At 45.1% G+C, this 60,948-nt stretch overlaps 2 protein-coding genes across 2 annotated transcripts; both read right to left on the bottom strand.

Moving 5' to 3' along the window:
• Positions 1-11,467: 11,467 nt before the first annotated feature.
• CDX2 (caudal type homeobox 2) lies at positions 11,468-14,769 on the bottom strand. The gene is made up of 3 exons (XM_050333159.1): positions 14,268-14,769; positions 11,818-11,963; positions 11,468-11,635 (listed from the first exon to the last, which is right to left on the bottom strand). The coding sequence occupies exons 1-3, from the start codon at positions 14,767-14,769 to the stop codon at positions 11,468-11,470; spliced, it is 816 nt and encodes a 271-aa protein (XP_050189116.1).
• Positions 14,770-25,125: 10,356 nt separating this feature from the next.
• FLT3 (fms related receptor tyrosine kinase 3) lies at positions 25,126-60,707 on the bottom strand. Its single transcript, XM_050332149.1, has 24 exons — positions 60,437-60,707; positions 54,210-54,334; positions 52,491-52,693; positions 51,614-51,729; positions 49,290-49,407; positions 46,610-46,746; positions 45,856-45,992; positions 45,621-45,774; positions 42,210-42,375; positions 38,136-38,242; positions 36,963-37,074; positions 35,276-35,454; positions 33,736-33,848; positions 33,511-33,643; positions 33,317-33,421; positions 31,629-31,739; positions 29,506-29,659; positions 29,017-29,147; positions 28,719-28,843; positions 28,237-28,359; positions 27,485-27,596; positions 27,302-27,401; positions 26,508-26,613; positions 25,126-25,528 (listed from the first exon to the last, which is right to left on the bottom strand). The coding sequence occupies exons 1-24, from the start codon at positions 60,705-60,707 to the stop codon at positions 25,394-25,396; spliced, it is 3,273 nt and encodes a 1,090-aa protein (XP_050188106.1). The 3' UTR covers positions 25,126-25,393.
• Between the last annotated feature and the right edge of the window lie 241 nt (positions 60,708-60,948).

Raw genomic sequence — 60,948 nt, forward strand, 5'->3', positions numbered from 1 at the left:
GTGTTTTACTTAGCTGTTAATTGCAGCTTGCACCTTCCTCGCAGAAGCTTAATTTGCCCTTGTAATGTGGTGGTGTTTTCCCAACCCATCTCCACATTCCTCCTGGTCCATACACTAAAGGAAAGTGTTGTGATTCTGGCAGAGATTTCCATTTCCTGCAGTTTCTCTGCAATAGTGTTTATTCACTGTTACATGCAGGGCTTGTTCCAGCTGTTCCCGGTTTTGACAAATCAGGTGCTTATAGTCCAGCTTGCTCAGGGCTCTAAGTGAAGCTCTTTTTTGGCAAAATATCTCATAGAGCTACCTCACAGTTCCTGGGAAAAATAATCTCAGTTTGTTTATATGCAGGTACTGGAAATTGTCAGAAAAACTGCAGAGATGTGGGAGATAAAAATCCATTTGGGGTGGCAGATTTATGTCCTGCTCCAGCAAAGTTCCATTTGCTCCTATGCCTGCTTTAATCCCATACTCTCAACTTGGCTCTGAGAACTGAGGTAAGCCACACAGCAGCACTGTTCATGGAAGAACTGAAAAATCCTGCCCTCGCAGCCATTAGATGATACAAGGCTGAGAGCAGTGATAGCTTGTTGAAAAATCTTAATGTTTCTGCCTCTTCTTCAGATGTGGTCACTAGATAGGTCAGGGCTTCATTCTTCACTGGTTGTAAACCTATAAACACTTGGGAGAGTGGGGAGAGGGAAGCTCAGAAGAGATAGGGCTTTTACAGGTTAACATCAGGGCCAAGGAAGACAACCACATCTGTGGGCCATGTCAATGCCAGCCTGTCTCCATGCCTGGTTGTGGAGCATGGAGTGGAACATGGAGGAGGATGCATCAGGAACGAAAAAATATCCAGGGAGAGACCAACTAAAGAGAGAGTACTTCCTTCTATGTCTTGGGAAGGAGCTGGAGCTGGGAGCCAGGAAAGTGGCATAGAGGAGGAGAAGAGACACAATTTGCTTTCAAGCCTCCTCTCCTTTATGGAATAAAACATGGGGCAGAAAACAATGATACATATGAAGGAACTGTCAGGCAAGGGCAGAGCTGGAAACCACTAATGAATGGTCAGGAGCCAGAAAGCTGTCACATCCCAGTGACATCTACGTCCGAGGGTGCAGTGGCATATCACATTCATCCAAAGTACTAGTGTGCCCTCTCTGCTTGCTGTTTCTATACCAAAGAGAAGCAGCTGGATGAGACAGCTCAACTCAATAATCCAACAAAATATTCGTTATTCTGCAAAAAGTGCCATCTCTTTCATTCTGGAAACAACTCACCCCACACCTGCATCTGCACTATCTTTGACATAGGAGCTTCTGCAGGATATGGAGACCAGGAGAGTTACCCACAGGAACATGAATGCAGTGCAGCTACTGGAAAAGTTCCTTTGCCTTGCTTAGGTTTCCTTTTGTGGCCCAACACATCTTGGATGTTGTCCACCTTAATTTCCCTTCTGTCACTCCAGAACATACTCCACTTTGCCAGTAATCTTGACATCTTCTGCTGTCTCTTAGATGGTCCCTGCTACACTCCAATATGCTTTCTAAAGCTATCATTTACCCAGTGTAGAGAGGCATCCTAAACAAACTGGGACGAAGGGAAATTTGGTGAAAGAGAGCCTTCAGATAGGCAGAGATTATTCCAAATGAGGGCATGGAAGAGGCATGAAGCCAAGAGCCAGTAAAGGAGATCTAGGCCAAGGTCCAAAGATAACTGCAGCCAATGGGACCGATTTGAATGGGTTTTGGCTTAGATTCTTGGACAGCAGCTGTAAGGGAGGATAGCAGGGGTATAATGTGTGTGAACTGAGGATAGAAAACCTAAGAGCATGGATTTGTTCAGCCATTCAAGCATGGTTTATGTAGGACGTATAACGTCTTTCTTCAGTGCCACCTGAGCTCTCCAGAGGGTGCCATAGACATTTGCAGGTTCTGCTCTGTGGAGTCGTGTTTTACATGACAGCAGTGGCTGATGTCTTGTATTGCAGTCGCAACAAGTGCCTGAAGAAAGGAAAAACACTGCAGAGAGAGGTGGACAAGTGGAACTGTGCTTGGTGCTGCTGTGCCGCCCTGTGGTAAACGGATGTTAACCGATTTCAAAACTCCTCATATCGATACCTGGTGGCACAAGCCCAGGAAAGGGAGGGAGGATGTGCCAGATTCCTCTGATGAGGTCTGATCAAGGCAGTACCACAGTTCCGAGGCGCTAATGCAGTTCCCACCGCCAGGTCTGATGCCTGCGATTCAACCCCTCAGGCGCGACAGGCATGGGAGTAGCCCAGCGGAGCATGTGGGGCCTGGCAGAAAGCAATCCCCTTACGGAGTTGCCCACTGCCAACCCTCACGAGGCCGGCGGGGCCAGGACGGTGCAGGGAAGGGAGGTAGGGCCGGGCGGAGCTGCCGGCGGGGCCGGGCGGGCTGTGCCACACCACCACCTGCCGGCCCCGCCGCCACAGCGCAGACACTCCTTTCCTTCCTTTCCTTCCTTTCCTTCCTTTCCTTCCTTTCCTTCCTTTCCTTCCTTTCTTCCTTCTTCACTCCCTCCCCTTTTTCCTGCAGCTGCAGTGCTGCATTGTCTCAGCACAAGGAGAAGCAAAGGGGGCAGGTGAATGCTAAAAGAAGAGGAGGCTGGGTGATACAGGCAGCAAGTAGAAGGTACTTGCTGAGCAGATGAGCAGCACGGGGATCACAGCTGGACTCTGTTACAGGTTGGAAGCGACCAGCTGTGGTCCCAGACCTCCCTGATGCTATGAGCACATGCTCCTGGAGCATGTCCCAACTCAATTCCAGCCCCACAGCACAGAAATGCTGCAATGAGAACAGTTTTGGCTGTGAAGAAATATTTGGCAATTCCATGCTGGAAACCAAAGACTCAGGTTGCTCTTGCTCAGCGTGCCAGGAGGTTGGAGTTGGCAGAGAGGTTTTGGCAGCTGTCCCCATCCTGACGGTTCAGCCCTTCCAAGAGCAGAGCCTAAATTCTGGGCAAGAACAGAAGACATCAGTCCTGTAAGTTCAGCACAGCTGGAGCATCTACCCCAATTCTGCTGCTTTTGTCTTCCTGCTGAGGAAGTAAGTAGAAAAGAGTAGATCTTCTGGAACATCTCACTAAGTATGTTCACATCTCTAGGTAGCCAGGACTTCTTCAAAGAAACACGAGAAGGAATGCCTTTCCGGAACTGGTTTACATGATTTCAATGCCACTCAGGAATCTGAGGCTACAGCTACACCCATAAGTTGAGCATCATTCCTCAATGCTGAGCCCTACTGTCACCATATGGTGATGACTTCTCTGCTACCCTCTAGGACAGGTTGGCTGCACCCAAACCACACTCAGGGACAGTCTTTTGCTTGTCCCAACTTTCAAACCATGCCCAGAAGTTTCCTGGGCAAGCAAAAGTCAATGGCTGGCTGTGAACCATTTACAAACCCAGATGATTGAGTTGCAGTGCCCAGGAATATTTCTTGGCACTTTTCAAATTATTAGGACAGATGTAAGGATTCAGCCTGACCTTCACTTATCATATGGGTGACTTGACAGCAGTAAGGAAGACTTCTATTTCCTAAGTTGGTTCTTGATGACTTTAGAAAACTTCCATGAGAGTGAAGAAATGCCTCGACATTGAGCTTGACTTTGCAAGACAAGTACTCTGCCCTTGGGTTTTGATGTTGCAGGATGTCAGAGCAATGAGTATTTGTGAGCCAGGCTGAGAGCCTCTGAACCAGGACTGACTTGAATTTTCTCTGCTGAAGAGACCTGAGCTCATGCTGATTTGGGAGAAAGCAGTCTCATGTCTTTTGTAAAACTGAATACGTAGAGCATGATGTTCACAAAGGGAAAATATACTGAGTGAAGTTAAACATATGAAGTCAGATAAAAACACACTGTTCATTCCTCCAGCATGAATCATCAGTTTATGCTGACGTGCTTCTAACATTTCATACTGGCCCTTGCTTTTCCCTGGGCTGTCAGGAAGGGACTGGTGGTTTGAGCAGATTGGGTAGACAGGGAGTGGCATGGTGGGACAACAAGAAGGACCTGCCTGGAAAGGAGCAGTGGCTGCTGGGCTGTCATTCTTTCCTGTCTTTTTTTGTGGGCTCTGCAAGATGCCGTGGTGCATTTACTTATGTCTCTCTAAGCAGGCTCTCCCTTGGCTCTGGACCTCAGAGCACATCACAGACCACAGGAACCTCACAGAGCATAGGCAGCTGCCAGGTTGGGGTGAGTGGCACTGCTACCTGCATTATGCAGGGAGGGGCAGGTACCTCTGAGGGCATCTCCCTTCCCCAGGAGCACTTGGTACTGCAGCCCCAACTCTTCCCCTGGGTGTGGCAGAAATGATCTTACTCCTTATCTCTGAGACAGGAAAAATCCTTCTTTTCTTTCTCATTCTACACTTGAATTTTTCTGTCTCATGCGTAAGGCAGCAGCACCAGGATATTTGTGTGAAGGTAGCTCCCAGCCTGCCGAGAATATAGGATTACTTTACTAGGCCGAGAGGGAAGGAAGCAGGTTTTCAGGTGTCTGTGGTAGTATGCCTGGGTAGGGATGTGCATGGTAGGAGGCTGAATACCACCAACCCCTGGACCCCCACAGACTTTGCTGGGCTGCTAAACCCTTGCCATGTCAGCTCCCTCTGGCCCAGCTCAAGCAGTTGCTTCTGTTGGACTAGTGTGGAGGCTGTTTTTTCCTGTTCCAGTTCAGGAACATGTGCCCACAGGCAAAGAGATAAAGAAGGGCATGTTTTACTGGCAGGAGCCATCAGGACACCAAGCCTCTCAGGATAGAAAACACCTTCGGAGCCAGGAGAGGAGATTGGTGAGGCAGTTATTGAGAATGGAAGGGTAGGTCCAAAGTGTTGCTCTGGCCTTGGAAGAGCAGGATGTCGTTACTGGGAACAGAAAAAGGATCATGTTTCTAGATTGAAGTCCTGGAGGAAGAAATACACCCCTGATAAGAGCAAGTTGCCTTTTCTTCTGAGTCACTACATTCCTGGGAGTAGTTGCGCAAGATGTTTTTAGAGACCCCTTTTCAGATCACTGTGGATTCCTCTACCTCCATAGATGCATATAAGTGTTCTGATGAAGATCAAAGCATATGTAAAAAAATGAGCATAACTACCAGATATACTGCACTTACTATACATGACAAATGAGAGGTTTGATTTTTTCTATTATTGTAATTTGTGATTCTAGGAGGGGCACATTTTCATTTTAAACTAAATCCTGTCAGCAATACCAAAAAATAAGAATTCTTTGATACTGCTGATAGGAGGTGATTCTCAATAATGTAAATTCCCTCTCACATTCTCAAATTTTACAACTAACAAAAAAACCCCACCCTAAATTAGGCGAGGACTGGATTTTCCCTAAAATGTAATCCAAAACTTGAGTTATCTTTATAGAGACCTCAGTAGTTACCTGTTACACAGATCCTTATATCACTTCCTAAAATCTCTGTGAGAGGGATTGACTCATTTTCACACTGTAGAAAAAGGAGGAAAATTCTTGGATCCTAATGTGTCTTGGCTCTTGCTTGATTTAGGAGTTTAAACACCTTTGGAGGCTCAGATGGCCTCTGGTATCTATGTCTTGCCCGTATTACATTTCAGGTACCTAAAAGTAGAATTGTGGTCTTAAAAATCTGAGACCACATGATCGTTAGGGCTGCTGAATCATACACCTGGTTTCTGTTTCAGTTTTGAATCAGGATGTTCTCCAGGGACTTGTTCACCAGCAAGCCCTTGTTGAAAGCCCTAACTGTTGTCACTCAAGGAGGCAAGGGACAAAACAAGTCTTGTAACCCTGAGTGATTTTTCTGTTGGCATGGTCAGACCACGGCATGTTAAAAACAGACCCCAAGCAATCTTGGTTTCCAGGGTTGAAAGCTTGTCCTGTCTGAAGGGACAAAGCAGTGAGGAGCATCCCTTTCCAAAGAATGCAGGAGATAAGGCAGCTTTTCTCTCACAAAGGTCTTTGGGTCTATGCAAGTTATCTGAAGGATGGGATGTGACTCTATGGAAGGCAGCAAGGTATGTAAGGGGAACAAGATCTGACTCAAAAGCAAAACTACAAGAGCTTGCAACAGCTGCCAAAAAATACCTGGGTGACTAAGGGAAGAAAAAATGTTGAAAGCAGGAAAGGGCCATGTGCTCTGTTTGGCTTGTTCTCTTCTTTTGGAACACTAGAAACAGTGCTTTTTTTCCCAGCCCTGCCTGTTGCAGCTGGGTGTGGGGGAGCAGAGAGGCAGATAATGAATCCAGGTGTTATATTTGGCATCTGTCTACTTTTCTTCTGCCCAGTTCAAATGCTAGGGATCAGCAGGTTGGAAATGAGCTGTTAGAAATTTAAACTAAAGGAGGTTAGATTTAGACTAGATATAAGGTAGAAATTTTTACAATGATCATGGTGAAACACGGGAACATGTTGCCCAGAGGTGGTGAATGCCCCATCCTTGGAAACATTCAAAATCAGGTCGGATGGGGCTCTGAGCAACCTGACCTAGTTGAAGATGTCCTTGCTCATTGCAGGGAGTAGGACTTAGACGAGCTTTAAAGGTCCCTTTCAACCTACAGTATTGAATAATTCTATGAAGCACACTTAAGAAAGGTAATGTACTTCTGTTTATATGAAGAATTGGATCAAAATATCTACCTTGACCAATAGGTTAGATATTGTATTAAATAGATTATCTATTATAGATAGATAGATTATGTTAGATATTATGTTAGGTTTGTTATTAGTATAACTAGAGGAAATTCAGAACAAGGAGAAAATTATTCCTGTTGCTTGCCAATGGTTAACTGGACTGGAGCCTAATGAACACCACAGATTAGTATCTAGACATCCGTGTAAACATGTAATGAGAATTATTTGTGAGTTTTCATCCTCTCTTTTCCTGTACTTACTTTGAAGCATCTGCAGGGGATCAAGTGGGTGTCATCCCAAAACAGATGATACTTCAATTTAGGAATACAGGGGATTCCCAGGTCCCTAACTCCAGCCTCCTGACAGTGAACTATTTGTTTTTGTGAATAGCTCAGATTTTTTTTATTCCTTTGCAAGTAACTGTCCATTGCCCTTTTTCAAGGTAAGTTTGACTTCTGAAAGTGTCAAAAACTGAGAATGGAATTGGGGGCATTGCAGAAGTTGAGACATTAATTAGAGGAAACTAGCTGTATTCACCTCAGTCACAGCATGGCAGAACATGCAGGTGAGAAGGAAGCAGTCCTTCCTCATCAGTGAGGAGAGCGGGAATATCCTGCTCCACCAAGAAGCTTATCTGGGGCAAAGCCCACAGGCTGCAAAGGCTTCCGGGAGGGTTTGGCCCCATCTGTTCCCAGAAGCTCCCGCCACTTCTCTGCCATGGCTCTCTGCCAGTAAGCAGAGCTGTTTTGCTGGGGAGCTTACTATATGCACCTTGCTGGCATTTGTCCTCTGCTACATGAGCCCACTCATCCCATGACCTCTCATACCACGGTGGTCCTGTTTTCTTGGTGAGCTACCTGTGCAGCTGGAAGTGTCTTCAACAGACTTGTGTCCTGCTGACTTTTGTTACTCTTTACAAGCTGCTCCTGGAAGGCCTCCAGTGCTGCTTCTCTGGCACCAACTCAGCTTTTGCTTTCAGCTGTAACTGCTCTAAACTTCAGCACACTTCATTACCCAGTTGGCACTGAGGGAAAGTATTTGGTCATGAATTTTGGCTATGAAGCATTGCATCCAGCAGAGCTGTGTCAACAGAACTGGAAACTCCATTATTTCCTCTTCCACACCAGCCGCTGATGGAGTAGCAAAGAGAAACTTATGACCCCTCACAGCCCTCTGGAGCCAGGATTTAAGTCATGCATAGCAAAATCCCCCCTTGGCTTCTCAAGGATGGTCTCTGCCCTCTGCTATATGGCTGGGATGTGTACTTCTAGTCACTCCTTTACCCATGGATGGAAACAGCCTGCCTCGTAGAAGTCACCTGTGTGGGCAAAAAGGCTGGGTGGGGGGTGTGTCTGAAGTTGTTGCTTACTGCTGAATTATTTATTTATTTATTACTTTTTTAAAAGCTTACTATCTTCATCCTGCAGATCCAGAGTGCTCAACCATCAGACTGGTGACACATAAAGTGCCCCTGAATGATACTCCAGATCAGAGAAAACAGACCTTTGATACAGATGCCATCCAAGTCCTCTAAGTACCTTATTTTCTCCCCATGCTGGGCTATGACACATATTGTTGACTTACCCCAAATTCAAAGAGCTTTCTTGAGAAATTCTGATATTTGTCTAAGAGCTAATGCAAGAGAAGGAATCCTAAGTGTTTCATTATTGTACCATGATAGGAGCAGGAAAGGAGAAGTGAGAGCAAGAGGAGAGCAGGGAAATGCCATTCTGCAACTTTGGGACCAAACCCCCCAGTTTCCTGGATTTTTTTTCAAGGACATCTGCTCCAGATTCTGCCAGGCAAGCAAGTTACAGCAACTCTGACCCATTGAGCCCCACCAATCTGGCTCAGCTTGCTGCTGCAGGAAAGTGGAGAGTTCTGTGAGGGATGAAAATACCTATGGATTGGTTGGGGGGTCACTACAATCAGTTCAGCTCTCATAAACAGAACTTCTGGTTCAATGTCATGGTCCAGCCACTGAATTGATTCAGATGGCTATAAATATCCACCCAAATAAATAAGTTTGTGCCTTTTCACATTCCTTTATGGTACACAAGGAATAGGAAGGAAGCCAGAAGGTTGGCGGTTTACTTGTTTGGGGATGGGAGAGGGAACATATTTGAGATTGGGTGTGGATATGGTTTGCTTGGTTGGTTCCTTCTTACACTGAGAAATTTGAGTTCTGCATTACCATAGTCACGAATGTGAAGAGAGCTCAGAAAATCAATGTTTGTTAACAAAGAGAGGAAGAGATCTGGAATGGGGATGTTTAAAATGTGTCAGGCTTGTTCATATGTATCTAATAAACTTTTTGGAGACATAAAACTTTTGTGGACATCAAGCAGTTCACCTCAGTGGGAGCAACTCTCTTTCAAATAAGTCTTACAGGCAAAAAAAGAGACATTTTGATACTTTCAGTATTAAAATCAACCCAGAGCACACTACAGAAAGATTGCAGGGACTGTCCTAAAAGTTGCCATGCCTGGTCTGGTGCCAGTGGCAGCTGTGTGCCACCACTGCAGTAAAGAGCCCAGAATTCTGCCAGTTCCTTGTCACCCTAGCCCAGTGGGCACGGGGAGGTGCAAAAACCCCACACCAAGCAGCACCTCTTACGCCCCCAGATCCTTTGTGATTAATTTACTTATTGATGGTCTTTCATAACTCCGTGGTCATCTTTTTTTGCACTGCCATTAATTATTCCTGGAAGCAAATAAAAGGGCCCACCGATATCTCTCCCTCCCTCTCACCGCAGACAGCTTTTCCTTAGGGAGAAAAAACTTGTGCTCGTTTGCAGTGGGACAATGCCGACTTTTGAACCTCTAACCACTAAACAAACAAACCTTGTGCTCTGCTCCACAATCCAAACAGGGTTTATTGACAGGCGTATCGCAGCAACGCGCAGCAGCTCCGGCAGCAGCCGGGCCGGGATCAATGCTGCGGGGGTGGCCCCGGGCGCCAGAGGACATCCTCGAAGGGGTGGCACCGCCAGGGGCCTGCTTGCACCCTGGCTGCAGCATGGCTGTTGCCACCCGAGAGCCCCCGTGCCCGGGGAGACCTCAGAGGAAGGAGTGGATCATGGTGCCTGCAAATCCTCCTAACTTGGCCATCCCTGGTGCAACTGCTCTCCTCTGGTGCTGCAGAGCCAAGGCCCCTCAGTTTGAGTGCTGTTCAGCTTTAGTTGTTCCCAGGGAAGCAACTCCTCCAGAAAGATCCAAGGACCCTTTAGAGTCAAATAAAGATGGATCTGGTTCCTACCTTCCTCTGATGCAGAGTGAACCATGGACATTGGACCCGGCAAGACGTGCTGTGTGTCAAGCCCATGCGTAATGAGCATAACTGCCTGGGTGCTGCACCCATGTCTCCTGGCCAGACCCACTTCAAAGACTATACACGTGGCACAAAATCAAGCTGCTTCCTTGAACTAGAAGTGCTGACTCCCACCGTGGTCTTCCCCCAGGCACAGGAGCCCTGAATCAGGTTTGCATGGCCACTTGTCCGCTGTCAGACTGTCAGCCCCTGGCTCAGCAAGGCACGGAGCTACGTGCAGCCAAAACTCAGTGCAGAGGCTTTGGGTCTGGTTCTTATGATTTCCCCAAATTCTCTTAAGCAAAGAGAGCTACCCTGTCAGTAGGGCCAGACCCTGGCAAACCAGTTCTCTCCATGCAGTTCTGTGGATACTTGTTGGCATTTGTCTTTGGCTTTTAACAAAAAGATAAGAAAGGTTCAGTAAGGAAAAAACCAAAGTGCCTCCAAGAAGGCAAATGGAGTAGCAACGTGACACCCCCAACCTGTCTGTATGGCCTCACTTCTCAGTGGGGTTTCTCCCAGTCATAAGTAAGAAGTACATAGGGCAAACAGCCAGGGAGATCTGTCCAAATCAGCTGGACTTTTCTTATTTTCACCTCTATCTAAGGTGAGTTGTTTGGCATCTCTCCTCCAGTCCCCACCATCTTAGCTAGCATGTGGAAATGGGCCATAACGTGTGCAAGGTGGGCTCTGGTATAGCACGGGCTTTTCTGAGGATTTCTGCTCCTGGTGGAGCTGTGATGAAGCCTACAGAAAGCTGATAAAGTCAAAGCAACTTTGGAAAACTGAAAAAAAACCCTCCAAACAAGACAAAAATTGTAAGAATGTGAGAAACAGCATCTAACACAACCAATAGGATATTGCACATGCAAACAAGGCTCCTCACTCTAGTATGACAGGACACCTTTTCCAGAAGAAACAAAATTCTTCCAACTTCTTTGCACTACAGCTAATAAATCTGGCTGGATGACAATCAGCACTGGATTTATGGGCTCTTTTACAAGTGTCTAACATTAGGCAATTCACTTCTGAACATTTAAACAGTGTCTTATCTTGTCTGTTCCGACCCTTAGGGCAGGATGAACAAATGCATATTCATGGTTGCAAGAAGAAAATAAAATAAAATAAAATATAAAATAAAAAAAGTGTTTTAATTTTTTTTTTCCTGCTAAAATTCATCATTAGCCCAACAGCATTTCTAAGGTCTTTTGGACCAATCCCTGAGATATACCGGGGGTTGACTGGCAGGCAGTGCCCCCATTTTATCTAACAAATTCCGGGGTAAAAAAAGCACCCAAACATAATAATAATAATATTAATAAAGCGATGGACACGCTTGCCCCCCGACGACGAGACACCTACACTGTACATCTGTACACACGGCCGGCCCCGTGGGGCGGTGTAGTGCATCATGAGGGACGGCTCCCACCGTGCCCCCCAGCCCAGCCCGGCCCGGCCTGGCCCTGCCCGGCCGCGCCCTCCAGTAGTCCCTGCACCGCTGTCCACGGCCTCTGTCACTGCGGGGCGGCGGGGCCGAGCCCAGCGGTGGCCGCCCCCGCCGCGGGACCCTGCAGTGAGGCGCTGGGACTGAGAGGCTCTGCGCCGCCGGGCTGCGCTTGCTGTAGCTTCTTCTTGTTGATCTTCCTCTCCTTCGCCCGCCTGTTCTGGAACCAGATTTTCACCTGCCGGTGGGAGACAGGGGAGTGAGGGGGAGCAGTTTGCCGGGAACGTGACCCCTCTCAGGGGCTCGAACCGAGAGCGCATACCAACCCCGAGCATCCCGCCCCCCGCGCAGCCCCGTCCCGTGCACCCCTGCCTCCGCGCAGCCCGGCCACACGTGGGGAGCGCCACTCATGGGACAGACCTGTCTCTCCGACAGCCCCAGGTTGGAGGCCAGCTCCGCTTTCCTCCTGATGGTGATGTAGCGGCTGTAGTGAAACTCCTTCTCCAGCTCCAGCCGCTGGTGGTCAGTGTACACGACGCGGTACTTGTCTTTCGTCCTGGTTTTTACTGCGGAGAACAAAGCCGTGGTTGAGAAAGTCAAAGCCAAAGGCTCTGGTCGTGGCTTTCCCCTCTGTGGCGCAGAACGATCAGGAGCAGTCCCCCCACCCCCTCCCTGGGCTTTCTGCTCTCTTCCTCCTGCCCTGGGCTCTACTGAGCGCAGCAGAGGAGAGACGACGTTCCGCACTTCCTTAGGAAATGGGATACAAATCTGCCCTTACCTGCATGCCGCAGGTAAGGGCAAACCAGGCTCAGGCTTTCAGCCTGGGCTGCCAGCCCTGGTCCTACCGCAGGCCCCTGCCTTGCGCGGGGATACCTTCAGTGTGCACTTGTTGGGTTTCGGTTTTGTTTTGCCTTCTCCAGCGAGAACAAACTTTTTATAGAGAGGAGGGTTGGGAGGGGGCGGGAAAGGAGAGAAAGAAAAGTCCCTTTCAGGATCCGGAGGTTTAATTTCTAAACGAGAAACACCGATCTACGGGTGGAGAACCGGGAGCGGCATCGGGGACCTTTCGGTTCCCGGCCCACCTTTCCCTTTTCTGCTCCGCCGTCGGGGAAGAGACTTAGGGATTTCTTAGAGACCCCAGAAGTGTGACATGCAACTTGAGCGCTCAATTAAAAACGAAACAAAACAAATTCAAACAACCAAACAACAACAACAACAAAAACCAAACAAAACCCGTAACCAAACTCCGAAAATCCAAACCCAACAAAATCCGAAGGCGGATGCCAGAGGGTGGCCGATGAGAGTGCATCGCCGCAGCCGGTGACCTCCTTTCTCCCGAGGGTTTCTTGTTTAACTGGTTGTGTCCCCTGCCCTCCCGTTCCCCAGGGAGCCGAAGGGGAGTCTCTGCCCCCAAGGTGCTTAGTGGCTAGCAAGCTGACTTTGTTCAGGTAAACTCTCTGAAAACCACAACAAAAGCACCCTGTAAAGATACAAGCCTGATCAGAGAAAACTCCCTAGAGCCAGTGAATAGGGAACACAATCCCAAACAATGCAGGACAAGGAGATCTTATCAAAGAAAAACCCTTCTCAAAGCCTTAATGACAGCCACATTCTGTTTGAATTACCACTACTGAACAAATGGCGGCAGGCGCTTTCATCCCCCCAGCTCTGCACATTAACATAAACACTGGCTCCAAAGGCAGAATTTGAATGGAGACAAGGGATCGGCCACCACCGCACAAGCTCGAACTGTGGGAACACCACGGGCTTGTGTGGGAAGCGCGACGGGCCTATAAGAGCTCCACTGCCACCGTCACCCGGGACGTAGCAGTTGCCAGCGGTCGGCACCGGGGCACCGAGGCGCGGCGGCCGCGGGAGTAACCGGGATCCCCACTTCCCACCGCCCGGGGAGCCCGCCGTCCCCACCGGTCGCGCAGGGCATGGGATGAGAGGAGAATGCCACAACTTGTTATTTACTGCCAAAGTCGCCAGCCTTTTTTTTTTTTTTTCCGGCCACTATATATAAATGTTAAAAAAAAAAAAAAAAAAAAAAAAAAAAAGAGAAAGAAAAAAAAAAAAGGAAAAAAGAGGAGACAGCAGTCGTGGAAGGCGTATATCAAAGCGGGGGACATGCAACTGTCCTGGTAGATGCGGGGGGATGGGGGGGGAATAAAAGAGAGAGTCTGCGGGGGTATTAACATCACAAGGGAGTGTGGCGCCGGCCACGGTCTGACCCGTCCTGCTCGCGGCAGCCGGGACGGGCCTCCCGCCACCGGGGCACTGGCGGGGCACGCCTTCGCACCTCCCGGCCCCGCTGGCACGGTCCGGCCCGGCCAGGGGCACGGCATAGCCCCCAGGGATCGACGGACGGCCACCCGGGAGGCCTGGCCGCACGGAGACCTTAATAAAGGGCAGGCGCCCAGTGACTCAGAAACAAATGCGGAGCGACACCGGCCGATGATTTATATGACTATAATTGGTTATAAAAATCTTCTAAGTGGTTATAAGCAGGAGAGCGGAACAGTGGGAGGAAGAGCGAGCATTTCCTCGGGATCCGGGCCATTCCACCCTGCTCCGTCGGAGCGCGCCCCAGGCACAGAGCCCCCGGGGCTGTAGCGGCTGCTGCCCGGTGAAGCGCCACTCCTACCGCAGCCGGCCCGGCACCGCAGCGGGGCCGCTCTCGGCAGCGCTGACGGGCTGTCGGTGGAGCCCGGCAGCCCTGTGCTTCCCAGGACCGGCCCTCTGGGGGCTTGTTTCGGGGAGCTCTCCCCGAAAAAAAGCTCTCTCGCGCTGCACGGGGTGCCGTCGGTGCCCGAGTGGAGCCGTCGGTGGGGCAGCCCCCCGCCCGCCTCCTCCCGGGCCGCACTTACCCTGGCTGCTGAGCGGGGGCTGCGCCGGCTTCCTCATCCACTCGCAGAGGCCCCGGCGCTGCCCACCGGGGGAGAGCGGCTCGGGGGCGGCGCTGGCGGCGGCGCTGGCGGCGTTGAGGGGTTGCATGACCCCGGAGGAGCAGTGGGGCGCGGGGCCGGCGTGGTGGTGGGCGTGCGGGTGGTGGTGGTGGTGGTGGTAGTCGGCGGGGCTGTAGGCCATGGGGGCGGCGGGGGAGCCCCCGTTGAGGCCGTGGACGGCACCGGCGGCCTGCGGTGCCCCTTGGCCATAGGTGCCCCAGTCGTCGCGAAGCGGGGCTCCGTAGGGTGCAGGCCAGGCCGGGCCGGGGGACTGGGCGCCGTCGAGGTTCACATGGTACCCGCCGTAGTCCGCGTATTGCGGGGCGCCCACGAAGTTCTGCGCCGCCAGGTTGAGTCCCCCGGAGTGCCGCACCGGGCCGGGGTACATGGGCCCGTCCTTCTCCAGGAGGTAGCTCACGTACATGCTGGCGGTGCCCCGGCGGCGGCTCTCCACATGCTGCTCGGGGCTCTCGCCGCGGCGCGCCTGCTGCGTGGGGCCGGGCTGCCTGGGGCGGGGAGGGGGCAGGCGGAGGGGCCGCGGCCCCGCTCTGCGCTCCGCGCTCCTCCGCGCTCCCGGTCCGAATCCAATGGCCAGCAGCCCTTACATGATTAACGATTGTTTACAAGGCTCTATTAGTAATGGCCCAGACACACCAAAGGCAGGTGACGTGGAGAGGCGCTGGGTATATAGCTACTACCCCTAAAAGACGATTTGCATTTAAAAAGATAAGGAGAGGGCAGTGACCTGATCACAGCTAAATATTCAAGCCTTTATTGTTTAAGAGCTTCCTCCTTCCATTGCAACCTGGTGCACTTTAACCTCCAATCACAGGTTCAAAGGATGAAATCAAGAGACTTGCAAAAGACAGAGAGGGAGATCTAAGGGCGAGGGTGGGAACATGGGAGCCCGTGTATCGCGGCCGATCTGTAGGCAGCACTTTAACCAGCTCTTCTCCGTGCTTGGGGTTGGGAGGTAGAGGGGGAAGGGGCGGAAGAGGAGGGAGTTTTGATTAAAAATCCACAAGGCATTTTGTCGTGGTTGTTTTAAGCAACAAATCCCATCGCGACGGCCTACTGCTTTTTCCAATGCGCTTCCCACCCAATCCCGGCCCCATCGGGCGATGAAGTAGAGGTAAGAGGAGAAATCCCCATTTCGAGGGTGCTGTCTCTTTCCTCCGCGTGTGCCTGCAGAGTTTCGAGGTCGAGCACTCCTAGCCTGGGCCCCGGGTCCGGGAAAAGACGAAGACTGGGTATGTCTTCGTCTAAAATACCCACTGCCCACGGACCCACCGCTAGAGCAAGGTCGGATCATCCCTCCGTCCTTGGGACGGTGGGGTCCTTGGGATCGAGGCAGGGGGTAGTTCTCCCCAAGGGGGCAATCATCAGCCTCCGGAGCCTGGCACCTCAAGTTGCGATTCCCTCTCTGTGGCGCGGCCGATCCCGCGGGGAAACCAGCAACTTGCCCCGCCACGCACACTCACTTTTTCCCTCCCCGACGCCTTGGAAACACTCTGGAAATGCTGGCCCTGGAAGGGCGGTTCCCGGGCAAGCGGCAGCCGGCTCCCCCGGCCCAGCCAGTCCCCTTTGAAGAGGCGACCCCCTCTCAGCTTCCCCCCGCCGCTTTTATGCTTTAACTTTTCACCCTGAGCGGGGACAATGCGAGACGACGTTTGCATATTCGCATCTTTTCTCATGACACAGCGAGGAAACCTTTCACCCGCCGAGAAAAAAATGGATGGGGACGGGAATGTCCCTCCGTTTTCCAGCACGTTTCGCCGGAGCAGCGCAGCACTTTCTCAGCCGTCCTCGCTGGCTCTCCCGCTCCTTTGGGGTGACTGCGGCTGGGTCCTATCGGGCCTCTCCCGCAGGCCCCGCGCTATCCCGGACACGCGTGTCCCGGGTATTAAGTACGGAGATCCCTGCGGCTATGTCCCAAGGGTATTTTTCCCTCCACGTGGGTGGCTGTTCTGCACACTGAGGAGTGTGCAAGACGGGGAGTCTTGCAGCTGAGGGCGGATTTCAGATCTGCAGAGGCAGATCTCCCAATCCACGCTCCCTGAAAATCTGCCCTCTCCTTCCCCGCATTTTACTGGGCCCTTTGGCGCTGAGCGTGGGGCTGACGCAAGGCCATATTTTAATGCCAGTGGGAATAATTCAGCTACCTCTTCCTAAATATCTAGAGGGGTCCATTATCGGTGGCCCTGTGAGACCGGGACGCTCAGGAGTGGAAGGACAGAGCATCGCTCCTGGGGAAGAGATCACCCCCGGCCCCCTCGGAGCCGCTATGAATACCTCGGATGCGAGGAACGGGGTACCCCCACCCTCCACACAGCCGGTGATGCCTGCGCCCACACTGTCACTTGTCATTCTCAGGCTATCGCTGACTGCCGCGGCTGCCACCCTACGATAACAGCAACACAACAGCAGGGATGCAGGGACGCCTGCTAGCCGCCTTCTCTGAAGGGATTTCTCTCTCTGTTGCCCACTCCCGCCCCAGCGTTGGGGTACCGGGGAGAGGGAGTGGGACTTAAAGCCCCCAGTGCTCTCTGAGAAGGAGACTGAAATGTAACTCTGGAAAAGAAATGCTGTATCCCTTCAATGTAACCGCCTGTCCCGATAAGCACCGACAGAACCGATCTATGCAGATGTGAATTTGATGGTGCCATAAACGGAGAAAGGGGTCAATAAAATGACAAAACTCTGAACATATTGTATAAAAAAAAGCGCGAGAACCCTGACCTACCACGAAACAGGCTGGTTCTGTGTCTTAAGGCTCCGTCAGTGAAACCCTGGAAGGCAGGTGGCAGCGTTTCGGGGTGAGACCCGATGCCAGGTTATGCTGGCCGGGCTGCAGGCCGTCGGCCGCGGGGTCGGATGATAGTCGGGGGAGGACGGCGAAGGAGCAGGACAAGGCTCCGATGCAGCACTGCAAACACCTGGCATCACAGTGAGCGCACGGCTCTGCTTACCTGCTTTGCCATTCGGACAGGGATCCCAGCTGCCCCCGGCGTACGGGCAGGATCTGGGGAGACCGGCCCTACCAGCCGTCCCCTACCCTAAACCGGGGGAGATGAGTCCCGCTTTCCCCGTGGATAAATGCTCCGGAACATCGTCCGCGGCCGCGCAGCTGTTCCCCGGACCCGACCGGTCGCAGCGATCTGCCCGGCTACCGGGGGTGATGATATGCTGCTGCCGGGACCCTCTTGTCTTACAATAAGAGGGATCCCGAGCCGGGCATATCTGCTTGCCTGTGAGGCTGGTCGGGCTTCTTTTCCTTGCGACTGGCACAGGATTTGTCCCCTTTCTGTGGGGACTTGCCCAGAGATGGGGGCTTCCCGCGGAGTGTGGGGAGAGAGGGTCTCTCTCTCGGCCGGGTTCTCCCCCTCTTCTCCCCTCCGTTCTGGAGGAGGGAACTGCCCGCTCCCTGATGCCTTCGTCTCGGTTTTTCCCGCCGACTCTGGTCCAGAGCTGCAGCTCCGGGAGAGAAGAGGGGATCCCGGGACCGAACCCCGACACCAGAGCGCGGGCGAAGGCCTGAAATCTCCCTCTTTGCTTCCTTCGAGCGGTGTTTTTTGATTGTGTTGTTGTTGTTGTTGTCTTTTTTTGTTTTGGTTCTTTTTTTTTTCGTTGGTTTTGGGGGTTTTTTTGGGTTTTTTTTTTTTTTTTTTTTCCTTCTCTCTCTCCCCTATTTCGTTAGATCGTGAGGGGGAAATGTGACACAACGCCTCTCAAGCCGACAAGTGCCTGATGGGGGGAACATCACTTCCAGGGAAGCATCTTCCCCTTTCCCGCCTTGATGACTGCTGGGCAGACGCCGGGCACCCCGCCTTCCTCCTTCAGCTTCAGCCTTACGTCTTAAACTGAAAAAATAATTTCCGACATTATTCTGAGGGGGATTCAGGGCAGCGGCATGACTGCGGAGGAATGCCGGGGGCAGGCAGTGGCCCGTGCCCGGGTCTGGAGCAGACACCTCGCTCCAGGAGCCGCCGCTCGACGTCGCCTCGGGCCACCGGGCTGGGGCGGACTGGGGGATAATGGGCCCAGCAGCACAGCATGAGGAACCCCGTCCCGGGCCAGAGACTTGCCCGTAAGCCTCGGGAAGGGCCGAGTGCCGCGCGAAGCCCGCGATCCTTCCTCCACCGGCTGCTCCCACTCAGTGGGACCCTTGTGGGAATGCGGATTCACCGCCTTTACTTTCTAATAGTTTTGTGCTTTAAAGAATTTATTTTTATGTGACTTGGGAAAATCTTGGGCTGGAGTATGAGGGAGAACCTTAGTGACATGGAACCGGCAGCTTTGTTTGCAAGGTTAAAAAAAAAAAAAAAAAAAAAAGCCCTCCTGAAAGCCCTTTGGTGACCATGAGGAGAGAAGGGAAGGAGGAATCGTGTGTTAGTTAGTCCGACCTGTGGAATTTATGACTCCCCTTAAGCACAGACATGATAAGGACTTAGAAAACATCTTGGATCTTTTCAAGCCGGCAGCCCCCGAGGCTTTGATGTAGATTACGTTGCAGAATACTTTTATCGTGGGCTTGATACTCGTCTTGTTTAAGCACATGCCTCTGGGAGCGGGTTCGATGCTAAGCGATCGCGCCCGAGCGGATTCGCGTTGCTGGGAAGGAAGCAGAGACGGGGAGGGAGGTGGCACCTTGTGCCAGGCCGGGGCACCGCCGCCCCTCACCAGCATCCGCTACGGGCCGCCCCGCGGCCCCGGCCTGCCCTGCCTCTTTGCACAGGTGCTGCCAGGCCCGAGTTCACATCTCCAGGCCCTGCTCCCCTTCAGGAAGTAGAAATGTAAGCAGAAAAGAAGGGGGAAAATAATGAAAAATAATACTATACACCAGAGGCTTCGTACAGCCAGAGGCCAGTGCTGGTGACCCCAGCCGCTCGTGTCCAGTGGCCAGACCCTCTCCTGGGGAGATGCTCGGTTTGTCCGGCGCAGGAGGACCAAAGGCTGATCCCTGTTGCACTCCCTGACCCTGTTTACACGGGCTTGGCATTGCTCTGATGTCTTGGAAGTCGCTGGTGAACCGAAACCGGAGCCCCCGGCATACATCTGCTGGCTGAGAAAATAGCTCTGGTTGGATTTTATGACCTTTCTATTATTATTTTATTATTTTGTTTTATTTTATCATTTTTAAATGCCACGGGTAAGGAAAGCTGCACCAGCGCGCCCCAGCCGCCTGCAGAGCGCTTGTGCCCGGACTTTGCTGGCATGTCCCACCTGAGACAGCCGGGGCCTGATCCGGTCACGGGAGCCGTGAGTCACCCGGCAGCGAACACACGCGGGGCGGCCCCGACGGCGCAGTCCCGGCTGGCGCGGGTGGGGGCGGTCCAGCTCCCGGGAAGGGAGCCCAGAGTTCGGCTGTTATCGCCCCTGCTCGCCAAGGACACCCTCCGCCCGCCCACGCTCCCCGCAGCACGCAGGGCCGCTGTTGGCTCCTTCGGCACTGGCAGCGCCCGGCGAGGGATGTAGCGGGAGCGCGGTGCTCCCCAGCCGCCCGCTCTCCACTTTGCAGCGAGGCACGGTCGGGCCGGGACCTCGAGACAGGGGGTGCTCCCCGGCCTTCCAGCCATCACCCAGAGACACGCTGCTCCCTCGGAAACCACAAGCCCTGGTCCAGATGGCGGGAAAGAGACACTAACACTCGTGTCGACTCCCACGCCAAGCAAAATACCAAATTCCAGCTGTGAAATGGTTTGCACACGTTTGCCACCAGCGAGTCCCTGGGCTATCCCCGCCTCCCAGGGGCAATATAAAGTCTGATGTCTTCATTGCCTTTATCACTCATTCATTTTCTACGTCTCCCAGCACTGAAACGTAACCTCAGCATGGAGATGATGCACGCCCCGTGGGCACATCTTCCCACGTCTCTGCAACACTAGTCCTGCTGATTTATTCCCCCTGCTTGCTTCAGGCCCTTCCGTGGCAAGACACTACGGGGTGGTTGCCCCATACCACCATCGCCCTCAGCCTGTGTTTTGTGGCAAGCTCAGTCCTGCAAAATCCGCCACTGGGCAAACACTCAGGGTGATGCTGTCCCGTGTAGACAGTTTGTTGTTTGTGAGGCCATAACTGTATACGTCCCTGAGGGGCGTGATGCTTTGTGGACGACATTTCATGCTAGAAAATGTAGGAGTCCAAAGCAGGCAAGCGCCAAATGCTTTCTTGGCCTGGCAGGTAACAGGCCAAGGCTCCCACCTTTCTTTATTCTGGGGCTGTAAGAAGGCAGGAGAAGATTCTTCTTTCTCCACAAGCAAACATGTTCCCTCCAAAACAAAACCTCAGACATTCTGGCTCCAAGGAATAACTGGTGCCTCACTGCTCTCCACCACTTCCCATCTGCTCCCAACTGTCTTTTTCTAGTTCCTGGTAGGGGAGTCTCCCCGCATTTTCTCCCGGTCTAAAAAGAAACCCGAAAAGGAGTGGAAGATAGTGCCAGGCAGACCCACGGCAGGCTCCCAGACATGACTCACACTGCCCTCCCGCGGGCGCTCCTCCGTTGTTCAGCTCCCGGGGAACAGCCCAGCTTTGCCTCAGTTTAGGTCCGCAGTCCCTCCACACCCAGAGCATCCCCACGTGTAGGAAGCTTTTCCAAACGAGGTCTCAGTCCACATCAGGCAGTCGCTTCTCCAAGAGAAATACGGTGGAAACTATAACACGGCATATCTTTCTTTTTAGGATCTGAAGCTTCCAACCCCCTTCTGAGGATGGGACTGTCATGGCACTGGTGGGACTGAAAGGCTGTCATTAGAAGCAACTTCTGTTTTTTTTTTTCAGAATGTGATGTAGACATTGCATAGGGCATGGAGGAAGGGGAACCCTAGGGCACCTGGAAAAAGGTTTCTCTGGGCACATATGGGCTGCCACAGCTAAGTGCCAAAGCTTCATTTTGAATTAACTCAGTGCAAAGAATCATGAATAGGTGTAGGTAACACGTGGCAGGAGGAGTGGGCCACTGTCAGAGTCTCCAGTGGGTTTTCATCCCAACCAAGCGGTATCTAATGAGCTGGATCCCATCCCAGTCTTCATGTGTCTCTGTGGAGCACCACAATTTTTCCACCTCTCTCCACAGCAAAGGTCTTCAGAATTCCTTTTCAGCTGAGATCTGAATCAGATTGTACGCCAAGGCACCTGCACTTCTGCTAGGAGTATTGCTCTGCCAGTCTTCCAGCACAGCCTTAAACACATAAATTCTAATGTGTCAGTGACCTGTAAAGCAGAACCCTGACCTGAGCAGCCCCACTGTTTGTATCGTCACTGGTAAGCATGTCAGGAAGCCTGAATCCAGCCCTGGTCTCAGACAGCCTGACTACAAGGGACTTCTTCCCTGCCAGTCCATAGTGCTGGTATGCTCACCAAGAGCTAGGCTCAGGTCCCAGTTCTTTCTGAAGTGATTTGTGGCCTCCTTAACCACGGATCTGAGTGGGTCTTTTGTGCCCTTTTTTTTTTTAACAAAAAACAACCGCCCCCAGACAAACAAAAAACACCCGCCCCCCCCCCCCAAAAAAAAAACCAAACAAAACCCCCAAAAAACCCCAAACCACCCACCAAAAACACAAAACCCCAAAGCAAACTAAAAAACCCAAAACACCAAACTGGTTTGCTTTGCATGGTCTAATTAATTAGCCACTGATGGGGGAGAAGGGAAGAAGGCATCAACTCGTTCCTGTTGCACTGCACTTGGCTGGGAAGAGTGACCCCTGAGCCACTGAGCACTTGATCTGGTACAGTGTCTGGGAGCAGGGGACTGATATTTGGTGTATCTAGCTCCATAGGGAATACCCTAATCCAGTTATCTTCCATCTGCTTTGATTTTTGCCCTCAAAATAGTTTCCAGCAGAAGTGTTGCCTCTCAAAAACAACCTGTCTGCAGAAAGCTCTGTAGCAGCTATGACCTTGAATTTCTTCATCCCCTTTCACAGTTCCCTCTGTGAACATGTCGACTGAAAGCCACTGCCAGCATACATGACAGGGTCAGTTCTGCCCTCGTCTTCTGGTTCAACACATGGTTAGCCCCAACTTCTCCCGCAGGGATCTCCCACAGGGACCTCCCAGAGCCCATCCCAGGTATCCCAAACCCAAGAGAGGGACGTGTCGGAGAACCACCCCCAGTTTCTCTTGATCCGAACAAGAGTTTTTTTCTTGTCCCTGCTGCCTATGGCACACGGGCACGGTTGTTTGGGAGAATGCACTGAGGGCGGGGACTGAGTCGTTTGCCGTGGAACTGGGCCAGCCGCGGTTTCTGCTACGACGTTTTGGCTGTGAATTCCTTTTGGTCCACACCTCTACCCCCAGCCCTGCTTTCCTGGTGTCCTGTAGCTCTGGTCCAGACACTGCGGTTGGCCCAAGCCCTTCTACTGAGCACTAGCCCGGCTCCCTGTCCCCTCCGCACCACCCGCTCCGGCACTGCCCGCCCGGCAGCCGCGGTCGCGGAGCTCCACCTAGTGCCAGCTGCGGCTGTGTCCCCGGGCTGTCCCGCGGCATCCCGCGGGGACGCCTCCTCGGGAACGGGCTGCCGGCTCCGAGGGGTGCTCTTACAGGTAGAAGGGAAAGAAAATTAGGGCAGATTCCTCAACGCCATCCTGTACTTTAGGTTGGGGTGTCAAATATATCTTCCTTCTCATTTCTGCTACTGCTAAGGAGGAGTGTGCAGTGTCCTTCGCCCTTTGGAGCCTTGAATTGACCTCGACCCCTTCTGCTCCTCTTCTTCCTGGATCAATGATTACTGAATCTTTGTCAGTCTCAGCCTAGCTTAATGCATCCAACTTAGACTAAAGGCATCTCTGCTGGATGTCTTCAAACAAGCCTAACTCTCTCCATTCACTACAGGAGGGACTTCATCACTTTCTCCAGACAACCTGTTCATGGAAACACAGATTAGGTGTCTGGAATCTAATGAGAGAAATGTGGACATTTTTCTTTAAGAATCATGATACTATTCCTTAAACAGCACTAACTGTGGCTCTGCACAAGCCTCAGCAAAGCACTTCACTAAGTTGTGTTGGAAGCATCCTGGAAAGGAAATGTGCTAGAAGATACTATTTTTCACTCAATACCTCTTGTGGCTTTGTGCCATCTCTCTCTGCTGTGTGAAGAAGCAGATGTACAATTCTACACATGATCAGCCCTTACAGGAGGATTTTACTCCTGACTGCACTTCCTCAGAGTGCCGTGTTGCCTGACCTGCTTTTCATGTGTGCATCATGAGAAGCTGTGTTAGCTCCAAGGTTCTCTATTTGCCTCTATATTCCCAAGTCTCAGCTCAGTAGTGATGATGGGGCCAGATGACCCCTACCCGCTTCTTTTTAATTCTTGTGGAAAAATATTTGACACAACACCTCGGCACGTTTTAAAGCACATGGGGATTCCCATCTGCTTTTCTATGAGACAAGTTAACATCTGCTTAGCTTCCAGAGCCAGCTAGGCTTGGATGTGACCAGGTCAGCATTAAGTTCCTCTAGCTCTGAAAGCCTTAAATTGTCTGCACAACACACTCAACCCCTCTTTCCAGCTGATGAAGGCTGTGTGTTACCAGTGCTGAACAGTCATGTCTTGTAGATTAACATTTTGAAAGTATGTTAAAAATAATATTCATTTTCCAGAAAATGAAATGTTAAAGATTTATTTCTATCTAAATATTTCAAAATTACTCTTTGGCAGTTTATATCTGATTAAAAAATTGATGACTCCTTGTTAATTATTAATTCTCAACAAAAATATACAAATCATAATTACTGTATTACAACATTATTTTCAGACAAAGTTAGTAAAGAGCAGCTCAATTTACAGCATATTCTATAAAAAAAGTTATTAATTTATAACACATGCCACTGAAAAATCCTAAATGAAGTTAGACTCTTGTAAAATATAAAAAAGGAAAACTATTAACCAAAACATTCTCATATTCATTCAGTGAGATGCAGACAAATGTTTCCTGTTAGTCATGATGGAAGTTGCATTTACAGATTCCTAACCTCATAATGAAAATAATTGTCTTTCTAACTATACTGAAAACACATCGAGCTTCTGGTTATTGTCCTGGGAGTCTACGAGAAAGTTAAAAAGGCATAGTCTTGTTTTAGTGTATCAGGATTCTTATACCCAGGCTAACATCTGGGAATTGGGAGTGAAGTGATGATATTACACTCCTAAATTCCTACAGAATATAATTTATTCAAAATTAAACATTTTTTATTTGATATTAAACACACAAAGCCCCAGGAATGGAATTAGCTGTAGCTCAGTTGAAATGAGACTTCCACCTGGAGACTGCCACCTGGATTTTCTAGAACAGGGAGGTAGAAGGTCGTCTCCAAATATCAATCCTGTTGTTTGTTTTAGATTCTTATTTTAGGTAGAAAGGAATCACTCCCTGCAAATGCCTAGGTCTCACCAGCAGTTGCAGAATGTAACCTGGATGACTAGAGGCCACCCAAGTACTTAAAGCTTGATAAAATGAACTCACCTGAACTGGACACCCATCAGCTACTTCACAGTGATTGAGATATCCAGGATAAGACAGTTATACACAATCAAATTAAGAGTTCCTTGTAAAAACAAGATTGATGAAACTCTAAAACTTGGCATCTAAAGTTGGCCACTTTAATGGTCTCTTTTTTTCTAACACTCTCTGATATCTGAAGGTGAAGTTGTGAATAGAACTTCTGGAAACCAAACCAGCTCTTTTTAGCTGCATAGTCAATGCTTTAAACATTGACTAAAAAAACCTGTGGATTTTCTCATGTTTGCTTGTGATGTGGCAAGAACAGTATGAATTCAATACATTGATTAGACACTATTTACACAACACCAGCAAAAGAGATATCCAGCTGTAGAGAGGCAGCAAAAAGATCTGCCTCGCTATAGATGTGTTTGCTGAATTCAAATAAATGAATTATCTCTTCTTCTCAAAGTCACATAAACACGGATGAGACCACGAAAAATGCAAACAGTGCAGCATTTGGTGACAATATATTTTCTTAGAGCTTGTGTAAAGCACTTATCCTATGCAGAGTTTATGAAAATAATCAAATCCTCAACCCAGGTTATTTTTCAGCCTGAGGGTCTTCATTCTGGTGCTCAATAGGGAACAACAGAGATTCCTCTTCCCTGCTTACACGTGACTTAGTTTTCATGCTGGAATCGTTTGTAACAGCATTTTTCTTCATATTCTGGTAAACCTAGAATTGGAAAGAGGAAATAAAAGATGTCTTCTGTTAATACTTATTGTACCTGGAAACCTGCTCTTCTTCTCATGATGCAGACACTTGCCATGTGCAGCCCACCTCCTCTTGAGGGAGAATCACACTCATGTCTGCCAGTTTACTTCCTACTGACTACTGCCTAAATGACGTGGATCTTATCCAGCCAAAAAGAGCTCGGTGAGGAGTGGCACTGGACTGTAAAGGAAGATTTTTTTTCCCAGATATAGTGCTTTGAAGTTGCTTATTAGTTCGTTCCTACACTTGGCAGCTTCTGACAGGCTAACAGCATTCAGAGAGGCTCAATGCTGCAAAGGCAAGTCATTCCTCACATCCCAGAAGGTTATTAAGGACACTGAACTGGGAAATAGTGTGCCTAGTCCAGGTAGAAAGGTAGAAAGTGGTAGTTTGGAAAGAAATTGTTTATCATCCCTGAGGAAGAGATAACTGTCTGGTATGGATGTCAGGGCTTCTTCAGATCCTGTTTAGTATTTTGACCATTAAGAATGACGTACAGCAGTCTGTCTGTGAGGACATGGCAGCATATACCTATGGTGACCCCCAGTGAGATCTCTGGCAGGTGACTGAGGCTCAGCTCCTCTCCCACGGCATTTATCAGCATCACCAAAGCCAACTGCACTGGCTCCTGCACAGAGGAAGTGCATCCCCACAGCACAGGCTGAGAGATTTCAGCTTTCCAGAGTCCCAGTGCAGGCAGTGGGAGGAAGAAACTCCTCATCAGGAAGGTCAGGATTCTTTCAGATGGCAGAAAAAAATGCCCCAGACTTTTACATAGATCCATGGGCACTGTATCCATGACACAGTTGTGTACTTCAACAGAAAGCAGAAGACTATTCCTCAGCTCATTCTGATCTATGGAGCTACACAAAAAAACCCCAAACTCCCCAAACCAAACCCAATCATTGTTCACATTGTTTGTATTTCTGTGTTTACTTACTGCTACTTCTGCCTCAGCCAGCTGACAGGCAAGAGAGGAAACCAGGCAAGAAAAAGATGGTCTTTTTCTGGAGTCAAGGGCCCAACAGGACTGCATCATGAGATAGCTGCAGAAGCAAAGAGGTGATACAGAAAATGTTTTAGCTCTTGGATTATCTGTAAACGACTACATGGAGTTGCAGGATTTGGGTGGGAATCATGGGGCACCAGAATGATTTTATAGAAAGAGGCTAGAACTACTCTGTTGCATCTCAGAAAAAGACACAGAAAGATAAGGATCAAGAGTGAAATGAAGAATGTGGCTTTACAAGAGCCCTTAGTAAAATCCTCCTCATAGGATTGGGGCCAGAATTCCATCCTGGCTGGCACATGACTGGCATGCTAACCCTGTTTTCCAGCTTCCATACAGAAAATGGTAGGAAAACAATTCCTGTCTGTCTCGGGGGCTGAACCTGCTCCTTGTGGACTATGTATTCTTAAGAACACTTTTCACAGCAAGACTTTTTATGTGATTTGACACAACAAATGTCTTTCTTAAACGTAAACACCACCTTAGAGATTTTGCAGTTTCATCAGGCACTTGTGCAGCACCTATCCACTAAAGTTCCTTCCAAAGCTACTGGGACAATAGAACAAAACCTGCAGGATCAGACAGCCTTTTTCAGAGTTAGAGGAAGATCTCATGTTTTGCAACTTATTATAGAGTAAGATATAGTATACAATAAATAAAAGGTCATTCAGTGACCTGGTAAATATAAATTCACATACTCTGTATCAGGCAGGAAGTATACTTACACATCTTTTGTAGCATAATATGGTTGTTCCATTTTAAATCCACTTTGTATTAATTTGTAGAAATTTGTATCAACCTGAATACCAGGGTAGGGATTTACACCTGCGGAAATTATTGGAGAATATATGTTAATTCAGAAGCTAACAAAACCAAACACTGCTCTTTTGTCCCATTATAAAACATACCCAAAGAGAATATTTCCCATAGCAATATTCCATATGACCAGACATCACTCTTCATCGTGTACATCCTCTCAAATAAGCTTTCAGGAGCCATCCATTTAACTGGTAAACGAGCCTGTACAGACAGGGGGAAAGGAGGCCAGGTCATGCTGTGACACAGGTTTTCTAGATGACTCACTTTAGTTCTCACTGCTTGAATATGATCAATTCATGTTTGCCATGCCAAGAGCTGTGTCTCTCTTAGTAGTGCTTTGAAATTCCCCTTATAGAAAGAAATGGGCACTTCTAAGGAGCCAATTCATCTCATCCATTTTACATGACTATTTAAGGAGAGACGAGCTCAGTCCTGGAAGAGCTGCCTTCCTTCTTATGACTTCTAGAGTGAGTGGCTCAGATGGAGATGTCCACACTGTACTTCTTCATACAGCCAGGGGATCTGGTATACCCCCACACATATGCCATTGTCCCACGCTATTATTGTGTGCGATGGTAAACGACTCCCAGTGCTTCCATCAGTGGATCTCAGTGTGCTTTAGAAAGAATGTGGGTATTATCTCATTTACAGTAGTAGCTTGATTAGTTTAATTGTAAGCTAAGAATTTGCATTTGCCAAGGGCAGGAAAAAGTGAGATTTCCTCACTTTCTGTACAGTTATCTGCAAAGCTAACAAGGAATTTAAAAATTAAAACTTCACTTTCTTGGTTCCTTATAATTCTTACAATGGTATGAAAGCCAGAGAACACTCGCAAACTTACATTCCCCCTGATGATGTAGTTGGAGTCATTCATTATATCTCTGGCAAGGCCAAAATCACATATTTTCACCACTTTTCCATGGGTCACTAGTATATTCCGGGCAGCAAGGTCTCTATGAATGCACTTAGAAGGAAAGGAAGGGTTAATGCTCTGTAGCATTTCATATCAGAAGAAAACAAATCCCTGCTCTCTGAGTTGCTCCCTCCTTCCACCTAAACAGTTTTGTGAATGGCCAAGCTGGACACTCCCTGGCTGATCATGGCAAGGGGACAGGGCCAGAGCAGGCACAAGTGTGCAGTGCAGATGCCTCTTACTCAGGGTGGTGCCTAAAACTGCAATCCAGTCTTTGTTGTTAAGCCGGGCAAGGAGGTATAGTTCAAGCTTGCCACTGAGTGTCTCTGTTCTTCAACCTGCCTTTTACGAACTGATGGGGTTTTACTGCCTTTTTTTCTGTCTAAACAATTTGCTACCCTTCACTATACCGATTTGGACCCAAGAAATTCCATTCCTTTGGCAACTTGATAAGCGAAGCAAAGAAGGTCTTCAAAAGTGAGCACATTAAAACCCTCTTCTTCGTCCACCTCTGTGCTTGCATCCTTAATTTTGTCTGTAAAAAATAAAATGTATGAGTTTTCCATGGGCTTCCTCACTCTCTGATTAATTCCCCTGACAGTTGTAAAAATTTTCCCATGCTCCTACGAAGAACAACATCACAAAGAGCATCCATCTTTTTTATCCTAATAACAGAATTAGTAAAGATAAAATTAATTAATTTCTTACCTTCCTCAGAGAACAGCACCATCCCATTTGATTCAGGTGTCACATTTATGTTTTTGCTTCTTTGCATGATTTCAGATTCATCCTCCCTGTGTAGAGTTGTATTTACACCATACTTCAGGTGAGTCCCCATCCTGGAGCAGGCAACATATTTTTGAAGATTACATGGAGGGTATCACATAATCTCCTACACATAAGTATTTTCACAGTGACAAACATGATCAGTTATTGCTATCAAAAATCTGGGCACAGACATGAGACTTCTCCAAACTGGAAAGAGAAACCAGAGATTGCTTGTATTCTGCAGTCCAGTGTGAAGAACTTCAGAATGAGAATCAAATCTCAGTTCCTCCCAAAGCATTGCTTATTAAAGTATGTCAAGGCACATTCTCAAGAATTCAATGATTTCACCAGTTTACTGCACAGTTGAGAATGCAGTTTAAGAAGTGACAGTGGTTTTAAAAAGTATTAAACTGTTGCTAAATGCTTTACCTGGAATTCTGGTCCAAATGAATATTGTGGTAAAAGCTGAAGTTGTGCTGTTTAAAAATATCTGTCAGTGTCCAGTGAAACTTTTCTCTCTTGCTCCTTAAGTAGTTCAGAAGGTCACCATAGCAACAGTATTCAAATATCAAGTAGATTGGTCCTGAAATAGTTGGAAATGTAAACACTTGCTGCTATTTATATCACACTCCCCATTAGAGCCCAATGCTGTCTCATCTTCTCTCAGGACTAATCTGTGTTAAAACATTCCAAACATCTTTCCTTCCCAGGTAGATAAGCTGTGCTGATGGGCAGGTAATGTTTACTGACTGTGATGTCCCTTTGGAAAGTCTGTGTAGCTGATTCTTCCTTACAGTGCATCTCTCAAAGTGTATCGAAAATCCCTGTAGAAACACAAAGATCCTTTCTGGTAGGACAGCACAGACAATAAGATGCAACGTGCTGTCTAAACCATACATGGTTCAAGTGAAAAATGACCCCTGCTAATTATCTGGATGGTGTGAATTTGTATCCTTTGACCTACATCCTTCCATTTATCTGTGCTATCTTCATGCTCTAGAAATACCCTTTTTTTTCCGTGAAGGCCACCTGAAACCCAAGTGTGCTTGCTGAGAGAGCCTTTAGGAGGGATAGACCTTGCAAGGAGATGTGTCTGAGTAGAGCACTGGTCAGGTCACTTTTTCAAGAAAGGAAAAATACATCCAAGACCTGACCCAGGCACGCTCACAGAAAAGTCATGACAAGCCAGCAGGAGCTCAGAGTGGTCACACATCATCCTGCAAAGCCTTACACTGGCACCACTACTTCTGGCTCAGAAAAACCAATTAAGAATTTGCAGATATTTCTGTCAGAAGGCCCCTGCCAAGCAAGTTAGGGCACACTGGAAAAAGCCTGTGAAATCTCTCAGAGGATGGATGGGAAAGTCTTGAGAACCGTGTAAATACTTCTGAAAATGGGACTTGGATAAGGTTGAAAGTCTTCCTGCCCTACCCTGCCAGACAAAGCAGATCTTCGCTGCAGCTCTCTGCCTACACCATCACATCTTTTTGAATGTTCCAGAAGGCAGTGGCAGCCTGTATAGTTTCGATTCACCTAAATCCATCAACAACAACCTATTTCTCTGCTTTCCTCTTATCTCTCAGGTGCCTTCGTATGACAGTACTGCTGCTGCTGAAAACTAAGGAAACAAGAGTTAACTGTTCTCCTTGGTCTTTCTGAGGAAGACAAGTTTTTCAGTGGCAGGTGTCATAGTTCATGACATGGACCAACATGGGGTAAAACCCTGTCGTCTGTTCTTTAGCCTCTCCTCACCCACTCTTGCTTGCTGCTGGACTGCTCAGAGAAGTATTTCTTGGGACAAGAATATCTGTGTATGTTACCTCAGTGATGACTCACATAATAATTAATTAGTGATAATCTCTTGCTATTTTCATTTTAACCCATATTTGCTTATTTTTTTCAATCTTCAGCTTTGTTTTTACAATCAGTCCTTTAAAAAGTTGTACCTCTGTCCATTATTCACTTCCCTCATCTTCTTTTTTTGTGTGACCCTCCTGCCATTGCTCTTTTTCAGTTTCTTTTCTTTCCTGCCTAGGTTTTAGCCTTTTCCCCTTTTCTTTCTACAACTTCATTGTTTGGTGAGCCATATGATTAAAAAAAAAAAAATAAATTAAATGATTTCTTATGTGAACGTAATCATGTGGATACAAAAGTCCCTGACACTAGATAAGTTTTCCCCCTCTACTTAATAAACTGGCCCATATTAGTGTCATCACCATTGTAACAGAAAATCCTCTTCTATAGAAGGGCTGTTGTATCACTTCATGCAAGTTCAATCAGAAAGGACCCTTTTCTGTACACATGCACAGCTTAAACTTTGCTTTCAGTTCATCTTCATCTTATTTTGGGCCAGCACAGAATAGCAAAATTGATTGGGCAGAGATGGAATTCAGTAGAGAAGAGACAAAGAGCAGCCTGAGGAATAGGTGATTATTTATGACTTGGATATCTTTACTGTTTTCAACAATCAAGTTTTTGATATTTCTTTTCTGATTAGGAGTCCTCATTAGTCTGGAGGCTTTAATTGTTACCTTTCCACAATTGCAAGTTACCTGACACAGTACAAGCTCCCAGTAGGTTCACAATATTTTCATGGCTTCCAATGTGAGTCATCATTTTCAGCTCAGACATTAGAGCTTCTTTTTCTGAAGCATCAGGTTTTTCTGTAAAGGTAATAACACAGATTTGGAAATCTCCAACAAAGAAATAAAAATTTAAATGGTTGTGATGCTTTATCACATGCAAATCTTCATTTCAAATTCATTGGCCTGATGGTATATTTGGGAGCATTCTAAAAAAAAAAAAAATCTTTCTACAGTATAAAAAGATTTAGCAAAGGGTGGAAACTAAATTTGTGTGTGTGTGTCTGTACCATTTGAAGGCTTGGGAAAGCAGTCCTCAAATGTCAACATTTGTCATTCTTGGGCAAGAAATGGCAGCAATGTATTAAAGTGTTCACAAGCACAGAAAAAAATGGCAGTCAATTCTGTTGCAGAGAAATGTTAAGAGAAAAAATATTTTGGCAGCCATATGCCGTGCAACTAGTTGCAATCCAATAGCTAAGAAGGCCACCCTGTGTTTCAGTTATAGCTTTAGTCTTGTTTTTCAGCAAGCATTTGGTCCTCGTGACCTCAGTGAATTGTGTATGTGAACCAGAATGATCAAGTTGAGCTTCCATAAAGTTAACCACAAAGGAGTGGACCAAGGAAGTGTAAAACTGATGCATATGTGGATATAGGGGATGAAAAGCTGCATGGTAGTGCTGGCAGTAAGGGGCTGTGTGGGCATACAGGTGGGCAGGGTGCTGGTGTCAACGTGAAGCTCATCCCAGCATGTATCAAGAGGTGGGTGAGGTGAATATCGGTCTCTTCTCCCAAGTTAACAAGTCAGAAGATGAGAGGAAATGACCTCAGTTTGTGCCAGCAGAGGAGTACATTGGATATGCAGAAAAAGTTCTTCACCGAAAGGGTTGTCAAGCGTTGGAACAGGCTGCCCAGGGAAGCAGTTGATTCACCATCCACAGAAGTATTTAAAAGACAAATAGTAGTATCACTGAGGGACATGGTTTAGTGATGGACTTGGCAGTGTTGGGTTAACAGTTGAATCTAATTATAGTAGAGATATTTTGCAACCTAAACAATTCTATCATTCTTGCTGCCAGGGAGGTTTGCTCCTGGACACTGCCTTTATGAGGAGATCTTGGAGGGGAATCAGAGCATAGCAACAAGGACTATTTGAGAAGCTGACTTGTAGGGAAGGGTGGAAAGAAATTGTTTTGAGTCATCAAGAAGAAAAGACTAGAGGAAATTGTGCTTAAGTTTTGGAAACAAGCTAGCTCAGACATAGCAGGTGAAGGGGTTTCCACAGCTAGACAGCACTACAAGAAACAGGGACTTTACACCGAAGTTCATAGAGTCCCCAATGTAACCAGGAGTTTAATTTGCACTAGTAATTTCCATTCCTCCTCTTTAGAGCAGAGTAGCTCCATACTTCCCCACACAGCACACACCTTCTCCGGTGTGCAGGACAAAAAAGCAACACACCGCAGGAGGAAGGCACTTCAGCAATACCTTTCCAAACCGAAGCAGGATTTTGAAAGCCATTTTAAAGGATTTTGAAGCCAAGCATTTGTGAGGAGTAACTACTGAAAGTTGTATACAAGGGAATTTCCAACACTGCTTCTGCTTTGGAGCCACTAGAATACTTTTCTGTTTGTGAAAGGCACTAGAGTTTATCATACCTTTAAGCATTTTGACTGCAACTTGGACTGAATCTCCTGCATTGCTAATTCCATAAGCTGTTGCATTCACCACTTTTCCAAAAGCCCCAGAGCCAAGGATCTGTCCTACAAGACACAAAATGCCTATATTATTTGCTGCTGGTACAGTACTGGCTACTACTCCAGTATTGGGGTTTGCATTAGGGACTGCTCACCAAATTCCAGATTTTCCCTGGGAAATTCCCACTTTAGATCATATTCAAATTCTCTGAAGTCGATGTAGATGTACTCATTATCTGATGGCCCTATCATCTGTATCATTTGCAACTGGCTTTCATATCTAAATTGCTTTGGAAGAAAAAACCACACAGTATAAGAAGTCTTAGAGAAGTAGCAGCCTGGCAGGAACGAAAGATGAAGGGACAGGTATTTATATTTACCTTTTTGTATTTAAGAAACATGAATACAAACACAAAAGGGATCAACAGGAGAAAAAATCCAACAGAGGCATAGAATGCATCATTGTCCGTGAGAGGAGAAACAGCTCCTGCAACTTTAAGAGACACATATTACCGGTCACTTAATCAGTTTGTGTGTGCAGCTGAAAAGGTAAGAAGAATCCATGGTGGCTTGGTCAGTTCTGACAGTTTGTAGCCCTCTCACACCTGAGCCTCCTCTGCATGGGGAATGAGATGGAGCCATATACAAAGCAAGATGGGCAGGAGGCATTAAGTGCTGGGTAATTCTGACATCTGTTTTCACTAAAAAAAAAGCTACACCCACTAATAAATCTAAAATAAACTGATAAATCTAAGTGTATGGAGGTGTTGGTGTGATCCATGGATTGAACTTTGTGAGCATAAACAGGACTAATTAACTCCTCATTGCATCTTCCTCCTCTCTCCCTGTGCCTTCCCCCATCAGTGTATGTTAGGTACCAAAGTACAGGTTGTCAGTGGGTGGACTGCACACAACCTGCTTGGAGCATTGCTGATGCTCAGCCAGGAACTCTCTTAACTAGCCAAGATATTACTGTGAGAGGCCAGTGGGTAGGTGAGTGTTACATAAGACCTACGCTCTTATTCTGGTTGTTTCTAAGAGTGTAAGTATAAAGATTATTTTCTATTGTAATTTCAACCTGAATACCCGAACTTCGGCTGCACTCAAAAGCAGTAAACAGCTTGTTCATCGATGACAAATGAAATCCCTGTGCTGCAAAGATCTGGGTGTTTCAAAACACTTCCCAGGTGCCACAGCATGTTCCCTGTAACTGAAATGTTTGCTCTATGGAATATATATAGTGTTACAAGTACAAAGTGCAAATAATCCTATTGACTTCCTGGCTCAACGAGGAAATATCTCATGCTCTTGGCAAGAAGAGAGACTGCACAGCAGTTTCCAAACCAGGGCTTAACCTTTTTCCACCTGTCTATATCAGTTTAAGAAGGTCTCTTGCCCAGTACTCCTGCTTCCCAGACAGGATAGACTCTTGAGTGGGTCTGTTGGCTCAGTCATGATCTTGCTTGTATATGCAATGAACTCCATGGGGTGACGAGAGCTCCCACTGGCATTTCTAGCAGAAACACAGTGACCTCCGGAAAGGAACAAGAGCTAGCACCTGCCACCAGCTGTAAAGTGCCTTTAGCTCTTTACAAAGCTGATGCATCTAAATTTCATTTAGGGATTACTAATATGAAACAAAAAATCAGACCCCAACATTTCCATGGTTCCATCCCACGCTTCCTGTTTGTGTGAAGTTTCTGCTTATTTTAATGAGGGAGGCCCCTGCTTTGGAACTGCAGAAAAAAGAATTGTGTCTCCCATTCACCCACCATTTCTGATGCTGTATACACATAGAGCTTGTGTTTTACCTGCAGTGCCATTGAACAGTCAGCCATTTAGCCAGGTAAAAAATACCACAAGTTCTACCATGCCAGCTTTAATTGAGCAAACCTGTGCTAAAACACTGGCCTATTGTACCTGACAGGTTAATGAACATCTTTTCACAGGCTGAACCGGCAGAATTGTTAGCACAGCACTCCACCGAGAAGGTTGTCGCTGTCTCCTTTAGATCCAAAGTACTGCTTGAAATCCATGACCCCAGGGATCTCCTCTTTGGCAAGGAGTTTTGAATCCCCTCTGCAATTTCTTCTGTACAGCTGAAAAAGGAAGCAGACCAGTTTTAGCGTTTGGTTCACAGTGACATTTTCCAGAGGAGAAAGTGGAAAGTTTCAAAACATGTCTTATGTCTGTCGTGGAAGAGGAGAAGGGATGGGGCTTGGTTTTTTTCAGCGGTAGAGTGAGACTTCAAATCAGTTACCAGTCTCATTTTTGGGGATGGACATGGCAGGGTCAGTAGGGAGTGCATTGGGCTTCCTACCTCCTACACTGGGTAAACTCCCTCTCACCACCACTGCCTTGCACCCCCGACCTCCAGGACCTCTACCAATTTCATAACTGACACAACCATCCTATACTGCATCTATTCCCACTGGTTTCATTCTTGCCTCAAACACTCAAACTCCAAATGACCTGCTACTAAAACTATAAATGCAAATGAACCCACAGTACAAGTTCTAAAGTCCTTTCCCTGAAGGAATATGATTTCAACCACGAAGTTTCTTTCACTCAAAATGGAGAGCATCTACCCTGTATTAATGACTTATTTAAGACATGATATGTAGAAAGAGGGAACATTATACTCAAGGAAAAGAATCTCACACAGAGATAATTTTGTCTTTTAGCTTTTCTATCATTCATCAACTTACTGCCTAATTCACTATCCTCATAAATAAATGAGAAGATAAGTAAATAAATAAAATTTATTCAGCTCTACGCATAGCACTAGCTTCTACATGTGGAAGTTTCCAAAAAAAGAAATGTCACAGCATTTTCTTTCCAGAAAGAAGATTTAAGGAGTATTTTAGCTGGATGTTTTCTTTCCTCTTCCATTTCTGCATGAACAGATTGATGTTAGGAAACCTTTTCAGAGTTATGGATAAGAAAATTGTCTAGATATTTTTTTAATATTTAGCTAAAATACTTAGAGCTTTATCCACAACCCTATAAAGGATAATTTGACCAAGTACTCTTCTGCAGCATAGGATTATTAGTTTTTTGCAAATCTAAAATAAAAACTGCAGAGTTCATAAAACAGCTCAAAGTGCTTTCACCGTCTCTTGAAATTTTAGTGCTTGACTCATTGCCCTAAATAAATAGAGGAAATGGAAACACTCTCGCTAACTTTACTGGAAACACTCTCCCTGACTGCACTGGCTTTGGTAACGGGTCACCATAGCAGCTGTTTTAACCAAAGTTTAACCAATGAATCAAGCCTGTATTAGCCAATGCATTTCCTGAATCCCTTTAACTTTGATAAACTAAGAGAAAAACATATATTGGACTTTGCAGCTACCTAACTGTTGATATAAACCCAGTGGAGTTTATTTTGGTGCAAATAGCCTGAGATACATCTTTGTAGAATTCCTTTGATGGTAATAAAAAAATGGAAAACTTTCCCTAGTTTTGGTCATCTGGTTCCCCTGGAGTGGGCCACCAAAGAGTTGAGGGTGCATCTTAGACTTGGGTTTTTACAGGTCAGTCTTCATTTAACCAAAGACAGCTCATATAGTCTTTGCAAGGAATAAAAAAGTGAGAAAATTATTACTTGGATGAGTTCAGTTCAAGACAGTTCCTCCAAACCCAGGATGAGGCAGGATAACTCTCAGCGGTGCATGAGATCTGCTTGAACAACCACTGCATTGTTATTTCAGGCTTTTCTGCAATAAGATAACACAAGACTTGAAGATATGGTCTAGTGGTGTACTTGGCAGTGCTGGTTGGACTCTATGATCTTAAAGGTCTTTTCCAACCTCATCAGTTCTATGATTCTGTAAGACAATTTCTGTCAGTGACAGATTTCAAGTGACAATCCCCTGTACACTTTTGTGTACTGTATCTGCTGAGACCAGGTCTGCTTCTGTGTTTTCAAAATAACCCACCCACGTGTCACTGTAAGAGCTGGGTGCAGCCCGCAGTCTTCCTCCTCCCTTAGTTCTGTGGATGGCAGTGTGGGCAAGGCAAGGGGAACAGCCACTCCTCTGTATGGGTACAGCCAAACCAAAAGAATGGCAGAGCCAAAATTAGAAGCCTTGACTTCTGCTTTTCTGACTCTGAGCAAGTGTTTGGCCCTAGGACTGCCCTGACACTCCAGTTCTGGGGGTCCAGCTCATACAAAATGTGCACAGGATATATCCCTGTAGACATGACATATCATAAATAACGCTTCCTGACCTGGAAAAAGGGAGAGACGCTCCAGTCAGGTGGCAGAACTGAAATAACTGAGAGCATCAGTAAAGATTGTGCATGTGTGAATCATGGGTTTCTCATGTGGCTCATGTGGTTTCTGCAGTAGTCATATATGTTACAGCTCTGTAGAATTAGAATACAGTCACTGTATTTTACTGAGATCCTAAGCTTGCAATTTTCTTGAAAAGCATTAATTTTCTGAGTATCTACTAATTTCTCATATTCTCTTTATGATAGACTAAAGCAAAGAAAAAAATTAGTAACTTTCTCCTCCTTTCTCTGTTCTCCATCCCTGACCACGACAAGAAATACAACCCACAAGTATCTTTCTCTGACCCCATGCCTGGATTTCAGTAGTGGAGTGCAGTGTGAAGAGACTCATATTTTTGCTTTGTGATACTCCATTTTTAACAATAAATCCATGTAAATGAAATGGCAAATACTGAGGAAAAACATCATAATAGCTTCATTTATAACAGTGACAAGGTCCCAGACTTTGCCAAATCTTTACAGGGATAGTTTTCTCACTTACTTCTCACGTAGAGAGTGAATTTTTTTGTCACAACCATATCATCATTTTCAGCATAAAATATGTATATCCCAGACTGGTGTTGATGGTTGCAGAACTTTGATGACATGCTGTGGAGCAAAAAAAAAAAAAGAAGGAAAAGGACAAAAAATTGTCTTGAAAAAGATTTTAAATGTAGTCAAGACTCATAAATATGTTTGAAACAATTCAGCATCCTCTAATGAAGAACATAGAGGAACTTATTTTTGATTAGAGAATATAAATCCCAGAATCTAACAGTCTTGGTGGGAGTATATTTTTTTTCCTGCGGTATTGATTTCATTCTGCATTTTTTCTCACAGGGCCTCGAGTGCACGTAGGCTGTCAAGCTGTTATTTTGTTACCAATCCATTGGAAGACAAGGCATGTAACACATCCTGGCACACATGCTAAGATCAGCAAAGGATCAAACCCTCCACTCTCCAAAGAACTTTGATGGGACTTTCTAGCTGATATGATAAATAGTATTAAGAAACAACAATGACAGGGAGGATTGTAAGAGATAAACCTCTCCAAATGGAAAGATCTCATGGAAACCCAGGAATGAGGTCACGATCATAAGTTTATTGTCAATGAGACGAAGCATCAACCATCAAGACAGTTCTGCAGGAGGAAGACCAGACTTCTACTAATCCCTATGGCCTTTGACCCAGTGGATGGCAGAAAACCAAGACCCGCACCATGCAGGAGACAGCTTGTGACAATGGAAATGGTGAGACAGGGCTCTAACAAGTCAGTGGGCAGAAGCTAACAACTGAGAACTGCAGTGACTCAAAGATTCATGCATGACTGTCCTGTTGTCATTGGTTTATGGGATGTGGGATGAGGCAGGGAGGAGGGAATATACCATCTTACAGAGATGGTATCCTATTTCTGTGCTTTTGACCAGGTTATTGTTGTCAGGACAATTGTCAAATTTGACTGGCAGATAATGCAGTTCATCAACATTAGAAGCACAACCTAAGAAAATCTCTCTTAGGTTTAGTTGCTGACATTTTGGGAATATATGGTTTTGCTGACAGCTTGAGGATAACCATGTAGAAGGTCCTCAACTATAAGTGGTAAAGACAAGCAGGCACATCAGTGAGTTTGAAGCAAAGAAGAAAAAGAAGAAGACAGCCTGCAATCTGCGAGGTAAGAGAAAGCAGTAATGAGATAGAAATCTAGAGATCTAAGATCAGGGTATTTCTCATTAAGGAAGGTACATACAAAAGAACTAAGTATCACTTTGAAATTCTAGACCAGGAAAATTTGTGTTGAAGCCACTGGCAATTTTGCCTTCTGACTAAGGCAACACCTTCCTATAATTATTGACTTTTGAAAGTCTTCATCTGAAATGGCCTTAAAGATGTCCTTGAACTTATAGACTTTTTAAAATCAAAACCCTTTTAAGCTGACTTAAGATGGATACTGAAGACAGGAAAAAAAAAACAAAAACAAACCAAAAATAATTAATTGCTTTTGAAATCCTGGGGCTGAAGGATTATATCCTAATGAAATAATGAGAAAAAATTCTAAAAGAATACCTTTGATACATGAAAATATCAGAGGATGTGAGCTAAATACCATAAATTTAACAGAGGTCATAGTGTTTATGAAAACTCATTTGCTCTTAGGAGGGAAGTGAAAATCAACAGTGTGCTGAAACAGAGAGACAACAAAAGCAAATAGAAAATGGAAATTCAGGAAGAATGTCTGAAAACACATAAGGTAGTGATAGGAGAGATGGATCTCTGGAATTTGAAATGAAAAGCTAAAGAAAAGAATAGAACTAATTAATAAAATTTAATATGACATACAATCTGGAGGAACAATTTAACACGAAAATGGCATAAATAAAAAAAAGGAAAAACAGGAAATGAAAAAGGATATGAAAGGAACGAAGTAGAAGTGTTGGGAGACAGGATTACACAAAAGTCAACTAAGATACGCAAGTGAGACTCACAGTGTGTTTAGATATGTGATGACCTTTCTCTTGTAGTTTCGGGAAACTTTCTACTTTAAAAATCACATTGAAATCTGCAGTGCTACAGCTTGCAGGCAGAATATCCTGACATCCTTACCCCTTGCTGCTTCTGGGGACTTCAAACTGAATGAAATATCTACCCCTACTCTTTCCTCAGGTGAGATGTGCCTATCCAATGCTTGTATTCAACCAAAATTGGATAGTTGTGGGGGATGTTTTTACAGAAGTATGTACTTGTCAGATGAAATAATCACCAAATTCAAGTATTTTTCCCTCAATTATATTTTTTCCATAAAATAAATAGAATGATAAAAAAATGTAAAGTATAACTACCCAAAAATTAACATTAAAAATCCCACATTTACCCAACAGCACAGGCAGTTGGATGGCTGAGTTATCTGTTTGGAGTGACCACCAGGCCACACCCCAGCAATGCTTAGTGGCTGTGATCGTGGCTATGGCCATGACTGTGGCTGAGCCAGCCAAGGACACACAGCTCCAGGGATGCAGGCTGGACTTTCCCCTATCCAGCAGGTGGTGATCAGCACTCGGCAACTGCTGCTTCTGTGCTGCAAAGGCTATCTGGAGTGACTCATAAATCCCAAACTACCAGCAATTGCACCTTTCCAATTAACGAGGGTTGTCTAAACTATTTCAAGAGCTCTTGATATTATTATTGTTGGCACAGTCCACAGTACCTTCATCTTATCTGGGCTGAATTTACATCAGTTCTCAATCATCCAAGCAAACCTGACTCCTGCTTGTACAAGCGGTGAGAAGAGGTCCATATCAGCTGCAAAGCAAATCAACTCGGTGTTATCAGCTGGAGGGAGGTACCTATTGGACAAGGATGAGCAAATGCTCAGGGCTGTCCCTTGAGACTCCATTTCCAAAATCAGTCTTGACACAAAGCACAGATCTGCTGAGCCCATGTCAGGCGTTGCAGATTAGTCACCGACACCCACGCAATGCTATCAAAGTTTGCTGACAGCCCCCACTTTATCAGCAGGGACAGAGTTCCTGTGGCCATTGCCAGGAGATGACAATTTGCTAATCTGAACTGAGCTGTCTCTGAACCTTACTGAGGTCTGATTCCAAAACACCATCTGATGCAGATGAAAAGGCCAGTCTGTTGCAAAGATGCCTTGACAAGCTAGTGGGTAAAACTGAAGGCACCAAAATAATACAGAAAGAAATCATAAAAAGTGTAATCCAGGCTTTATGCAGATGATAAGAGAGGTTTTAAGAGTATGAGAAGAAACCAGTGCAGCCACATTAGTTTCTACCCAGGTCCCGCTCAGTTTTAAAGTCAAGACTTGAAAAGAGTAGCCTGGTTTTACTCTCACTGAGGTGAATAAGAGCTGTTACCTTCAAAGCCATGGGACTACTCTGAAAGAAACTCTGAAGGAAATTAGATAATGTTATCAAGGAATTAGAAAGCCTAGGGAATGGAGAAAACATTAACCTTACACAGGATACATGCCAGAAGTTCATTGTAGGAAATAACAGAAAAGGTAGATAACTAACAGGTTTATTCAAAACATGTTTTGCTGCAGCAGCAGAAGAATACATGACCTGGGTAATGAGCAGAACGGTATGTTTCTGTGGCACAGGCACAGTCAAACAGATCTAACAGAGGCTTGGAAACTACAGGCCCCTGGACTTGATCTGAGCTGTTTGAAAGACACTGGGAACATCATCAAGAACAGGATGACAAAAGGGGAACATGCAGAACTTGTGATCCAGTACAAAAACTGCTACAGATCTGGAACTGAGAAATTATGCTAGAGAGACAGGGAATGGCAAAATGCATACAAACTAAAAGGTTGCTAGATGCATAACTTACCAAAGGGTTTATTGTAAACAGAGAATAAATTGATTCTACAAGTTACATATGTGAACTGTTGTTGAAAGCCAAAATTATGTTTGAGTGCCTTTTGTTAACATGGTTTCATCATGTGGCCCATCCACATTTTAAAACCACACAGTACAAAACATGGACAGTAAACAGTCCAAATGAGATATAAAGAGGAAACATTATTATATTAAATTATTACAAAATACTCAAATACCTGTGTCCATCCACACTGTAACTTTGTTGACATGGAAATGTTTTTTTGGAAAATAACCACATGCATCTAACTGGTGGATATGCTGTAAAATTAACTTCAAAGCAAAACTCTTCCTCACCAATTTCAAAATCTTCTTTAGAGTCAGTTATATTTATAAATCCCTTTTCTGGAGGAAAAAAAGAAGAGATATTAGAAAGGCTGGACTGCTTAATGAAGAAATTTTGACATCTGTATGCTTTTTATTTTGGTTATCACAAGATAAAAAAAGAATTATCATCATGTTACATCACAAAAGGCATCCTGTTAATCAAAATAGGATGATGTTTCAAAATAGTATTGAAATGTTCTCACTGTGTTCAGTTGCAGGTAAATGATTTGAGCCTGCTGAACTTGTGTATTTGGTCAGACCAGAGCACTTAGAAAATTTCAACATTTCTCCTCAATCCGCCCTACAGAATTACAGGGTCAACAGTGTCATCATTTATTTGGTTAGGTGTGTATTCCAGGTGTTAACAGCTGCAACTCCTGGCTTGGGACTGAACAAGTCTCTGTGTTTATAATATCTGTTGCTCTAAACAAATTTTGCAAAGCAAATATTGCAAAATAGTTTCCATATTCTTGAAGCAAGATTGTGTAGTGCTAAAAAGTCTTTATTCAACACTGGTGGAAACTGAGCATAAGAACTGCAGAAATTAAGAGCTTTGCAGCTGCAGTCATTGGCATGATCTGTGTTGTGCTTTAAAGTGGCCTAACCACCCTGCCTGGCCTGACCAGTCACACAAAATGGGATAAGCTGATGAAGTATCAATTAGCAAAGAGCAAACCAAAGCTGTCTGGCTGCAAGGCGTTATTAGAGATTAGAAGAGCACCCATCCATGTAGCTTGGCTAGCCAGGCTCCCCAGGCAATGCAGTATGTGTCAACCAAATCACTTTTCTCTTGGTTAAGTTATATCACGGTGATTCCCAGTGTAGCTATAGGTGCTGACCCATGCACAGTAATGTTTTAAAGGTAGGACACTGACATGGGCAACCGAGTGAAACGTGTATCTATATCACTGCTGCATCTGTATAACTGCTGAAAGGGAACCTGGCATGCTAGTACGAATTCACATCAGCCGTGGCTGTCATTAACACCTTAGGCTAAAGGCTGGGGTGGATCGGAAGTGCAGGATGTCCCTGCAGAACCTTGGAGAGAGAAGCACAGCTGTTAATGCTAGGCATGACAACATTACCTACTTTAATCCATCTTGTGAGCAAACAGAGAGATTTTTTCTTCAGGAAAGACAGTGAACCCTCAGAATTTTTGTTGGTATAAGGGGTATTAAGGAGGGTAAAGACAATAACTGTAGGTTGGAGTCTTGCAGTGAAAAAATACCCTGCTCAGAAATACAGCCTTACAGGGATAGTGATTCAAATATTCGCTGAGGCTGTCACACATATTCATGCCTGATAGTTTATAGATCCAAGAAGCCACTATGTCTGACCTGTGCACACTACTGATAAAGAGGATCTTGCCTTACCTCTATGGTAACCTCTCACCCCTAAGTTCCTGTTTACTAAGATGTATGTAGAGAAAAAAGCCCAGGTATCATATTTGGTTTCTGTAAATGATGGGAGAACTTCCTGCTCAGTGGTTAGCAGAATCTGAAAAGAGGACATTGCACTGGGAAAGTCATTTCTGAAGAGACTGGGGTAACTGTTCTCACTTCCTACTATTCCTTGCCTAGGTGTTGTAAGCTCTGAGAGCAACTACATTCAAGGTCAAACACATGGTGAGTGCTCCAGAGAGCCTTGTTATCACAGCTACAGGCTCCAACTCCAGGCACACCAGTCATTAAACTACTCTCAGTGCCTACTCCAGCAGCATGGTTCTACCTACAGCTTTCCTCTTTTTACTCCTTTTATCCAGATTTGTGTCTATTTGTATATTATTTCCATCTGAGAAACAAGGTTTGCAGTTGAGGCTGTTCTCAACTAACTTCAATGCCATTGGTTTTTAAATCAACATATTTCTTATGTAGAATGAAGTGTCATTTTTAACATTTTCAGGCCTTATGTAGCTTGTCATCAGGAAGATGGTTCCCTTTAGTGCCTGGAAAGCAGGAGACACTCGGAACAACAGGTAACATTGGAGTAGTTGCCTCTCTATTTTCAGGGTTTTTTTCAGATCCATCACAGCTGCAGCAGCGTTTTTGCACTGCAGCTTGCCATCTCTGTCAGCACTCACCCATCACTCGACAATCTGTTGGGGCCTACATTCTCCAATAACATTAAAATTTAAATTTCTTTTCAGCTACTAGTTACATGTGTTTTGGAGCTAAAATTCTTTCTCAGATTTACTTTCCCATAAAAAATTGGTAAACTCAAGTGGCTACTTGTCAGTCACTCCCTTGCCATAAGAGGAAATGGTCATTTCTCATTTTTTTCTGGGTTTTGAGTGGGAAAACCAGCCACCAAGAACCTTCCAACTGTTTGATTCTTTCCTGTTGGACCCAGCTCAGGCCCACACAAGTAGATTTTGTGTTTACTTTTTTTTTGGTATAAGAGCAACAATCATCTGAAGGGACCATACAAAATAGCAGAGCAGAGGCCACAAGAACGTCTGTCTTACATCCCCACCCCCGAAAGCACAGCAAAGGTGGGGTGGAAATGCCATATGTGATTAGGGGAGGTGCAGTGGTGAGGAGGAGACTGAGTCCATGGCTAAAGCTTCTAAAAACCCATGCTGAAGTCACAGCAGGATATTTCTGTCTCACATTGGTTGGGACCAGTCAGCGATCATACCAGGCTGACCAAACTAACATACAGACCATTAATAGCTGAACACACAGGGCAGGTCTCATACTTCTTATATTCTTGGCTAGCTCCAGCAGTGCTTTAGCTCTAGCTCTTTGTATCTGCTCTGCAGCTGTCCTTGGTGATGCAGAGAAGGGCTCCACAAGTATAGAAGTCCCCCCTGCCCATAAAGCCCAAGGCATAGTACCCAGAGACTCTATAGCTTTGTGTCCCCACAAAAAGCCACTATGGCTTTACAGCACACTGGCTGAGCATCACCTACAGCAACATGAGATGAATCCCAGCCTGTGTTTCTATAGATCCCACTGAAACAATCATATAGGCTAGATCTCTAACCAGTGCCATTTCATTTCACTTCTAAAAGCACTGTCTTTTAATGGGAATTATTTGAAAAGCAATACGAAGAAAAGGTTGATTGTATTCAGGTACCAGAATGACTCAGTTGAAATTAATCTCTTGGCTCTCCTGGACTGCCAGTAAGTGCAAACAGACTTTTTCATTAGCAAGGGAACTACAAACATATACTGCATACCTGCAAGCAAAGAACTGCCACATGGAAAATAAAGCAAAACATCCAGCTGAGAAACAAAATTCATACCAGGGATTGGAATTACCTAAAACCGTAACCAAAGCAGTTTGATTTGGATGAGCAGTAGAAGAACAGGTATAATGTCCACTATCACTTCTTCCTGCTGTTGAAGCAAATACATACTGGATACGAATTGCTGAGTGGTCTGTTTGATATTCTAATCCTCCAAACTGGCGATCCTAGTTTCCAACAGAGATTCCAATTTAATCAGTTGATAGCGCCCAATACTACCAATTTTAAAATATGAACTGTCTTCTTACCTGCAATTCTCTGTTTTCAGAAGATATTTTTATTCCGAATTTATAATTATGGTGAACAGCTCTGCATCTGATCAGCAACGGTTCCCCAGCCTTAAGTAGTAGTTCAGGTAAAGGTGGTGCTTGTCTTTCATTTAAATCTACAAAATCAAAACAGCCACTGAAACAACTGTCACTTTGCCTGAAAAAATACTTGGTTATATCAACGATTTTTCTGCTAATGTTGTATAGATCTTCATTATTAATTCATTGTAATGATAATTACAATAATCGTGAAACTAGTAAATTTGATGGATTTAGATGTCTCAAACCAAATTCTATCATAATTTACAAGGTATCTGTAGGGCACAGGTAAACACACAGCTTAGTTCAGGTCAGATTTATTTAAAAAAAACCCAGGCAAACAAACCTCCATATATATATTAATTAAAAATTATATTATTACAAATATTAAATAAAAATTATTTATAAGTGTATATATTTGAGAACGCCTTAAGGAATTTTTCCATGCAACACAGTTCTAAGAGCACGAACAAAAAGTCAATAGATGTATAGCAAGAAGTTTTCTACAGAGACCACAAAGGGCTATTGGAATTAGGTTTTAAACCCGTGACAGAGCAATCATATTCACCGTAAGATTTGTTTCAGTGATTACAAACAAGTAGCTTAGCCCGTAAAGCATACTCAGATGAGAAGTGCAACTAACTTCAGCGTCAGGAATGAGCTTGCATGCAAGAAAACCTTAGAGGGAAGTTACCTATTGTAAATAGGCTGGTGCATTCTCTGCCCAGGACATTAACTGCACAGCACCATATGTAAGTTCGAAATAATTCATCTTGCACCATCTGTATGCCATCTATTTCTCCAGTTCTTTCATGCATTTTATCAGGGCAACTGCAATTACAAGCACAATTATTCATTGACTCATTTGGTTAACCTCAAGCAACTAAATCTGATAAATCTCCAAGCCATGAGAGTATGCAAACAATGGTGGGAAAACTGGATCTTACGTAGTTGAATAAAAAGGAACTAGCAAAGGGGAAGATAAGAAAATAAAAATTTCACAGTCTAGGCAGAAATCTGGGCTGAAACGATCTGAATATGTTCAAACTGGCTCATAGATAGGTAATGATGTAATTAAAATCCAGACAAGAGTGAAATCATAGAGACTAAGCTTTCACACCACATCTCTGGATTCCTGGTTGTGGGAGCTACTCAAATCCAGCAGCCCTTATGAGACCCAGATCCCAAACAACCACAGTGCAGAGAAAGGCATTATTCCCACCGTTAATAGAATAAACTTTATATATTAATAGAACAGGAAAAAATTATTTAGCTCACAAAAGTATGATCCCTTGTAATATCTTTCCAGCTCTAATGCTCCAGGTGAAGCCCACAGTGACTGGAAAAAGGGAAATGGAAGAAAGGGTAGAAAGTAAGACTGTGGGAACTACCAACCTGTCAGTCTCACCTCTGTACCTGGGAAGACCATGGAACAGATCCTCCTAGAAGCTAGGCTAAGGCATTTGGAAGAGGGGAGATGATTTGAAACAGTTAGTATGGTTTCACCTTGGGCAAGTCCTGCCTGACCAACCTATTGACCTTCTCTAATGGAGTGACAATATCAGTGGAAAAGGGAATGGCAACAGATGCCATCTACCTGGATTTCTGTAAAGCCTCTGACGCAGTCCCCCACAACATCCTTCTCTCTAAATTGGAAAAATACAGATTTGATGGATGGAATTTTGGGTCATTTGGTGAATGAGGATTTGGTTGGATGGTTGCATCCAGACAGTAGTGGTCAATATTTTGGTGTCCAGTTGGACATTAGTGACAAGCAGTGTCCTTCAGGGCTCTGTATTGGGACCAGTACTAATATCTTCATCAATGACACGGATGGCAGGATTGGGTGTATCGTCAGCAAGTTTGAGGATGACACCAAGATGTGTGGTACATTCGGCACACCTGAGGAATGGGATGACATCCAGAGGGACCTGGACATGCTTGAGAAGTTGGCCCATGGGAAACCCATGAGGTTCAACAAAGCCAAATGCAAGGTGCTGCACCTGGGTCAGGGCAACCTCTAGTATCAATACAGGCTGGAGGATGAATGGATCCAGAGCAGCCTGGAAGAGAGGGACTTGGAAGTACTGGTGGATGAAAAGCTGGACATGAGCTGGCAATGTGTGTTTGCAGCCCAGAAAGCCAACTGTATTCTGAGCTGCATCAAAAGCAGCATGACCAGAAGGTGGAGGGAGACGATTCTGCCTCTCTACTCTACTCTCATGAGACCCCCCCTAGAGCATTGTGTCGAGTTCTGGGGCCCTCAACCTAAGAAGGAGATGGACATATTGGAGAGAGTACAGAGGAGGCCACAAAGATGAGTAGAGGGCTGGAGTACTTCTCCTATTAAGACAGGTTGAGAGAACTCGGGTTGTTCGGCCTCAAGAAGAGATGGTTCTAGGAAGAGCTTATAGCACCCTTCCAGTAATTCAAGAGGGCTTATAAGCAAGATGGGGACAAACTTTTTAGCAGAGCCTGTTGTGATAGGACAAGGGGTAACAATTTTAAACTAAAAGAGGATAGATCTAGAATATATATAAGGATTTTTTTTCCTAATGAGGATGGTGAGACACTGACACAGGCTGTCCAGAGAGGTGGTGGGTGCCCCATCCCTGGAAATCAAGGTGATTCTGGTCAGGGCTCTGAGCAACCTGATCTCACTGAAGGTGTCCCTTCTTATTGCAGTGTGCTTGGACTAGATGACCTTTAAAGGTCCCTTCCAACCTGAAGTATTCTATAGTTGTATGATTCAAATTACAAATAAATGTGAAAAACTAGAGGGAAATGAAATACCTTTGATTTGCTCCTGTGACATCAAAATACTAGAATTTGGAATAACATTCTTAAAGCCAAGAGCTGACAGTTTCCAAAAGAGTACAACAGTAAAAATTTCTTAGAAAATTTCTTAGAAAAATGTGTTGCAGACATAGGTTTTCAACCATCACGTGGGTGTGCCAACCAGCAGAGCCCATCTCAAAAAATTCTGAACCAAAAGCTCTTTCTCAGTTATCTCCTCAGTTCACTAGGCACACCAAGCAGTGCAGAATCATAGAATTATTAAGGTTGGAAAAGACCTCTAAGATTATTAAGTCCAACCATCAACTTAACACTGCCATATTCACCCTTAAACCAGGTCTCCAAGTGCCATGTTACACTTTTATTGAACACTTGCAGGGATGGTGACTCAACTACTTCCCTGGGCAGCCTGTTCCAATGCCTGGCCAGCCCTTCAGTAAAGAAATTTCTCCTAATATGTAATCTAAACCTCCCCTGGCACATCTTGAAGTCATTTCCTCTCATCCTGTCACTTTTTCTTTAGAAGATGGGAAACTTTCAGTTTAGAGATATAACACACGTATAAACATACACCATACCTCTTTTCAGGTGTTTTGCAGAATATCCATTCCACAGAGGGCTGGGGGTAGCTCTCAGATATGCATTCAATAGAATCCGAGTTTTCCCTTTTCCTGAAATAGGGTTTGCCTGGTTTCTCTGTTAAAAATCATGCAAATGTTTAAGAATGATGACATGACTTTGAGACAGTATTTTGCTAATTTCATAGTAAGTAAAGTTACAGAGCTGTAATTTTTTTCGGGAGGTTTCAACGCTGAGGGAACAGAAAATGATTCTGCCTGAGGGGTATTGTGGGTTGGTCTCATGAGCTTCTCAACCTTGATTGCTAAAAGCACGGGTTCTCTGTACCAAAGACCTGCATCCCCCCTATACATCAGGGAATACTCCTGAGATTGATACTGAAAGGTGTTAATTTGCTGTGGTTGTTATTTATTTCAATGGGCAGGAGCACAGATACCTTTTAAAATCACATCCTAAACCTCTCCTTTAGTGGAACATCTGATGAGACTTCAAAGTCTGTACACAAAATGGGATTGTTGCAAACTTCTATCAGACACAGGATAGAAACACAACAGGTGATAATGACTTCTGATAGCAGACTTTTCTACCCTGCATCTGTAACCCAGAGGGAAATGGTTCCTAGACAGTTCCCAGTACCCTGAACCTACCAGGTACAGACTTGGACTAGGCACAAAAAATTCATTGTATTAAAACTGCTAAAGATTTGACTCAAAATGCAAAGCCCTGAGTTCAGTTTTAGGTCATCTTTCAATGAAATTACATATTTCAAGCAGAAGAGTGACATTTTCTTCAGTCATACTTCCATTGCCTGCAAGGTGACGTGCTAAGGTGAAACTAATACTTACGACTTTTTAATTTCTTTCCTCATTTAGCTCTTATAAGCTGGGCCTAGGAAGTTTAGTTCACCTACAGAGATTCACATCCCAGTTGAAGGATTCAAATCTAGCCTGAAGGATTTTATGAGAGATGTAATTATGATATTAGATTCACAGGAGCAAAGAGAATGCAATCCAAGCAACTGACATGGAAAAGACCTTTATCGACACTGTTTCGAACTATTCTTGCTTGTGCATATAATAACACATTTTACCTCTAATGCCTAATTGATACAGTAGAGATGGTAATTCTTAATAAAAGATTTAATACCTTGTCCCCTCAATGAAGCTGTTAAAATTATAATTGAGACATACAATAAGCCTTCAAATAAAACAAGGAGAGATTGGAGGTGACTTTTCTGACATGAGAGAGAAAAAAAGTTAAACAGAAGAAATATTTTAAAAGATGGAATAAAAAATGTTGATTTGTCACAGTTTATTAAAAACAAGGCAAGTAGTGATGCTTGTTAAACCTGTATCTAGAAGGGCATTTTAGCTGTTCGGATTTATCTTTTGAAATTTCTTTAGCATTTTTAAATTTTACCTTTAAACTTGGCTCTTTTCAGACAAAATAATATAGTCTTTATTTTCTCTTAAAAAAATCATGTCAACATGGGTCTTTTTGTGTCTTGAGATGTTTTTGGACACCCCAACTTAGAAACAGAAGTTTGCGCTTTGTTGCAGCAGTTGCCTCTCTTGTGTGAACCTTGAGAAAATTCAATCAAATCCACTCCCACTGGAAGCCTTTCAAAAAGTCACACTTCACAGGTGCTCTGTCATGAACATTTAACAACAGTTAAAATCTCAGCTTCTTGGGCATCCTTGTGTTGAGCAGCTGCAGAACTGATGTGTTTTACTCTAAAACACAGTAAATTACAAATAAAGGCTGGCAATGAGAAGGGGGACACTGTCTCTCACCTTCCCTCAGTGTGCCTCTTGCTGAACACAGAACTGTAAAAGGAAAAGGGGTGAGAGAAGTGAAAGACTCGGCAGCAGGCACAGGTGGAAAAGTGGCAGTGGCTCAAAGAGTGACTTGGGAGTACCAGAGACCAGAATAAGAAAGGCACGTTCTGATCTGGCCCAGATTACAACCCCGTCAGCAACACCAAGAATGAAAGCAAACAAATGTAGCCCAAAAGCTTTGAAAGCACACAAAAGCCACACTCAATTTGTCCTTTTTGTCACAGAGGGGAATCTCTCACAGAGAAAAGAGCTACCATGCATTTAAATCTTCATTTGTTCATTTGCATGGTTTATTGACTAGAGAAAGATGACTCTCACAGAGTTTGTGATTCTGACTTCAGCCTCTGAAGACAGCTCCAAGTCCTATGCTAATCTAGGAAGATGATTGAAATGCAGCTTATGGAAGCTTCATTGCTTTGGCTGAACTTGAACCTCTGCCCTTGAACCTGTTGATGGTATAATCCCTTTCATGTAGATATGCTTACTTCGGATGAGAACAGGCACAACTACAGTGTAATTGCTGGTTTCACTTGTGACCAAGAGGGTGTGTTTTCCAGCTTGTCCTTCTTTTATTTGTGAAAAAGCCAAAGATGCAATATATCTATAAAACAGAAAGTAAAGTGGTATTAGTCATGTTAACCTGAAGAAGGTAATATGCAGCACATACAATGAAATGTTAGCTCTTTAGCTCTGCAAAAACCACTAGTATTCATTATCTACATAGAGCCCTTCAGCCTGAAGTGCTTTCAGCATGTGTCTTCCTACACAAGCACACATAGGAATTTACAGACACAAGTACCACACGCTTCATGCTGAGCATTGGGAAGGAGGGGCTTCCTGAGCTTAGGACAGTTTAGGAGTTCCACATCAAAATGCTTCACTTACAGTATCATTCTAAAAATTTTGCACAAGGAGGCAACAATCCAGTCTCAGGTTCCAGCCCAAGTTTGGCTGTGAGAATTAGAATGCTGTTGCTGTTGCTCCTGATCTGCTCTGTGACCCTAAAAGTCACATAATTCTTTATGCCTCACTTTCTTTGACTATAAAATCAAAATTTTCCCACATGAGCACGACAAAGCTCAAATTGATCAAGGTCAGGAAGCCCCTGGAGACCTCAACACATGATGCTATACAAATTAAAAGAACAAGCTTATTTCAAAATGTTCTTTAAGATTCATGTGTGTACATATATCTAAATGACAATCAGCAATGTGCAACTGGGTGACAGCAGTTAAGAAAGATTAGGAGATTGAAAAAGATAATGCATAATGTGAAATCAATCACACAAAATACTTTCCATTTGCATCCTAAAGGAAAAGACCTTTCAAAGGCTCTTTGATCCCGTAACATCCCTTGACTTACCGATTCTCTGAGTCCAAAGAAAGTTTACAAGCTTTTCTCTCTTTAAAGAACCAAAAGCATGAACTGATATTTGAAATTCTCATTATTATTCTTAATTCAATATCTTGAAATAGATTGACTTCCACATTTTTAATTGCTTTATAGATGTTCTCTGTTCCTTGAGAATTCAAGTAACACCCAAGATCTTCCAAAATGTTAGAAATCTGCAATGTAGAAGGACAGATTGTTAGGTATTTACTAGCAATTAGCTTTATTTGCCAAAATACGAATACAAATTATAGTAAAATAAGGCCTTCAATTTGTTTGGTTTAGTTTGTTGTTTGGGTTTATTTCCATTTCTACTGTCAAACTTATTCATAAATATGTTGAGTTCTACTGCATGAGGAAACCGCATAGGTTTGCTGTTGAATTAGTTAACTCTGTTCTCTAAACAGCGATCACAAAACAATTTTAGCCACAAACTTGCTAACTTCCCTTAGTGATATACCTTATTCTTTTTATTTCAAACCATTAGAAGACATAGAACTACAATAAAACCTGTGTGTTTGCAACATTAATGTAAAGGCAGGGTTGGAATGTTGGGTTTATTTTAGCTCCTGCTAGTTGTCACTGCATCGTCTGGCTAGCCTGCTCCTCAACTTCTTGGGGGCTTTAGTAGGTAAGGACCACTGGGGCTGGATCCATTCTTGGTTTTCATTTCATCACCATTGCATATGGTTAAAGGAGAGTTGCAAACAGGAGAGCACTCCACAATCATTCTGACAGCCACCAGTGGATTAATAAGTCTCTAAGATCAGCTGCAGCAAAAGGTACCAAGTAAATAGTTCCATCTCAAGAGGTACCCAAAATGTGTCTATTATTTTGGTGGGTGAAATTTATCCAGTGTAAGTTTATGAAAGGACGGAGTTCATTGCATTTTCTGCCCTGCGATTTTGCTTGGTTGGTTGGTTCTTCTCATTCCTTTCTCTTTTTCCTTTTGATTGACATGAAAAGTATCTAGAAATAACAGTCAAATTCTGCCTTGTCAGATATAAGAACAGCCCAGCTTTGGCTGATACACCCTCATTTGTTATCTGATTTATTTGTTCAGAAATGAAAAAGATTTCAGAAGACTTTCATGAAACAAGAATCCTCAGGAAATATTTTAATCGCAGGTCTCAGCTGATTTATAATTTAATTGCACATCACCTCATCTTGGATTTCTGCCATTTTGAGTCAAAACAGAAGAAAATAAAATTTTATTTGATTCATTGTCCAGCTTTGGTGTCTATGTTAAAGTTAGACCAGGTCGGGATTTATGGGCTGTGAGTAGAGGGCAATGCAGCTTCCCTACCAGTCTCAGCAGCCATAGCACACACACACCATGACAGGACACTCATTCACACCGTGGCCTTGGAAATCCCTCTTAAAGGCACATATTTTCAAATATATTTTTACATTGACACATTGCCAGCAACATCTAGGAATATGACAGCATCAAGGTGTCAATTAGAAAAACAGTTTTAGAGAAGACTGCTACTTAACTATTTACAGTTTCAAAGTATGAACTGTGATATATATGTATCCCTCTGACCTTTTATAGTTGTATTTGGCTTAACCTTGGTTATTTTGACTGTGACATCCTCACATCTTAAGGTTTAGTGAGTTGTAAGCTTCTGGGAAGGTATTTCTGGAATGGACAGGAACATTTTATAAGCAAATTGTTTTCTGCTATATTACCTTAGGAGACACTGATGTCTCTGGTGCTCCTGAACCCTCAGCTTTCTTGCTGATAAACTCACATGTGATCTCAGATGTATTTTGAGTTATTGTAGAAGTGAAAGCAACTGCTGTTGTGACAAGAACTGCAAAACAGAAAGAGAAAACAAATGTAATAAAGTCTAGATGTCTGCTCAGAGGATAATAATTTTAGTAAAAATTTATGGCCAGTCTTCGCGAGCGAAGATCCGGGGAAGGTCTTTACACCTTCCAGCCTGCGCATTGGATTTTTTAGGTGAGACACAGTGTGCGCGGAACTGAGCCCACCCTTTAATCCTAAGGTTCATCTGCCGGGGCCAAGCGAGCTTGGACGGTGGCAGCGAGGTCCTTAGGACGTAGGTGGGTTGCCTTTAAGGGCTAACGAGCCCCACCTGCCCGGGAGTGGCCCTGACCGGGAATCGAACCCGGGTCTCCGTGGTGATAGCGCAGCGCCTTTAGCACTAGACCACCAGGGGCTCCTTTTAGTAAAAATATAACACAACAAAACTGTAGAAAGATTAAATCTTTAAAAAGAGTTCCAAAATGCATATGCAGATATACTCTATACATTTGGTAATTGTGAATCTGTGTATGGAAGCTGAGTGGAAGCTTTCCTTGACCTTTCAAAAGCACAAACACATCGCACTTCAGAAGTATGTCCTGTAATATCGCAGAAAATGCCTAAAGACAAAAGCTTCTATGTGTTATGGAGGTTCTTTTAGAAACCTCATTACCAAACACAGGCTCCCTCTTGCACTTCACTTCTGCATCAGGGGGAGAAGGGCCCTGCAGCATCAAACCCTGCAGTGCAGGTCAGCGTTTTCCCACTGTGAGCCAGAGGATAATCATGCAGCATTCCTCCCACAGAAGACAAAGGCAAGGATGGGGAGAATGAAGTACTGCCTGCTGCAGAAAATCAGGATCGAGAATATCTAAGGAACCTGAAGGTGAACAAGACTATAGGAACTGATGAGATTCATCTGTGAATTCTGAGAGAGCTGGCAGAGGCAGTGGCTAAGCCATTATCCATCCTATTGAGAATCTGTGGCACTCCTGTGAAATTCCCACACATAGGAAATGGGAAAACATAAGTCTCATTTTCAAAAAGGAAAAAAAAAGGAAGACCTGAGGAACTACCGGCCAGTCTCATCTGAGTGCCTGTTAAGATCATGGAGCAGATCCCCCTGAAAACCATAAGAAGGCACATGGAAAAGAAGGAGGTGACTGGTAACAGCCAGTGTGACTTCACTAAGGGCAAATGGCAATGACAAATTTGGTGGCCTTCTATGACGGGGTTACAGTGTTGGTGTATGAGGGAAGAGCAACCCATGTCATTTATCTGGACATGTGCAAAGCATTTGCCACTGTCCTGTACAACATCCTTGTCTCTAAACTGGAGAGACAGGAATTTGACAGAGGGACAAATCAGGGGATATGGATAAGTAATTGGCTGCATGGTTACACTCTAAGAGTTGTGATCAATGGCTCAATGTCCAAGTGGAGAGCAGTGATGAGTGGCATTCCACAGGGATCAGTTTGGGACTGGCACAGTGCAACATCTTGATTGGTGATATGGACAGTGGGACTGAGACACCATCGGCAAGTTTGCTGATGACACCAAGCTGTGTGGGGCAGTCAATGCACTGGAGGGAAGCGGTGTCATCCAGAGGGACCTGGACAGGCTTGAGATGTGGGCCAAGTGGCCAATTTGGCCAAGTTCAAGGTCCTGCATCTGGCTCAGTGCAATGCCAAGCACAACTCCAGGCTGCACGGAGCATGGATTGAGAGCAGTCCTGGGCAGAAGGACTCCAGGTAGTTGGTGGATGAGAAGCTCAACACGACCCAGCAGTGTGCACCTGCAGCCAAGAGAGCCACCAGTATCCTGGGCTACATCAAAATATTGTGGTCAGAAGGTCAAGAAAAGTGGTTCTCCCCCTCTACTCTGCTCTCATAAGATCCCACCTGGAGACCTGTGTTCAGCTCTGGGGACCTGGAAGGACATGGAGTCACTGGAGTGTGTCCAGAGTAGGACCACAAAGATGCCCAGAGATCTGGAGCCTCTCTCCTATCAAGACAGGCTGAAAGAGTTGTGGCTGTTCAGCCTGCAGAAGGGAAGGCTCTGGGAAGACCTTATAGCACCTTCCAGTACCTGAAGGGGGCCTGCAAGAAAGCTGGAGAGGAACTTCTTACAAGGGCACGTAGTGATAGGACCAAAGGACTTTAAACTGAAAAAGGGTAGATTTTGATTAGATATTAGGAAGAAATTCTTCACAATGAGGGTGGCATAGGCACTGTAATAGGCTGCCCAGAGCAGTTGTGGATGCCTCATCCCTGGAAGTGTTCAAGTCCAGGTTGGATGCAGCTTTGAGCAACCTGGTCTAGTGGAAGGTGTCCCTGCTCATGGCAAGAGAGTTGGAACTACATGATCTGTAAGGTCCTTTTCTAACCAAACCATTCTATGATTCTATGATTTTGAGGAAAGCAGATGCAGGAAGTAGAGAGCAAGGAAGAGAAAGACTTTTCTTTCTTCTGCCTTCTCCCTCCTCCAAACCTCTCTGGCTCTGCCACGCCCCAGGAGCCTTAACAGTCAGGGCAGCTCACTTCCCAGCATCTGACATTGGCAGGAGTAATAAAGTTATTTATCCATATGCATGAGGAGCAGTGTGGGAAAGCTTCTTATTCCTCAAAGGCATCATCCCACTGGAATGCTTCCTATAAACCTTTCTTCAGGGACTGCAGCTAGAAAAGTCACCTTTTAGCCTGAAAGGAGTTACAGTAACTAAGTTCCCACCACTACACCAAACAGAATAAGACTGTACAACTGACAGTGTGAAATGTGTCTGATTTCCATAAATTCCCTAAAGGCAGCCCTCAACAGTTCAACTAAGCAGTGAATCATAAAGTAACATCTCTCTCCTAGCAACCTGAAAAATTTCTGCCCTGAGTCTTGGCTTTTTGCTTTGCTTTCTTTTTTTTCCCCCTCAGCTTCTGAGATGCTTGGACATAAAGGAAGGTACAGAGTTGAAAGGAGGAAAAAAGGTAAATATATCCGGAAGCACTTGAAGGTTTAAAGTGATGAGACTCTTTCTGCAGGTGATGAAAGGAGCAAAACTGGAAGTAGGGAGAAATGTGTAAGAGTTGCTGTCATCTCCTCCTTGCCATTTGTGTCTTCTGGAAGTGTCTGAGTTCTAAGCTGGCAACACTTTGACAACCTCTTCTCAGCGCTCATGGCAAATGTGGTTTGAGTATTTCTCATTCAGACACCTAACATACACTTCATTCTAGTTGCCACCTTTCCACAGCATGCACAGGCAATGGTCTGCTTTTGCAGATCCCTGAGTAAGACCCTGTTTGTTATCCCTAAGAAAGGTGAATGGGATTTCTTTGTGGAGACACATCTCCATCCATTGGCTATAGAGGTAACACTGGCACTTCTTGAGACAGTGAATGCCAGAGGGCAGGTAAGAGGCAAGTATATGTTACGTATCTACACCAAACATGATGAATTCCTCCCATTGATGCAACTCAGGTTTTCAGCTCCCTCCCTAGCCTTTCACCAAGTCTTTCCCAGTTCAGCTTTTTGCACTTCTGTTGGCTGATTTACCTTTTGCCCTTTTCAAACAAGAAAGTATTCAACTGGCTCAAAGCCAAGGACTCAGCTGATGGAAACCCAGCTACGTCCAGTGAAATCCAAAACACACCTGCAGAAAACACCTAAAAATATTCCCTCAGAAATTCAACTTCTTTGGCCTGCTGAGCACTCTCTTGCTTTAGATTTCTGATTTGTGAATAATTTTGTACAAACCAAGACAGTGTATCCCAATGTGGCATTACTCCACTTTGCTCACATTGCCTTTTCAGGAGACTGCAGTAGAAGAGGCATATTTAAACACCAACAGGGAGAAGATTTGCAGCTAAAAGTTAGACAGAAGCAAACAGATGTAGAAACCAGACTGTGAGCCAGACATGCAAACAAGCTGTCTGATGAACTGGAGCTGCATCTGTAAAGGATGGTATGTGGGAGTATATGCTGGAAAAGGAGTAGTAAACACAGTGAACACTCTGACACCTCATGTGTAAGACAAAATGAGACTCCTTGTCTTGTAAATTGCTAGAGCTTGCCACTGCTGTGGTCTACCTTTATTCCTTGAAATCCAGCAAGTTTTTAGAAAAAGAAAAGATATTTTGAACCTGAGATAATTCCAGCTGCTTTACAGTGAGAAACAAATGATAATTAGAAGTATTTACACAACATGGAGTGGCCTAAGCTTGTATAGGTCTTAAAAAAATATATTACAATGTCAGAATAGAAAATGAGAGCATGAATGAGCCTTTCAGAAGAAGCAAAGTCAATAAAAGAAATACTGGGTAAATGGTAATACTGATTCACTATCTTGATATTTCAGCTTCTAGCTGGCCTCTTCAGGGACTGCTGTTATGGTCTGCACATCAGTCATCTCCTGAAAACCCAAATTAAGAACTGCAGGGACTGAAAGGGCTGGGTAAAGTAGTGTGCATAATCATATTGTGTATTGCTGAACTGAAGCTGAAATGGAAATATATTGTTGCTCTGAACAATGTTTGTTTATGCCTGCTTTCCATCTTTCTTATCTTTTTATAGGCTATACAAAAATAAAACCAGTAGGAGAAATCTTGTTCTCACTGAAGTCAGACAAATGTCTAGTTACCATAAACTGAGCCAAGATTTCATCAAGATGTGTAGGCACATACTTGGGGAAATGCCTGTACAAGGTAAAAAGTGGGCTTACATGTTATGATGAGAAGAAAGGCCTGAATCTACTAGAGAGATATCAAATCAAGAAACTATGTTTAAGCTAGTTCAGCTATCAGATGAATGGAACTGCTTCCAAAATTATATTTTCAAACGGGGATGACTAAAATAGCCTTCGCAAAACTGAGAAAATCACTTCAAAATAAGCTGAAAGTCTTAGTTCATCAGGAGGAACTGGAGTACTGTGAAAGATGAAGATGAAACCTTTCCCTTTATACCAAGGGATGCATCTGGTGTTTGTGCTTAGCTCAGGGTGCTTAATATTTTCATAGTAGACAGGATTTTCCTAGACATAGAACAATCTTCTACTCCGCTTCACAGCTCAGGAGACTTACATAAAGCAAACTATGATTTGGATCTTATTTGGTTTCTGACTATTTTCTCCAGATGTGACTCTCTAGATCAACTTTACAAAATTTTCTTCCTGATCAAGGGGGTAGAAAGACTCTTTTTTTCTGGGAAAATTATTGTTCTCCCACAGTCATGTGCTGCCAAGACACAGATCTTCAAAATGGTGACAGGGGTGAGTTTAGTACACTTGCATGAACCCTTGAAAACCTCACACTTTTGCATGTGGCTGCCTTTTTCTCAAATCACCCCTAAAGAGGTGGCTCCTGAAGTGAGAACTGTACAATACAAATATGTTAAAAATCAGAGGGAGGCAGGACACATAGAAAGAACTGATCTTAAATGAATTCCTATCTTCTACCCTATGTTCTTCCTCTCCCATCAAACTTAACTTCTGTCCTTCCCCATCTTTTTGCACACCTTCCTTCCTTGGTGTCTTCACACTTTCTGCTTAAATAACTCCCAGTGTAGAAAAATATGCACCCTGTGAGTTCATTCTCACATGATGATGGGGCAGAGGTGTTGTTCCATGTTGCAGAATAATAACCATGTTAGAACAAGGTTTAACAAGCAAGGTGGGTGACAAGATGCCTCTGTTGCAGCTCATGCTAATTGTGACCAGCTGTTGTAACACTGGATAGGGTATGTCTAGGTCACGACCAGTCATTTATCTGGTCTTGCCAGTTAATTACAACAAACATCACGTGAACTGATTTAACGATTCACAGTTGTGTTCAAGCATGACTGAGATTTGAGATGGAAAGAAAAGCCTATAGAGTGTGGTAGCTCTTCAGTAGGGTTTCGTGGGAGGAAACAAGAATCTCTAGACTTGAATCACTGGACAGGACAGCAGTGAGAAGAGGGGAGTGTGGAAGGTCGTGCGGTTCCAGAAAGTGCTCATTTAAGATCCGAGTCAAAAACTAGTGATGGGAACCAACACTAATGTTACACAGCATCCTGGAATGCTACTGTCACCTGCCAGTCTTGTTTGCCGTGGCCTGCAGCCCTCCGCCCGGATTATTTTTCCACCTGGATGTGCCCCCCCGGCTTCCTCTCCAATTTTACCCACCCGTCCGGGCGCTGGCACTCCGCACTGTGTGCCCACGGGACAGTCTCCGTGCGGGGGCACCGAGACCCGCGACCACCCTCGCACGGCGGGGAGGTCCTGGGGGGCGCCAGGGGGCGCTGCGGCCCCGCACAGCCCCGCGCGTGCCCGCGCATCCCGGTGCTCCCGTGGGACTGGCGTCGGGATACAGGGACAGCGTTCGGCCACTGACGAGCCTGGCTCTGGCTCCTGCGCGCTTACAGGGAGATGCCCTGGTTCCTGTAAATTCTTTCATGCATTAGTTAAATCGCTGATGACTGATTTTATTTTCTTCTTTTCTTCCACGATGTTTTCAGCTAACAGTTTCTGATTTTCTATTGGAAGACAGAAAGCTTGAGAGTACTTTGAAAAGCTGGTGAAGGGTCTGGAGCACGAGCTGGGGTTTTTTATCCTGGAGAAAAGGAGGCTCGGGGGGACCTTATCACTCTCTACAACTACTTGAAAGGAGGTTGTAGTGAAGTGGGGGTCGGCCTCTT

This window comes from Myiozetetes cayanensis, unplaced genomic scaffold (genome assembly GCF_022539395.1).
Source record: "Myiozetetes cayanensis isolate MyiCay16 unplaced genomic scaffold, myiCay2020 scf5-8, whole genome shotgun sequence".
NCBI classification, from domain to species: domain Eukaryota; kingdom Metazoa; phylum Chordata; class Aves; order Passeriformes; family Tyrannidae; genus Myiozetetes; species Myiozetetes cayanensis.

Coding starts and splice junctions, on each gene's coding strand:
- CDX2 (XM_050333159.1), bottom strand. CDS start 14,769: ATGTACGTGAGCTACCTCCTGGAGAAGGACGGGCCCATGTACCCCGGC. Junction 11,964..14,267: donor GCCCCCGCTCAGCAGCCAGG/GTAAGTGCGGCC, acceptor TGTTCTCCGCAG/TAAAAACCAGGACGAAAGAC. Junction 11,636..11,817: donor TGGGGCTGTCGGAGAGACAG/GTCTGTCCCATG, acceptor TCCCACCGGCAG/GTGAAAATCTGGTTCCAGAA.
- FLT3 (XM_050332149.1), bottom strand. CDS start 60,707: ATGAAAGAATTTACAGGAACCAGGGCATCTCCCTGTAAGCGCGCAGGA. Junction 29,660..31,628: donor GGGAGCTTGTACTGTGTCAG/GTAACTTGCAAT, acceptor CAACTATTTCAG/GACCAATCTACTTGATATTT. Junction 27,402..27,484: donor ATGGGAAATATTCTCTTTGG/GTATGTTTTATA, acceptor TAATTTCCGCAG/GTGTAAATCCCTACCCTGGT.